Here is a 59341-nt window from a genome sequence, read left to right as displayed (position 1 = left end):
AATTTGAAATATAAGAAAAAACTTTAAATGACGGATGACCAAGACGGTGATGCCATATGAGAGCAGACGTGGTGGATAGCTTTGAATTAGATGATGTGAGAGATGTTTGAAGGGCACATTTGTAGGAAGAAGACCAGGTGTACATGCCATGATTAAAAGTTCCTTGGAGTAGGATGGTGTTTGTGGAGATAGCCTTGAAACGAAAGGAAGAAGAGGTAAACTCAATTTGTGCATTATTATCAAGGCAAAACTTGGAGACGGAAATAATGTTTTGTGCAATTTTTGGAACATAAAGAACATTTTGAAAGAGTAAAGATTTGTTTTGAGAGGTGATAGTGAATGAACCTGTGTGAGAGATTGGAAGAGATGAGCCATCACCGATGATAACATCATCGTTGCCTGTATAAGGAGTGTGAATGGATAGATTATCGAGATCATGTGTGACATGGTGAGTAGCACCGCTATCTATAATCCAGTCACATGGAGGGGCGTGAGATGAATAGGCAGTGTTGGCTTGAGGACGAGTGTAGCGAAATTGACGTACAAAGGGTTTAAGTGTAAAGTTAGGATGGGCGTGAGAGAAGTGGCAAAAGACGGAGATGGTGTGACCAGTGTAGCCGCAATATTGGCAGACATCAGGTGATTTGGTGTTGGATGAGGAGGAGGGGTTGGGGTAGTGTGGTGAGGACTGTCGGCTGTTGTCTTTAGAGTATTAGGGTCGGGAGTAATTGTTATTTTGGCGAGTATTGGATGATGGTTTGTAGGTTGCGACAAACACAGTGGTAGGTGTTGATGAGGTGAAGATGGGATAGCCGGGGTCGGTAGGGTTTGGGACGGAGAAGGCGTTTGATGACATTGTAGGATCTAGACTTCTGATACCATGTAGAGAAGATGTATGATTGAAAAGGAATAATTGTATATATGAATGAGAAATGTACAGGTTATTTATATTACAATTTGTTATATGTAAAGTCTAAATATGAGTAAGAATTAGCTGTGCAATCACTAAGATTATGGAGGAATATATTGTGACTTGATTGCATCTTTGACTTGCAGATTTTGTGGAGTCTAAATATGGGTAACAATTAGTTGTGCAATCACTAAGATTATGGAGGAATATATTGTGACTTGATTGCATCTTTGACTTGCAGATTTTGTGGAGTAAGATTGTCTGGTTCCTTAACATTAACTACCCGTCGATATCTATGCCGTTGTCATTCAACTATCGTTCATCAGTTGGCGATTTTCATTTGGATATAAGATGCGCATTCAAGTCCTTTCTTGTTTGTCCTCGCACTCTGCACAACCACGAATTGGCCGCTCACATACACCCCGCATCAATTTTATGTAGTTTTTGTGGTGAGAAACATGGAGAAATAGGTATTTCCTATTAGTGCAAAATCTGTTGGTTCTGGATCCATGAGCAATGCTACTCACTGTCTCAAAGTATTGAACATGAAAGTCATGTGCATCTGCTTAAGTTATTGTTGAGTTATGAAGCCTACACTTATAATAAACTATACATTGTTAATTAGAGTTTATTGGGTTTCTTTTTGGTTTTGGGCTTGGCCCTGACCAAAGTTATTTAGGTTTATTACCTGAATGTTTACCCTATAAATATGTGATTATTAAGGGTTTACATGGTTAAGAGAAATAATTCTAGAGAGATAAAGTGTGAGGCAAAAAACTCTGTATTCCTTCTTCTTCTTCATAGTGAAATCTGGTGGTGGTTGAAGTGGATGTAGCTCAATTTGAGTGAACCACTATAAATCTGTGTCTTCTTGTGTTCTTTTTTCTTGCATTTTTACAGATTGTTTCAAGCTGGTCGGATTTGGGAGATACAAATCCTAACAACTGGTATCAGAGCAGCTAAGCTAGATCTGAGCATTGGAAACAATGACAATTGAGAACAGTATAGGACATGGGATTGGAAGATTTGATGGGACAGATTATGCATTCGTGAGAATGCAGATTGAAGATTATCTCCATGGAAAGAAACTTCATGTTCCTTTGAGTGAGAAACCATACAAGATGGATGAAGCTGAATGGAAACTCCTTGATAGACAGGTTTTGGGAGTTGTCCGATTGACGCTAGCCAAGACAGTTGTTCACAATGTAGCAAAGGAGAAGACCACCATGGGTCTGATGAAATCTCTTTCTGATATGTATGAGAAACCATCTGCTAACAACAATGTACACTTAATGAAAAGATTATTTTACTTAAGAATGGTTGATGGTATTTCTGTCACTACTCATTTGAATGAATTCAATATAATTGTGAATCAGTTGCTATCTGTTGAGATTGATTTTGGGGATGAAGTTAGTGCCCTGATTTTGTTAGCATCTCTACCAAATATTTGGGAACCTATGAGGGCAGCAATTAGTAATTCAGTTGGAAATGCTAAACTGAAATTTGTTGAAGTTAGAGACCGTATTCTTGCTGAAGAGGTTCGTAAAATTGATTCTAGTAAACGTTCAAAGGTTCTGCTCTGAATGTGGAAAACAGGGGCAAAGGTAATGATATAAATTTCAACCGAGGTAAGAGCAGATCTATGTCAAGGAGCATGAGGAGTCAGTCCAAGTCTGGGAAAACATTTGAGTGCTGGAATTGTGGTAAACAGGGTCATTTAAAGAGAAACTACAAAGCACCGAAGAAAAACGGTGATGATAAAAATAATGCACCCAACGTTGTTACAGAATCTGTCACTGATGCGTTACTTTTGTCTGTTGATAGCCCAATAGATTCATGGGTTTTAGACTCAGGAGCGTCTTTCCACACCACTGCTCACAAAGAATTAATGGACAATTATGTGACTGGAAACTGTGGGAAAGTATATCTTGCAGATGGTGATCCATTGGATATTGTTGGCATGGGGGACATCAAATTGAAGATGACAAATGGTTCTGTTTGGAAGATTAATAAGGTGAGACACATTCCAGGTTTAATGTGCAATCTGATTTCTGTTACACAGCTTGATGAAGAAGGTCACAATTTCATTTGTGGAAATGGTGCATGGAAGGTGACTAAAGGAGCAATTGTTGTTGCTCGAGGTCACAAAACTGGAACGTTATACACGACTTCAACTTGCAGAGAAACAGTTGCTGCTGTAGTTGGTGACTCGAAGAACAATGAGCTATGGCATTGTAGGTTGGGCCATATGAGCGAAAAAGGGATGAAAATTCTTTTGAAGAATGGACAGATTCCAGAACTGAAGTCTGTTGAACATCAGTTATGTCTAAACTGTATTCTTGGAAAACATAAACGGGTGAGTTTCTTAAAGATTTGGAAGGAGCTCAAGAAAGAAAGGCTAGAGTTGGTACACACTGATGTGTGGGGACCTGCACATATTTCTTCTATGAAAGGTCTGTACCAATCATCTCTTGCTGGGATGACACCACATTGTTAGAGATTACCACGTTAGAAGCTCGCACATGTGGTTTTGGGCTGGGCAGGGCAAGGGCACGCCTAACATATAAAGAACATGAAATTCCAATTAATTTATTGGAATTACCGGAAGACAATGACAAGGTATATTGAAAGAAGAAATTGACTCACATTTGCCTATACTTTCTTGTTTTTGAGACTAAGAAAGTATGTTTTTTTTAAATCTACAGATGTTAACATCCAAAGTCTTGCAAACTTTTAAAGAAATGACAGAACAGTTGAATTGCATATCAGACGAGTTCGAGAAACGCAACATCGATCCTAAGGCTATTTTTGAGGCCGGTTACCTGAACCTTACAGAGTCTAAAATGTTCATCAAACACTTGAAAGTGAATAATGCTGAGGTTTGTGTAAGTAGGGAACATCCTCCTGATCCAAAGGAGTCACTTAGGGACACTTCAGAGAATCCGGGGTTGAAAAAGAATACTCCCCTAGTTGAATCCCCCCGTGAGGATGTAGGAGATGAGCACAATGAAGATCCTCCTGATCCAAAGGAGTCACTTGGGGACACTTTAGAGAGTCAGGGGTTGAAAAAGAATACTCCCCCGGTTGAATCCCCCGTCAGGATGCAGGAGATGAGTACAATGAAGATCCTCCTGATCCAAAGGAGTCACTTGGGGACACTTTAGAGAGTCCGGGGTTGAAAAAGAATACTCCCCGGTTGAATCCTCCGTGAGGATGCAGGAGATGAGCACAATGAAGATCCTCATAATCCAAATGAGTCACTTGGGGACACTTTAGAGAGTCTGGGGTTGAAAAAGAATACTCCCCCGGTTGAATCCCCTCATCAGGATGCAGGAGATGAGGTTCAGGAAACCAAAACTTGTGAACCTTCTAAAGCTTATGAATCTTCTGAAGATGAAGATGAAGATGAGGGGGGACATGTCAACATTAGAGACTATCCAAAGAGGAAGATTTCAAAAATTTCGGTGCACCTTCAATCCCCCTACATGCAAGTCGTTGCAGAGAAGTTGAAAAAAATAACGAACAAAGAACGAAGATTGGTCGATTATGTGTTTTGTGAGGACCTTGATAAGAAGTAAGTGAAGCATGCTTTTCTAAAGTTTAAATATTAAAGTAGTTATGTTCTAAGTGGATCTATTTTGCAGGGAGGTATTGTACGAAGGGTTTCCAAGTAATATAACCCGTGCACAATTACAAACAATGAAAGATAAAGCTGAAGTTGCGAGCGAAGTGATGGACGCTTGGGTCATCCATTTGCACTTCAAATTTAACAGGTTTGCAAGGCATGAAAAACGAATAATTTGTTTTTCAATAATATCATATGTAAGTGCTTCACTTGGTTTTGTGCTATGCATTGCTCAAAGTTCATGACTTTGATACTTTAGAGTTAATTTCTATGAAGCTATGAAATTTGATTATGAATCATTTGCCTGTTGCCTCAAATAGGACATGAAGAACTTCAAAATAACAGTAGAACACAAAACAAACGTTGACCTGGTATGTGCATAACCATTACAAGTAATGAATTTTGTTTATGCTTATATATATGCAATGATATCAAATAATTCATGTTTGTATCGTTTTTACAGATATTCCTACCGGTCCTCCATGCAGAACATTACTTCCTTGTATGTTCCAATATGTCTCTTTCAAAAGTCGAAGAAATGGACAACGTCGGACGTCCTCGTAATGTTAAAGTTCTGGAGAAGTATACCAATTTGACCAAGCACATTATTAATTTTGGGGCTTTCTTGGTAGGTCTAGGTAGGGGTGTTCAATATTGGGTCTGAACCGAATATCCGACCGAAATTGAATTCACCGAATTCGAATTTCATTTTCGGTTTTCGAATCGAATTTCAAACCAATTTGAATTCAAATACGGTTTTCGAATTGGTTTTCGAGTTTGGGTTTAAACTCGAAAACAAACCGAAAACCGAATTCATTTTTTATTATTTGTTTTTCTAAACTTAACTTAAGAAAAAGTTCAAAATAATCAAATTATAATAAAATAAAAATGAAACAAAAGCACTGGTGGTAGAATAGTACCTTGCTACAGTACAGACCTAGGTTCAAATCCTGACTGGTGCATTTTATTTTGAGTAATGCTAGCTCCAAAAATTTTTAAAAAACGAATTCGGTTTGAATTCGAATTATTCGAATTCGGTTCAATTTAATTAAAATTTATTCGAATTCGATTCGGTTTTCGAATTGGCTAAAAAAAATAAAAATTCGAATAAACAGAACCAAGGAACCCGAAAACCGAACCGATGAACACCCCTAGGTCTAGGCCTAGTAGGATTAGCGGAAAGAATTCAAAAAATTAGGAAAGTGACTCCAAATTTGAAGTGGGAAGATAGTACAAACAAAGTCGACTGTGGTATATATTTAATGAGATATATGGAAACATATAGAGGAGAAACGAAGAATTGTGATATTGACATCACTATCGACAATGTAAGTTTTAAACGTATGTTAGTCTATGACAATTTTTTATATATTTTCTTATACTTTCTCTTGTTGTTATGAAGGTCGAAGAAGCTTTGAGTACACTGAGGATCAAATATTTATACAAAATTCTTATGTCAGACCACAATGTCAACAAGATTAACATAAAGAATTCAATTAGATTAAGATTTTAGAGTTGTATGTATAAATGAATTTTAATTAGTGTACTCTACCATTATGCACTTATAATTTATTTATGTTTATAATAGACAACTTTCGGTGATTATATTTCACATTCTGCTCTTCTTGTACACATAGTTTTAATCGTCACTACGAAGGTATTGAAAAACATCTCTTCATGTATGTGAACATATTTATTCGTTCATCAACCGATTTAATTTCACAACACTAATTTATGATAAACGAAGCTAGCTTCACAAGTTCTGTTTTTAAATTCATAAACGAAGCTAGCTTCACAAGGTTGAGTTTATATATTCATAAATGAAGCATAAACGAAGCTAGCTTCACAAGGTTGAGTTTATAAATTCATAAACGAAGCAAACTTCACAAAATTTGTTCTTAAATTCAGAAACGAAGCAAGCTTCACAAATTCTGTTTTTAACTTCATAAACGAAGCTAGCTTCATAAGGTTGAGTTTATAATTTCATAAACGAAGCTAGCTTCGCAAGCTTGAGTTTATAATATCATAAACGAAGCTAGCTTCACGAGTTCTGTTTTTAACTTCACAAGTCATTTCATGTAACGTCCCTACCTGAGTAATGTAAAAATGCTAAGACAAGAATGAAAAATCAATTATAACTAAAGTACAGGGCACTACAATTTGATTCATTTCTCCTATTCCTGTAGTGAGAGCTAGTGTGATCTATTTAGTCTATCTCTCTCTCTTTCTGTTTTACTATCTCCCCCTCCAAAGTCTCTACCAGAACTACCTCATTCATTCTCTTCATTTATTTAGTGAGGACTCATCTTAAGAGGCAGAGATGGAGCCAGAGATGTCAGTTTTATCACAGCAACAGTTGGAGCGATACTTAAGTCTGATGAACGATGACCCTATCCCTTTTGGTGTGTATCATGTAGATGAGATTCTACCTCTTATTCGAATAAACGTTCACGAAGGACTGATGGCCCACATGCAAAGTAGATGGAATACGAACACTCGTTCTTTTGTCATTGGGGACATGCACATTTGCCCGACGATTGAGGAATTCGCTTCAATCCTTAGGTGTGAGAGTCATTTTCTCATGGTTCTATCTATCAATCCTGATCCTCAATTTTCATTTGAAACTTGCTATAACTTCTATGGTTGTACAATGTTTGACATTGTTTTGTTTACCCTTCAACATGGATTTCTCAATATGACAAACATAGACGATTACATTTGGCGTGTACAGGGAGCTGAAAGAACCATCAACCACACACAAATCAAACTAATCATGCTTGTGGTTCTTGTTCATTTTTTTGTGTCCGGCTGAAGGACTACGGCCTTCGGATAGGTTCCTGGAGGTAGTTCCTGCACTGATGGGAAATGCTCCATGTTTGGTTGGCCTTGTACTCTCCGAGACACTCCTTGGTCTCAACGAGTTTGTTCCAGACCCAAATAACTATTCCCGTTGTGGATCACCTTTGGTACTATACCTATGGTTATTAGACAAATTGCATTCGTTGCCCTGTCCTTTAATTCTTTACCCTTCCTTTGCAAATCTACAGTTGCAAAGGATCGTTGGAGTCGGGGTTGAGAATTATATTTCTGATATTCACCAAATTCGGTTCATTGTTCTGTGGTATCTCTTTAGTCACATGATGTACGAGATGAGGAGTTCTCCATTCATCATTGTGTTGGGCCTAGAGGGATCTACCTCCTACTGTACATCTATCATATATCGACAATTTGGCCTACGGAATCCCCTACTTTGGAATGCACTCAATCCTCCTGCGGACTTGATGCCTATTTCTAATGATCTCTACCTCGAGTACGCATCAATAATGGAGTGTGTTGTTACAATTCAATTTCCAAATCGATGGATCAATGTTGTGAACGAAGTAGTTCAGCTATACATTCCACCCGTCGTCGAACAAAAAGTGTTATCTATGACAGGACCGAATGACGAGTCAAGCTCTGATACAGATTAGGGCTTCATTTATTTATATACAACTTGTAGCTTTTGAACTGCTGTTTGGTTGCTTAATCTGTATAATTTCTCTATAACGATTATGAAATGTATTTGTGTTTTTGTGTACCCAAATGCAAATATATTGTTGTGAAGTTACACTTTGAATCATTATCGTTACGAATGATTGCAATATGGATGTCATTTTCTATTAAAACTATCATGTAAAAACAATTATACATTCCATGAAAAACCCCTTTTACATTCATGAAAAATCAAAGAACTAAGCTTGCTTCGCTTGATAGTTACCATTGACAATGCTTATAGAGAACGAAGCTTGCATCGCTTGTTAGTTATTTTATTACAGGGTGCAAGCACTTGAGAATGAAGCATGCTTCGCTTCATAGACACCGTTGACAATGTTGATAGCGAACGAAACTTGCTTCACTTTTTCTAAAGATTAATTTCACCTCGGAGGAAGAGTCATCAGTCCGTATGACTCTTCACCATTGACACAATCCCATCAACCGTCAATCTTCATGAATGAAATTTTTATATATTTAAATTTTATTATTATTATTAAATTATAATAATAATAATAATAAATTTTTATTATATATTTGTGTTTCTGTGAACAATATATTGAAAAAAAACTGATGCATTCATGTAAAACCCTTAATGCATTCACGTAAAAACAATTCGAGGGTTCATGTAAGTACAACGCTTACAAAGAACGAGGCATGCTTCGCTTCATAGTTACCGTTGACAATGCTCATAGCGAAAGAAGCTTGGATCGCTTGTCAGTTAGTTTATTACAGGGTGCAAGCACTAGAGAACGAAGCATGCATGCTTCGCTTCATAGATACTGTTGACTATGCTTAAATTATAATCACCATTTTCACCTCGGAGGACGAGTCAACAGTCCGCACCTTCCTTCAATAGTGATACCATCCCATCAACCGTGAATCCTCATAAATGAAATTATTATATATTTACATTTTCTTTATCAACACAGATTATTAAATATATTATCTTAAACCCCTAATGCATTCACGTGAAACCCCTAAATGCAAGCATGTAAAACCCCTAATTCATTCATGTAAACACAATTAAAGGGTTCATTTAAGTAGTTACCGTTTATAAAGAACGAGGCTTGCTTCGCATGATAGTTACCTTTTATAATGCTTATTGAGAACGAAGCTTGATTCGCTTGATAAATACATTTTACAATATTTTTAGGGAACGAGACTTGCTTCACTTGTCATTTTACAATATATATATTCCTTCCTTTTTATTCATTATTTTATAATAGACATAATTAAATCTGAATTAAAATATATATGACAAATATTATTATTATTATCAGTTTGGATGAAACTTCATTCCATTACAACTATGCTTGATAAACAATTCTACATTATAACAATATTCATCTGCATTACACCGTTTGATAAACACAACTCTACATTATTACAATATTCATCTGCATCTTCATTGAAGCAACCACAGCGGATCTCCCACGGTTGATGAATCACACCTTCTAAGATATCTCTTCAGATGTTTTCCACACCAGGGAATCTCCTACAATTGTCTTTTCCCGCCAGTGGTGGACATGTATCATCTTCATTTGGTCGATATTTCATACTTCAACTATGAAGAATTCGTAGTAACTGAAGATGTTTTCCACCAAAACTGGGCACTCTTCATCTTCATTGAAGAAGTTTTCCACCACAGAGAATCTCCCATAGAGTAGATCTGAACAAAAGATCTTAAACAACACACATAATGTTAATGCTGAAAATTTTCATTTGGGTTGGAAATATTTGAAGCCCAATCCTTTTGGGTTCATGTAAGTACAATGGTTGTAGCACACACACACTCATGCCTTTATAATAGAAAAGAAACGACATATCACACCACTGTCGTGATGAAATATCACATCGGAGCCCAAGTCTTTAGTCCTTATGACTCATCTATTTTTCAACTGCTACCATCCCATCAACGGTCAATCTGTATTAATGGATTTATAATATCATATATATAATTTAATTTAAGCAATTGAACTTATAAATAACCTTACACGAGCGAAGCACTTCATTAAAAATAACTTCACAATGATTCTAGGGAACAAAGCTCGCTTCGCTTGTTAGTTACAGTTTATTATAAGGAGAACAATCTCTAGAGAACGAAACTTGCTCCACTTGTTAAAAATATCCCATCAATTGTCAATCCGCATTAATGAAGCAAGCTATAATCAAATTTAATCGACGTCATCAATGCACTAGCCAGCTTGTGAAGCGCCAAAATTTGTCATGTCCCTTCAGCAGACGTACTGCAGTATCTGTATACGGATATACATTGATTAAAGAGAAATTCATTTTGTCAATGTCAATTCCAACTGCTACCATCCAATCAATTGTCAATCCTCAATATTGAAGTGTTTAAAATAATTCTCCTCAGCGAAGCATGCTTCACATAATCGAACGGTAACAAGCGAAGTTTTCTTCCACTATACGAAATCCTTTTGATATTAAAAATATTGAAGTGTTTAAAATAATTCACCTCAACGAAGCATGCTTCACATAATCGAGCGGTAACATAGCGAAGATTTCTTCCACTATACGAGATTCTTTTATTTTACAAATATTGAAGTGTTCAAAATAATTTTGATCAACGAAGCATGTTTCACATAATCGAGCGGTAACAAGTGAAGCTTTCTTCCCCTATACAAGATTCTTTTATTTGACAAATATCTCAAGTTCATGTAAAACCACAAACGCGTTCTTGTAAAAACCTAAAAGGCCGAATGAAAATTTGATCACTCTGAGGAAGTATTTCGAAAATAAAATCTCTCAAGCCCGACTCTGGCCGTTCTACCCCTCCGTTGTCTCCGTTAGTTCGCCTCTGAAGCTATTTCTCTTCCTGTTTCGATCTTCTTCTGCTGCGATAATGGTAAAAAAGGTTTAGGGTTTCAGGTGCTGGTCTGTTTCGTTTGGTTATTTGTATTTGTTTTAATCTAAAGTTGAATCTATCATTTTAGAATCAGGATTCGGATAAGCAAATAGTTCCATATACTGAATCGACGACGAAAGTTAAAAGAAGGAGGTAATGATACTAATGTTTGAAAATTTACATATTTACTTGATTTCTGATTATGTAGTTCATCGATTGTTTTGTATATACGTATTACACACATTTTAATGTAGGGTTCAACCAAATAAAAGAAAGCCAAGGCATCAAGTACGCCCTCTACAACATTGGACATACTGGCGACAGCTGCTAACGAAGAGCTTATTGAGAAATAGGTTAATAAAAAAAGAAGAAAGATTCGTGATCCTGATGTTGATTTTAAGAGCAGAACCTCTCCATCGGGCCTTCACTACCTAGTTAACAGGTTATCCAAAGAACAAAAAGATGTTGTGAGGGACATAGGATTTGGTTCACTTCTTTCACTAGGCATATCAAAATGCCCAATGGAATTCTCACAGTGCATTGTGAGTCTCTTCAAGCCCAGAAGGAGGAGCGTCGTCCTACATAGTGGAGAGGAGATTCAGATTGATGAAGAGGATGTTCAATGTGTATTGAACATCCTTAGAGGGGAATTAGAAATCGTAGAGTGTGATGGAATTCGCACGGACGACCAGGAGTACAAGGACAATCTCAGGGAGTGGAGAAGGAGATGGGGATTCGAGAATAGTGGAGGTCCTTCGACCAATAAAATGCCGAAAAAAATTGTATAGAATACAGCCAGAGACAGTAACTTCAAGATTGGCTTCATTGTGTTTGTTGTATCCAGTTTTTTGTGGACTTCGCAAAATCCACAGTGTAGGTATACCCAAACTACCTAGCAGTAATTATGTAATTTCATTTCGACTATCATGTAAAATTATTTTATCCTCTGTGTTTTTTTATACATATTCAAAATATTGAAATCCCTGCAAAATGTATCTAAAATTAAAGATTACAACTGGTGCAAGTTACTTAAGACGGTCTTGTTGAAAGTGTTTATAAGTGGGAAGAAAAAAGACATCATATTTCCATGGACCACTAACGTTTCTTCTAGTGAGTGTAGAAAATTATATGTAGTAGGTTCTAGCTTCTTAATTTTTCAGGTACTTTAACGTAATATATATGTTTTAATGCTAATATATCAGTTGTGCTACTTGGACTGGGTTGTTGAGTACAAGGTAAATAGTAAGATCTCTGGGAATTTCCTTATTTTGGGATGCTTGAACGACCAGAAGATGTACGACCGGGTTGATTATGAGGCTGCCCATGGGGGTTTGGACATGGTAGGGTCATTGCTCGCATAGCCATTCCGAATGACCAAAATGTGCATCCTCCACCAGAAGAAGTTGGGGATGACAATCCAAAGACTGAGTTACCCCCGAATGATCAAAATCAGAAACCTCATACAGAGAAGTTTCCACTAGACCAAAATATTAAGCCTCATAATGAGCAGTCTCTGAATGACAAAATTATGAAGTCTCGGACTGTGCAGCTTCGGACTGAGCATCCTAGGAGTGACTACACATCTAATCTTGCCTCATGTTTTAGTAAGGTTGCTGCAGCTACAAAAGTTTTGGCACGAGTTGCTAAAATTCTAAATCAGGTGCACCACGTTAACGCAATAGAACTTGTACAATCTGCTTTTAAGCCAATTTCCACGGTCGTCAACTACCATTCAATCCTGAGGGAAGGCTGGGCAAGGAGCTTAAACGAGACAAAACATCGCCAACCAAGAGAACAAGAACATCCTCACACAACCGAAGCCAACAACAACATCATTCCTCCCACAGCCGAAGCCAACAACAACATCATTCCTCCTACAGCCGAAGCCAACAACAACATCATTCCTCCCACAACCGAAGCCAACAACAACATCATCACTCCCACAGCCGAAGCCAACAAGAACATCATCACTCCCACAGCCGAAGCCAACAACAACATCATTACTCCCACACCCGAATCCAACAACATCCCAATTTCTCCTACCTTAATTTTTCCACAAACAAATCCTGGTCCATCAAAGTACTTCAATTTGTGCAGAAAATGTCCCCGAAATCTGAAAACTGATTGGTTAAACGGGGTTATCAACACCGAAACCAACAATGCATCTCCTCTCTTGTCGGTAGTAAAAAGTGAAGAAGAATGCATCTCTATTCTACCACCGCCACTTGAACCTACATTGCCTCTTCTACCAAATAATGATGAGCGAATGTGCGACTGGCTTCATGGATTACAATTGCCCCCAGCATTGAAAACCCCCTATTTCGATAACATATTTAGGAAGGTCAAGAATATGTCAAACAAGCAGAAGATAATTGTGGGGTTCGTATATGATAAGGGACTAAAAAAACGTAATATTTCCTCTACATTCTTATTTCATATGTACTTTCTACCTCATTATCAAACATGTTTTCTTGTCTTCTGCAGTGCAATGTTATTTTTTACTGATGCACTAACTATCCACCTGACGCGCGCGGACATGCTTTCTTTGGCTGTTGATCGCTGGGTAGACAGTATGATTGTTGATGTGTGGTCGTATATGTTGAACGAAATTTGTAGGAGAAAAGTAAACCCCCCACACAATAAGATGTTCTTCACAACCGTGATCACCGTAAGTTGTACTAATACTATTGTTTATCAATGACGTTATTAGTGTTGTAATACAGACTATGCTGTAAACATGCTTTTTCTGTAAATGGGAATGATTCTAAAGAAAAATTCGATTTGAGGTTCTATAACGAATGTAAGAATTTCAAGATTACAAAAAAAGACTACATGAAAGCGGACCTTGTAAGTAAATCTGTCGTTGTCATATCATTTAATAGCATGTGCACCTCTATGCAATCTTATTTGCTTCAATTGTATTTGCAGATTTTTTTTCCATTCATTGATGAGGGCCATTTTTACTTGGTTTGCTATAACTTCATAGAAAAGGCAATTGAAGTAATTGACAACAGGGAGGCGATAAAATCTCCCTACGAGATAAGATATAAGAATGTCCTCCTTTTGGTAATATACTAAACTTCGCTTTTCATCATGTTTAGTCGCCAAATTTTTTTGGTTATTGTACATTACATCATGTTGTTCATTATGTACCAAGATTACTACCTTAAACAATTTATGGACGACGTAGACCCCGTTCTTGGTGCAAAGTTCTCCAAGTTGTCAATGAGATGTTTGGAATTGTCATGGCAGGATAGCAAGAATGTCAATGATTGCGGGGTTTATTGCATGAGACACATGGAGTCATATGAAGGTAAAATCAAGGGTTGGAGAACTAGCTTCTGTGATTAAAACACACGGCGCTCACGAATAAATACCTTGAGCATGATGTATATGTGGCGAATCATTGGGTCGGATCTAAACAAAATAAGGGGAACCGTCTACGAGGACTGCAAGAAATGGATTAGTGGATTAATTTGAAAAGGTATACAGATTGTGAAATTAAAATTTTAAAATATTTTAAGTTGACATTGTATATGAATAAAAATGTGTACAGATTGTTTCAGTATAAATGTGAGTTTTGTTACTTAAGTTCTTTCACTTAGTAGAACGAATGTTTTAACAATGAAGTTCAAATGTGTTTACATTTACATGGATGTTTTGGAGGTTTTTCATGAAAAACATTGTTCATGAGAGGGAATCTTCGCTCCAAACAGTGACTATCACTCCCGTTTAACATGGACCCCGGGGCGAAGCATGTGTCGTTTAACATTGAGTAAATCAAGCGAAGAATGCTTCATAAGAATATAAACTAATTGATGCGAAGTACGGTTCGATCCCGTCTCTTCGTCAATATAATTTTTTAATTTTTTTTCTAATTTAAAAATAAATAATGTAGGTGAATTTTTGTATTTATATACATGAGTGAATGTTTTTACACGATAGATAAACTGTCTTTTCATGAATGTGTTGGGGGTTTTACATGAGCGTCAAGGTAAGAAAATACTTAAGGCTAAGTATGGTTTGCCCTGAAGGAAGATCCATGGCTCCTGTGCGAAGGAAGTTTCGCCCGATTCTATAAGAATATAAAGTAAACGAAGCGAAGTACGCTTCGATCCCCTCCCCTGATTAGTATAATTTTTAATTTATTTTCTAATTTAAAAATAAATAATATAGGTGAATTTTTTGATTAACATACATGAGTGAATGTTTTTACACGATAGGTAAACTGTCTTTTCATGGATGTGTTGGGGGTTTTACATGAGCGTTAGGGTAAGAAAATACTTAAGGCTAAGTATGGTTCGCCCTGATAGGTAGATCTCTTCATTTCGCCTTCCATGTCTCCTGCGCGAAGGAAGTTTCGCCCGATTCTATAAGAATATAAACTAATTGATGCGAAGTACGCTTCGTTCCCTAGTCTTCGTTAATATAATTTTTTAATTTTTTTCTAATTTAAAAATAAATAATATAGGTGAATTTTTGTGTTTACATACATGAGTGAATGTTTTTACACGATAGGTAAACTGTCTTTTCATGGATGTGTTGGGGTTTTACATGAGCGTCAGGGTAAGAAAATACTTAAGGCTAAGTATGGTTTGCCCTGATAGGCAGATCTCTTCATTCCGCCTTCCATGTCTCCTGCGCGAAGGAAGTTTCACCCGATTCTTTAAAAATATAAACTAATTGATGCGAAGTACGCTTCGTTCCCCACTCTTCGGTAATATAATTTTTTAATTTTTTTTACAAATGATCTTACATGGATATCTTGGAGGTTTTCCATGAACCACAAGGCATAACATACCTAATCTCTACTTTCTGAACGGATTTTATGGTTGGCAAACGTAAAAATGAAGGGTTCACATGAACTGATCAATAAATTTTCATTAAATCATTAATTTGGTCATTGTTTTACATCAACCCCCATGTATATAATGATTTCAAATCAAACTTACATACAAATATATTTCAACTTTCACTTGAAACTAGAATTCGAGAGTTGAGATGACAAAAGAACAGTGAAAGGAGTATTAGCGTCAATGCTGAAACTTTCGTCCCATTGTTGAGGAGTTGGGAATTGAGTAGTTGCCGTTGTTGGCATTGCATTTGATGGCTGGAACGGTATATCAATTTAAAAGTTGTTAATAAATGAAGAGTACTAACCCAATTATTAGTAAAGTAGTTAAGCGATCAATTACATACCGGATTTATTAGTGATTCGATTGTTTTTCTTGTTGTTTTTCTTTTCTTGGATTCTTCTCTAGTCCACATTTCCTTCTCTTACCAGACTTTGTTGCCATCTTAGTTTTTATTCCTTTCGCTCGAGCAGGGGAATCCTCAGCAGAACCTGATACAACTGGTGGAGTTTGCGTATTTGTATCCTCTTGTAATTTTTTATCCACATACTTTCACTAGCTAAGCATAATTTCTTTCAGATTCCTATATGTGTCATCTCTTTCAGCTGCCTTTGTAAATAAATGCATGGACAAGTCACACAAATCTCTGTATCTTATGTTTTGAAGCTCACTCTGATCAATATTACTGTTGATCATCAGTGGATCAGTTGCAAAATATCCATCTTTGGCGGTTCTTGTCCACCTCTTTAATATCAACGCATGAGGAATCTTCAACACGTTAATCGTCGTGAAAATCTTTAGAATGTGAGCACACATAATCCCTCCAAATTCAAATTTACAGCAACTACACTCGATATTATCATCATTCTTGTGAACTGTAACTGTATGAGGGTATCTCATAGTGTGGAGGTTACTTTATATTTTTTGTGTGTGTCGACATCCTCTAACATTTCTACACCACAATCATGCGACATAAACCATTGTTGTTCAAACCACTTAAATACCTCTGGAGTGTAAACACTGCATGCATCCTTTAAGATCAAAACTGGATAGTTCAGACTTGGTTTGCTGGTAATTGAAATCAGCCTTCAACACATCATATCTTCTTTTGTCAATTAGTCTTTCAAAGTGTTTGAAAAATTCTAAGAACTTGTGTTTGTAAGAGCAATACTTTTTCAACACACTGTTCATGCTCTCACTTCTCTGTGTTGTCGTCATATCAGCACAAAACATATGTTGTCCATACACTAATGCCCACTTTCGCCTAATGCTAAACATACGCTTCAACTAGTCGTTGTTTTCAAGCCCGTAGTTTGTCAACATTTGATTCCAGGCTTCAAGAAACTCTACCTCTTCATCAAAATCATATATACATGAAGAAAAATCCCTCAAAAATTCTCTGAAATTATGAAACACGTAGGTTAGATGTATGGCTGCATTTTGAAATATGTGCCAAATACAGAGCCGATGATTTGTTTCGGGACATGTAGACGCTAAGGCCTTAGCCATGGCCGCATCTTGATTTGTAAGAATTGTTTTAGGTTTTTTCCCATGCATAGTTGTAGTGAAAGTCTCAAACAACCATTCAAAAGTCATAGCAGTTTCATCGTATAATAGAGTTGCACCAAAAATAATAGATTATTTGTGATGATTCACACCTACAAAAAGCGCAACTAGACGACCTTCCTTATTCTTCTTGTAGGTCGTGTCGAAACTAACAACGTCTCCGAAGTATGAATAATCAGATCGCATATTGGAATCACACCAAAAAATATTCGTTATCAAATCGTCCACATCAAGTTGAAAAGCATTATAAAAACCTGGATCGTCTGATTGCTTTTTCTGCAAATACTCTAATACACCCCATGTATTCCCAAAATTACAATCTTTAGTTCTTTTCGATCGCAGGTAATTTTTGTAATCATCAGGAATAAAACCTAGATTGTCTCTGCCACCGATTTGTTTGGCCATTAGAGCATGTGATGCCTTTGGAGGGATTCCCACATTATTTGCCATCTCAATGTGTAAGCATGTAGCTACAGAAATATTCCTATGGCATCTATATAGGTGAGTTTTCTTTGGACTTGCAAGAGGATGACAATGCTCACTAATAAAAGTTACCACTTCAAACTTTCCATTTGCTTCCCTTTTTATCTTCAATTTCGCTTCACAACCGAACCTCGTTAAAGAACGGCTACGTTTCACATAAACATCCCATTTGTCTTTTCCCCGTTCACCCTGTGCACTACAACAAAAAACTCTATCTAGTAAAAAACCATCTTTGTCATCATGTTTTGAACTGCGCCTTATACCAAAGCCTATTATTTTAGTGTATGCTAAATAAAATTCGTAGGCATTTTCTTCCCTCTCAAATTTCTGACCTAAATGTGGAATCAAGTTGGTTGCGATGTCCTCCAAAGGTTCGCCGTTTTCAACGAAATTCAATCGACGCCGACAATTCGCAGATTCGCTGGTCAATTATAGAACGTGGAGAAAATAAACATTAATCTCAACAAAATATAAAGATGTTTGTCAAATGAATGAAATATAAGTGAAGAGTGCTTCTCTTCACTAGTATTTACAACAATCCTATAAGTGAAGAGCGCTTCTCTTCACTAGTATTTACAGCAATCCTATAAGTGAAGAGTGCTTCTCTTCACTAGTATTTACAGCAATCTTATAAGTGAAGAGTGTTTCACTTCATTAGTATTTACAGCAATCTTACAAGTGAAGAGCGCTTCACTTCACTAGTATTTACATCAATCCTATAAATGAAGATCGCTTCACTTCACTAGTATTTACAATAATCCTATAAGTGAAGAGCGCTTCACTTCAATATGAATAGAAACATCTTATAGTATTAGAGAAAACAAACACAACAGTATACCTCAAATCATGATTATCATTCTCGTTCATGTGGATTCCTTCCTGATAATTAACAAGAACAAAACATTTCTAGTCAAGTTTGAACAGAACATTTCTAGTCAAGTTTTCAAAAAACAAACAAAACGATATGAAGAAAACTTGAGAAAGAATATGACAATGAAAAACGTACTATTGTCACTCCCTAATTATAATTTAGGAAAATGGATTATTGAAGATATTAATCTTGAAGGATGGATGGATTCTGGCGAAGAAAAGTCGAAATACTGTTTCACCGGAGAGAGAGAGAGAATCGTACAACGCTAGCCGGCATGGCTGCATGGCAGCATTAAATGTGTTAGGTGGGGTGAAGTGACTTGATAATTTTTGGATTATAAGAATAAAATAAATAACATTATTATTATAAATTAATATTAATCAATGTCAAGCCTTAATCAGATAGCGAAGATTGCTTCACAATTTTGGACAATTGAAAAACATGTATAGCGTTTCACATTTAATTGAGATTTGTAAATACTTTAGGTGCGTATACTTTACATTACATGATTCTTTCATGTTCAAAGATTTAATATTTGGTCATTTTCATATTAAAAACACATTCCATAAACTCATTCTATTGTTCATATATTAAATGAATATTGTTTAAAACTGCAATACTAAGAACTAAAATCTTAAATCATTCATAGAAAACAAATTCAGTATTTTACAAGTCTAAGTAAACAAAGGATGCAAATCACAAGCAATAATAGATTCAAGCAATCTTGTGTGAGGAACACCATATTCATCCAAATATGCCGACAAAGGATCCACTGTCTCAAATATCCAAATGACTTCATTAACATTGTGTGATAGGATCGGCTTTATCAATAGAGACGGAGGTCTGGCTAATGATGAAGGCTAATGAAAAACGGTTTGATAGAAATCCTGTTAGGGATTAATATCTCTTTCTATTCTACGCAAACTTGTGTAAACACTTGAAACAGATTCAAGGCGGAATTGTTTACTTGGGTTTGAAGCACATGATGAAATATGAAAAGATGACAGAAAAGAAGAACGCAGCAGTTTGTTTATGGATGTTCGGAGAAACTCTCCTACGTCACCCCTTCTTCCAACCACCGGAAGGATTCACTATAAGATGATAAGAATCAAATACAGTTTACACAAACTTAGCTCACTATTGAACAGAACACTTTCTGTTCAATTTATAAGATGAAGAATATCACTCAGCTAAGGTACTTTGATTCTAGCTTTCTCTCTCGATTCACACACAGTACAATCAAAAAGAAGCTTCACAGAATAAGTTCAGTAAGCAAGATGATTGAGTAGTCTCTCTCTGCAAAATCAGATTGCTTGTTTTTAAGATTGGTTGAGGCAGATTGTCCGTTGTCCTTAGGATTGATTAAATACTGAGCAGGAGCTAACGGTCGAATCTTCAAGAATGATACGTGGCGCTCTTCCATTGGAAAGCCTCCATTGTACACAGCAGGTTCTGAGCATAAGGATCGTGGCCGTACCGAACTGGTAGTGCGCCGAATATTCCATCAGGGATGTACCTGCAAAGCGGGTAATGTGAGGAAAATTCTCTTACGTGGCATTCCTTGATTGGATGCATATAGTTGTTGTCCTAATCTTCACAGGAAAGTGGAGCATGAGTAGGGTAGAGCTATAGCACGTGGATAGGAGAAATGCTAGATTCAAGCGTATTGCTTGAACAGAGCATTAGACGTATTTCAGTTAGACGGATTTGAGAAAATCAGTCTAATGAAATAAGTCAACTCCTTCTAATGAAAAACGTCTATTAGACCGCCTGGTCTAATATAATTAGACTCGCGTCTAATTTCAATAACCATTAGACGGGTACGTCTAACTCCACTGAGTTAGACTGCCACGTCTAATTCCGGTTCTACCTCAGACTAATCTGAATGAGTTAGACTCACGTCTAACTTTCACTAATTAGACAACCCGTCTAATTATAATAACCATTAGACCGGCACGTCTAACTCCACTGAGTTAGACTGCCACGTCTAATTCCGGTTTTACCTCAGACTAATCTGAAGGAGTTAAACTCACGTCTAACTTTCACTAATTAGACAACCCGTCTAATTATAATAACCATTAGACCGGCACGTCTAACTCCACTGAGTTAGACTACCACGTCTAATTCTAGTTCTACCTCATACTAATCTGAAGGAGTTAGACTCACGTCTAACTTTCACTAATTAGACAACTCGTCTAATTATAATAATCATTAGACCGGCACGTCTAACTCCACTGAGTTAGACTGCCACGTCTAATTCCGCGTATTCATTAGACTATCCGTCTAATGCTTTACACATCTATTAGACTTACACGTCTAACTCCGATGAGTTAGACTGTACGTCTAATTCTATTAGACTCACGTCTAATTCCATTAGACTCACGTCTAATTCCATTAGACTCACGTCTAATTCCGTGTATTCATTAGACCATCCGTCTAATTCTTTACACATCTATTAGACTTACACGTCTAACTCCGATGAGTTAGACTGTACGTCTAAGTCTATTAGACTCACGTCTAATTCCGTGTATTCATTAGACCATCCGTCTAATTCTTTACACATCTATTAGACTTACACGTCTAACTCCGATGAGTTAGACTGTACGTCTAATTCTATTAGACTCACGTCTAATTCCGTGTATTCATTAGACCATCCGTCTAATTCTTTACACATCTATTAGACTTACACGTCTAACTCCGATGAGTTAGACTGTACGTCTAATTCTATTAGACTCACGTCTAATTCCATTAGACTTACATCTAATTCTGTGTATTCATTAGATCATCCGTCTAATTCTTTACACATCTATTAGACTTACACGTCTAACTCCGATGAGTTAGACTATGAGTCTAATTCTATGCGAATGAAAATCAAGATCGGTCTAATGGCCCTCATTAGATTCAAGTCTAGAGACATGTTGTCTCAATACACCTGTATTGAAACTTATAAATTATTTCATCATCAAAATATCAGTGGGTAAATTATTTCAACACTTAGTCAAAATAATTTGACCCAACATTGTGCCTCGTCTCCTCGTATACTACTATAGATTTTTCGTCATCGGGCTCATAAAATGGATTATCCATTTCTTTAATGGTATCTCCTCCAGCAATTACAAACCCTATGAGATCCTGTTTATAAGGTGAGATGAATTCACCTGCAAAAATAAAAGTTAAACTGTCGAACAGTTTCGGCAGCTGAAAAACAAACAAAACTATTTCAGTTATCGTGGAAAATAATGAAGATATAGAGGATGAATCAGACCAAACTTACATTGTTCAAATACCGTAGTCTGTCAGCTCTTGGACCGCCCAAGGTTCCGTGATTATCTTGTTGAACCTCGTACGCTTCCTCGTCAACGTAAGTTTTTGATTCAAAAGATGATTTTATCCCTGTACAAAAAACATTGGTATTTAGTTTCCTATATGTGAAATTTAATATTTAGTTAAGACTAATAGAGTCTCACAATCAATTGTGAGTACCCATCTCTCGTTCAATATTGCCATTAAGAATTTGATAGATCGACAACATCCACCATTAGCATCAGTGGAAGCTATGACATGTGTTACGTCGTCTCTGTTGTTTTTGGCACAATTAGAATCCCACATCGGAAGATGATGGGAGTGAAAGAAGTTTCTTAGTATATAAAAGAAACTATATTCACAATTAGCAGAAATCCCACATCGGAAGATGATGGGAGTTGGGGAAGTTTCTTAGTGTATAAAAGAAACTCTCCCCTCTTTGGTTTATTGCACCCAAATTTGTATCTCTTCTTCCTTATTAATTGATAGCCTTAGTGCTCGGAGACGTAGGCAACATTTTGGCCGAACTCCGTTATCAAATTCTGTTAGTGTGTTCATTCTTTTGTTTTCTTCTTTTGTGGTTCTGTCAGGGTTTTTCCCCAACAAGTGGTATCAGAGCCGAAGGTTCGTCCTTGGCATGGTGGAGTCTTCAAAAGGGGCGTCAACTCCTTCGTCATCCTGGACGAGGACACCGATGTCGAATTTGAAGTTTGCGGTGGAGATCTTTGATGGAACTGGGCATTTCGGTATGTGGCAAGGTGAGGTTCTAGATTGTCTTTTTCAGCAGGGTCTAGAGGTTGCTATTGAGGTCGGAAAGCCAGATGGTATAGAAGAAAAAGAGTGGAGTATCATGAATCGGTTGGCGTGCGGAACAATTCGGTCGTGCCTGTCCAGAGAGCAGAAGTATGCTGTGAAGAATGAAACTTCTGCACAGAAGTTGTGGCAAGCATTGGAGGACAAGTTTCTGAAGAAGAGTGGTCAGAATAAGCTCCTTATGAAGAAGCGACTGTTCCGGTTTGAATACCAATCAGGTACTACGATGAATGAGCATATAACTAAGTTTAATCAGTTAGTAGCGGATTTGTTAAACCTTGACGTTAGGTTTGAGGATGAAGACTTGGCTTTGATGTTGCTATCGTCCCTTCCTGATGAATTTGAACACTTAGAAACAACGTTACTTCATGGGAAGGGAAATGTTTCTCTTGATGCTGTAAGTTCTGCTTTATATAGTCATGAATTAAGAAAGCAGGATAAAAGGAAAAACAAAGTAGATACAGCAGATGAAGCATTGATGGTCAGAGGCCGTCAGCAGAACAAATCAAAAGGGAAAGGAAGAAGATCTGAAAGTAGAGTTGCCAAAGATGAATGTGCTTTCTGTCGTGAGAAAGGACATTGGAAGATTAACTGCCCAAAGTTGAAGAAGAAAGAGAAAGATTCTGAAGATGCGAATGTTGCAGAAAACAAAGGTGATGCAGATTCAGAATACTCTTTATCGATGTCACACACAACATCACATCCTGATGCGTGGATATTGGACTCAGCCTGCACTTATCATATGACACCAGTTCGAAAGTGGTTCTTTGACTTTAAGGAGCTAGATGGTGGAGTTGTTTACATGGGAGATGCTAATACATGTAAAATAAAGGGGATAGGTTCAATCAAGCTGAGGAATGATGATGGATCCACCAGAATTATTAGAGATGTTCGGTACATACCAAATATGAAAAAGAATCTCATTTCTTTGGGGGCCTTGGAGTCGAAAGGCCTACATGTGAAATTGGAAAATGGAGTTCTTAAGGTAATATCTGGAGCGCTAGTGATGTTGAAAGCTATCAGGAAGAGTAATAATTTGTATTACTATCAAGGTAGTACAGTTAATGGGACATCATGTGTATCAACTTCCGGGAGCAGTAAGGAGTTAGAGGCAACAAGGCTATGGCATATGCGATTGGGGCATGCTGGTGAGAAATCTATGCAAACTCTTGTCAAGCAAGGATTGTTGAAAGGTACAAAAGTTTGTAAGTTAGATTTTTGTGAACATTGTATTCTGGGAAAACAAAGGCGAGTAAAATTTGGCACTGCTATGCATAATACCAAGGGTATTTTGGATTATGTGCACTCAGATGTCTGGGGACCTGCCAAGACTCCTTCTCTTGGAGGTAGACATTACTTTGTTACTTTTGTTGACGATTTTTCCAGAAGAGTTTGGGTGTTTACTATGAAGAACAAAGGTGAAGTGTTTGAGATTTTTCTTAAATGGAAAACTCAAGTTGAAGACGAGACAGGAAGAAAGATCAATGTTCTCCGGACTGATAACGGTGGAGAATACAAGAATGATCCATTCCAGAAGTTATGCCAAGAGTGTGGCATAGTTCGACACTTCACAATTAGAAAAACACCACAGCAGAATGGAGTATCGGAACGTATGAGCAGGACATTGGTGGAGAAAGTTCGATGTATGTTGTCTAATGCTGGGTTAGACAGGAAATTTTGGGCAGAAGCTGTGTCATACGCTCAACATTTGGTAAATCGCCTACCATCATCTGCACTTGGTGGCAAGACTCCATTAGAGGTATGGTCTGGAAAACCTGCAACTGATTATGATTCTTTGCATATTTTTGGTTCTACTGCATATTATCATGTAGCTGAATCAAAGTTGGATCCACGAGGAAAGAAGGCTCTTTTTATGGGATTTACTACGGGAGTTAAAGAGTATCGCCTCTGGTGTTTGGATGCAAAGAAAACCATTATCAGTAGAGATGTTACTTTTGATGATTATTCAATGTTGAATAAGGTAACACCAGACAAAATTGATTGTACTCCGCAACAGGTGGAGTTTGAGCAGATAAAGATGAGCCCAACTAGAAGTGACTCTCCGACGACAGACGAAGAGTTAAATGAGGAAGAGGTTCTGACCCAAGAACCTTCAGAACAAAGTGAATCAATTGTTGTTAATAGGCCAAGACGAGTTATTCAAAAACCAGGTCGGTTTGTTGACATGGCGGCTTATGCACTTCTAGTCGTAGATGATGTTCCATCCACTTTTCCAGATGTCAGTCGAAGTACTGAAAATGGAAAAAGGAGAGGTGTTATGGAAGATGAGATGCAATCTATTCAGAAGAATGAGACATGCAAGTTGACGCATCTACGAAAAGGGAAAAAGGCTATTGGTGGTAAATGGATCTTTGCTAAGAAAGAAGGATTTTCCGAAAAATTTGATGTTCGCTACAAGGAAAAATTGGTAGCTAAAAACTACGCTCAGAAGGAAGGCGGTGATTATAATGAGGTACTTTCTCATGTTGTTAAACACTCTTCCATTAGAATTTTGTTGGACTTGGTAGCGCAGATGAATTTGGAGCTAGCTCAACCAGATGTGAAGACCGCAGACATACACGGTCATTTGAATGAGGAAATCTACATTTATCAACCAGATGGATTCAAAGTTGCTGATAAAGAAAATTGGGTTTGCAAGTTGAACAGATCATTGTACAGGTTGAAGCAATCGTCGAGACAATGGTACAAGCGACTTGATAAGTTTATGATTGAGCACAAGTACACAAGAAGCAGATTCAGTTCATGTGTGTATTTGCGCAAATTGCAAGATGAGTCTTACATCTATCTACTCTTGTACGTTGATGATATGTTGATAGCATCAAAGAGCCAATATGAAGTTGACAAGTTGAAGGCTCAATTGGGTAAAGAGTTCGAGATGAAAGACATGGGGAAAACCAAATCTAATTGTTTAGATTTGGTAAACATCTTCCGCGTTTGAGCCGGCGCTGAGGAGCGCCAATTGGAAGCACTGAAGGACTATTTTTAATATTGAAGAATTAGTATTTGGATATTGTGCCAAGGTGGAGATTTGTTGTTTTTGGCACAATTAGAATCCCACATCGGAAGATGATGGGAGTGAAAGAAGTTTCTTAGTATATAAAAGAAACTATATTCACAATTAGCAGAAATCCCACATCGGAAGATGATGGGAGTTGGGGAAGTTTCTTAGTGTATAAAAGAAACTCTCCCCTCTTTGGTTTATTGCACCCAAATTTGTATCTCTTCTTCCTTATTAATTGATAGCCTTAGTGCTCGGAGACGTAGGCAACATTTTGGCCGAACTCCGTTATCAAATTCTGTTAGTGTGTTCATTCTTTTGTTTTCTTCTTTTGTGGTTCTGTCAGGGTTTTTCCCCAACAGTCTCTCCACCTCATTGACACTGTTGCACCATAAGTGTCAGCATATTGCACCATCAACAGCTATGTAAAAATAATAATATTATCTATTACAAACATGGTAATTACAATGGAAACTTACATAATATGGACAAAATGGTTATAGGTGAAGAAATGTACTATATCTTCACTCGATAATGCATTGGGACAAAAAAATCATTCTTTGCCTATAGTGTTTGTTGCCTGCATATCAAAAAAAATATGCTTTGTTCATATCAAAAAATGAGTACTCACTACATCAGTAACTAGGGTTTTGTGGAAATAATATACAAAACTCTAACCCTAAGTACGTTTTCCGAAATACGAATGATTTTCATTGAACGTCACATTTTCGGAGTAGGGTTTCCTAAATATTAAAGAAAAGATTACTATTTTGGTGTAAGTACCATTGTCGAGATGTGAAAATCTTCTAATCTGGTAGCTCTGAGCCGGATTCGAATCGCCGTGAAAGGAGGACAGGAAGAGAGAGATGAATCAGACGGAAGTGTTATAATATATTATAATGATATTAGGGTTTATATATATTAAAGTTGTTCATACAAGTGAAGTAAACATTGCTAAGTAACTCATCAAACGAAGTACGCTTCACGGAAAATCGTCTATTCATTCTGTTTTACATGGCTCCTGGGCGATGGAAGTACCGATCGAAAAGCGTCTCTTTATTCCGTTTTATATGGCTCCTGTCCGAAGTATGCTTCGCTCGATTCTCTGGAAATGAAAATTGATTCAAGCGAAGGATGCTTCGCGGAAAAGCGTCTCTTCGTAAATAAAATTTAGAAATTTTCTTTTATATAAAAATAAGTAAACGAAGCGCAGTACGTTTCGATCCAGTCTCTTGATTAGTAAATTTTTTAATTTATTTTCTAATATATAAATAAATTATTTTGGTGAATTTTTGGATTTACATACATGAGTAAATGTTTTTACATGATATGTAAACTGTCTTTTCATGGATGTGTTGGGGATTTTACATGAGCGTCAGGGTATGAAAATACTTGAAGCTAAGTATAGTTCACCCTGAAAGGCGTCCCTTCATTTCGTTTTACATGGCTCCTGACTGAAGTATGCTTCGCTCGATTCTCTGGAAATAAATACCGATTCAAGCGAATGATGCTTCGCGGAAAAGCATCTCTTCGTAAATAAAATTTAGAATTTTTCTTTTTATATAAAAATAAGTAAACGAAGCGAAGTAAGCTTCAATCCCCTCCCCTGATTAGTATAATTTTTAATATTTTTTGCACAATTAAAAATAAATTATTTTGGTGAATTTTTTTTATTTACATACATGAGTAAATGTTTTTACATGATAGATAAACTTTTTTTTCATGGATGTGTTGGGGGTTTTACATGAGCGTCAGAGTAAGAAAATACTTAAGGTTAAGTATGGTTCGCCCTGAAAGGCAGATCCATGGCTCCTGCGCGAAGGAAGTTTCGCCCGATTCTATAAGAATATAAAGTAAACGAAGCGAAGTACGCTTCGATCCCCTCCCCTAATTAGTATAATTTTTAATTTATTTTCACATATAAAAATAAATTATTTTGGTGAATTTTTGGATTTACATACATGAGTAAATGTTTTTACATGATAGGTAAACTGTCTTTTCATGGATGTGTTGGGGGTTTTACATGAGCGTCAGGGTAAGAAAATACTTGAAGCTAAGTATGGTTCGCCCTGAATGGCAGATCCATGGCTCCTGCGCGAAGGAAGTTTCGTCCGATTCTATAAGAATATAAAGTAAACGAAGCGAAGTATGCTTCGATCCCCTCCCCTGATTAGTATAATTTTTAATTTTTTTCACATATAAAAATAAATTATTTTGGTGAAATTCTGGATTTACATACATGAGTAAATGTTTTTACATGATAGGTAAACTGTCTTTTCATGGATGTGTTGGGGGTTTTACACGAGCGTCAGGGTAAAAAAAATATTTGAAGCTAAGTATGCTTCGCCCTGAAATGCGTCCCTTCATTCCGTTGAACAGGGCACCTGGGCGAAGAATTCTTCTTTGCTCCATACCATTGATATCCATTCTGCTTTACATGGCGCCTAGAGCGAAGTGAGCGTCGCTCAAAATTTTTATCTGCATTCCTTTTGAAATGGACTGGGGGAAAGGAGCTTCACTCCATACATTAACTAGAAATTCCGTTAACGGCGTTTGGGATAAACCCGGATAGAAATCCATGTTTCGGATACTGTCTCCCTCCCTTCAACCCAGATTTGATTTATTATTAAAATAATACTCCTGCAATTTCATTGGTCTGCAACAGGGAACATTGAAATTGGGAGCAGAAAATTTGGCTTGCTAGACTTGAGGGGATAGGTCTTCATTCATAATATTCAGTGTCTTTCAAAATGTAGAATATTAATATTAATTTATGATTTATCTTTAATTTTAAAAATATCTCATTTCTATAACTAAATGATGAGTTGATACGATATAATTTAATTTAATTTTTTATACTTACCTCGTATCTTACAAAAAAAAAATCGATATAGAAAAATTAATATAGTATATCTTACCTTAATTTTGGTATAATATATATTTAATACATACAAAACATATTAATTTAAATAAAAATAATAATTTAATATTATTATTACATAAAACAAAAGTTACACAAAACTAAAAATAAGTTATTTATCGTAAAATAAAATATTCATTTTAAAATTTAAAATTCTTAGAAACTAGTTTATATCGATGATTAAATTTAATTAAAAAAAATAATTAAAATTAACAAGAATAAACATAAATATAATCTCCAAGTTAGAATTTGAAATAAAAGTTATAACATACAAAAATTATTTGAAAAAATTAAATAAAACACTCTATAATAAAATAATATTAGTTTTATATCTTGTAAAATATAATATCTAGAGAGGACGTATATTGAATAATATTATAATATAATTATATTTTGATTTATTTTTTAAAAATAATATATATATATATATATATATTTATTTACTTATAAATATTATATATATTTTTTAATTTATAAAAATGATTCATACTTCCGTATATTCCAATATACCAAAATTTTGAAAATCTCATATTTTTATCGTTTTAATAGTTTCGGTATCGTTATTATATCTAACATTTTTTAGTATAAAAAAAAGATATTTTCGATATATTGTAGCACAATATTTTCAATATATCTATAATATCGGTAATTTTTTCATCTCTAATTATATGTGATAAATTGATGTATTATTTTTATTAGTGTTTTGATAGAATCTTTAAAAAAAATCTGAATTATTTAAAATAATAAAGATTATGGTAATTTTAAGAAAATGAGATTTTTTATTTATTTATTTTAGTAGGAAGACTTAACTAGTTTGTTTTACTGTTTTTTCAAAATTTATCATAAAATTCAACCATAATTTCAACCATCTAATCAATCATTTTATATATTTAAATACCAAAAATACCTTTTAATTAATTATATAAAATTAAATTCTTTAAAACTAAAGGATATTTCTGACTTTTTAACCTTTGAAACTAGATTTGGACAAGTTTAACACGTTTTTCATACATTAAACAGGTTTATCATGTTTTTGGCACATTTAACACATTTTTTCACACGTTTAACATTTTTTACGTTTTTGGTACATTTAATATGTTTTTTTACATTTTTAACACGTTTTGACACATTTAACATGTTTTCACGTTTTTGGCACGTTTAACACGTTTTGGTATGTTTAACACATTTTTGACACGTTTAACACACTTGTGACACGCATAACATATTTTTAGCACATTAAACATGTTTTGGCACATTTAACACGTTTTTTACATTTTTTACACGTTTAACACGTTTTGACATCATATTAATCTCAAATATTATTTAGTAATTAAAATATTAAAATAATATCAGAAAATCAAAATTATGTTAAACGGATCAAAAAATGTATAATAATGTCAAAGAAATATTAGACGGAGAAAAAAATAAATTAAACATACCGGAATTTTTTAATGTTTCACAAGTATGTTAAACTAGTCAAAACGTTTTAAACATGTCAAAAATATATAAAATGTGTCAACATGTGTCAAAAGTGCAAAGACGTGTTAATGTGCCATTAAACATGTCAAAACATATGAAACGTGCCAAAACGTGTTAAATGTGCCAAAAATGTGTTAAAACTTGTCAAATGTGTTAAACGTGCTAAAAACGCATTAAATGTGTCAAAACGTGTTAAAATGTCAAAAACGTGTTAAACGTGCCAACAACGTGTTAAACATGCCAAAACGTGTTAAATGTGTCAACATGTGTTTAATGTGCTAAAAATATATTAAACGTGCCAAAAATATGTTGAGTTTGTCAAAACGTGTTAAACGTGCCAAAAACGTGTTAAACGTGTTAAACATGCCAAAAATGTATAAAACTTGTGAAAAAATGTTAAACATGCCAAAAACGTGTTAAACGTGCCGAAAACATGTTAAACGTGCCAAAAAGGTGAAAAACATATTAAACGTGTGAAAAAAGTGTTAAACGTGTGAAAAACGTGTTAAACGTATTAAACATGTCAAAAATATGTTAAACATGCCAAAACATAAAAAAACGTGTTAAACTTGTCAAAACGTGTGAAAAACATGTTAAACGTATTAAAAATGTTAAAAATGTGTTAAACGTGCAAAAAACGTGAAAAACATGTTAAACGTGTAAAAATGTGTTTGAAGTGTGAAAACGTGTTTAAACGTGCTAAAAACGTGTTGAACGTGTTAAACATGTTAAAAACGTGTTTAACATGTTAAGCATATTAAAAAGTGTTAAACGTGTTAAGCATGTTAAAAACGTGGTAAAGGTGCCAAAAACATAAAAACATATTTAAGAAGTTAATATTTTGAACCGATATTTTATTTTTGAATTTAGGAAATTAAAATGTTGAACGATATTTTTATTTTTAATATATTAAGTTAATTGAAAATTATTTTTTAGTGTCTTAATTAATTTTATCAAACTAATATTTTATTAAAATAATATATATTAAAATTATTTTTATTATATTTTATTTTACAACCATATTAAATTACAATTCTATAATTTTAATATAGGAATTGAATTGTAATTGAATCTCAATTCTATTGGAATTGAGATTACAATACCAATTTTAATGGGAAATTTGATGAAATGGCCTACATAAGAGGTCTAATTCTAAAAAAGACCCACGTTTGATAAAGTTGGCAAAAATGGCCTTTTTGCCCTGTAAAAAGTCTGTAATACCCTCGCGCGCCTGTTTTACCGCTCAATTACGAGAAATGTATTTCTCGCATTTGGTATTTCTCGCATTTGGCTCAATTACGAGAAATGTATTTCTCGCATTTGGTATTTCTCGCATTTGGCTCAATTACGAGAAATGTATTTCTCGCATTTGGTATTTCTCGCATTTGGCTCAATTACGAGAAATGTATTTCTCGCATTTGGTATTTCTCGCATTTGATATTTCTCGCATTTTTTATTTCTCGCATTTGGTATATCTGAGTATATATTGAAATTCAGACATTTGTAAAATATATGAAAATGGCTAGGGTTTCGAATCGATCTACAATAAACTACGAAAGAACAATCTCCAATGGAGGACGTTATCGCGATGCATTCATCTCTAGATATCAGATTAACACACATACATGACGACGACTCAAGACAAGAACGCCTTATCATCGGAGGTTCCACTTACCCCGTCACCGTCGAACGCAATGTTCGCTCCGACCTTGACACCACACTTCCAGAGCCTTGTATGTATTCTCTAGCTAGATCTTGTTCTTTCAAATTATTAGATCTTTGAGATTGGGTTTTTTTCATCAAATATGAAGACTTGGCTAGAGGGTCGACTGCTCCTGATATGGACCATCCACAAGAAACAATAGGGCACCCTCAATATGGCATGAGTGTCCTCCAACAACATTCTTCCTTCTTTGATCAAGATGACAATGGAATAGTCATCTTTCGGTGTCAGAGCTTGCGTTTCTAACAATGACAATAGACTCAATTACGAGAAATGTATTTCTCGCATTTGGTATTTCTCGCATTTAGTATTTCTCTCATTTGGTAAATATTATCCTGTCACGAACCCTAAATTTAAGGTTCTCATATAAATACTCTAAAACCCTAATTTCACACTGTCCTTGTATTCTAAAGCTGCCAAAATGTCGAAGCAAGGTTAGTGTTTTCATCTTCTATACAATTCTTTGTTAACTAAATGCTTGATACTTGATAGTAATTCAATGTTGAAAAACAACGCGTTTCAGGTCGCGGAGGATTGGCGGGAAACAAGTTCTGCATGTCACTGGGTCTTCTTGTGGCGGCTACGATCAACTGTGCTGACAATACCAGCGCGAAGAATCTCTACATCATATCAGTGAAGGGGATCAAGGGTCGTTTGAATCGATTGTCGTATACTTGTGTGGGAGATATGGTTATTGCGACGGTGAAGAAAGGGAAACCTGATTTGAGAAAGAAGTTCATGCTTGTTGTCATTGTTAGACAACGCAAGCCCTGGCGCCGAAAGGATGGAGTGTTCATGTATTTTGAAGGTGATTTAGTATATTTTGATTTTGTTTTGTGTTATAACTTGTTATTTGTTTAACCATTTTTTTGTTATTCTTTACTAGAACAGTTAGACAAGAACCCACTCTTTTCACGATCTGATTGATACAATCCCTTATTTGTTATGCTGAGGATTTAGAAATAGTTTTTCTTTAGTATTGGTTTTCAAGGGTATTTGGGTATTGTATATACCCATTAAGATATTAAAGAAAGAGTATTAAGGATAATGAATAGAGTTTATGGTATGATGAATGATGTATTTAGAAACACTATACTCACTTATTTGCGTTCTAAGTCTTACCTACTTCTCGGTCTTTTTTATATATGAAATTTGTTGATTGTAATATGTAAATATATTGGTTGATAAATATGTTGTTACTATGCAGATAATGTTGGTGTGATAGTGAATCTTAAGAGAGAAATGAAAGGTAAAAAATGTCTCAAAATGTGTTAAATTACTATATCATCTTTAGGCCTCATTCATTCACTCACAATTATTTGTTTAATGGTACAAAAATCAGGTTCTGCCATTACTGGTCCAATTAGGAAGGAATGTGCTGATTTATGACCCAGAATTGCAAGTGCTGCCAATGCTATTGTCTGATAAAGTCGGGGGACTCTTTTGCTTTTAAAAACTTGTCAATTTTGTTTTTTGATTCACAACTGAGATTAGAATCATATACCCTTTCAATTCTTGTGATACGCATAACATATTTATGAATGTTGATGTATGTGAGTGTTTTCAATTTTGGGTCATACCAAACATGCTATTCAAATATGTAAAACATCTAGTCAAGAAAATGGGGAATAAATAAAGTAGATGGTTAAAGGGTTTATATCTAATACCAACATATATAATGTCAACAATTCTTACAGGACAAAGCAAAAGCCGCAAGGAGTTTTTGTGTTCTTATCAAGGCCCATAGTTAGCCTCTTAATTTCTCCATAGTTAGCCTCTTATTGACATGATTCCAGTTGTTGAAACATGTGTCTGTCGGATTGACATGAAATAAAAAAAATCTGTATCTTTTATAGAGGATATTTTAGCTATCTCTTTAAGAGATTGTGCATGTTTTATGATGAAAAATGCTTATAAATTTGTACTCGTAAAATGAAATCAGACAACGATTTGTCAATTATCATCTGATTTCGATTTTCATATTCATAAAATTATTTCAAAACAGATATTTTTCAGCCTGCGGTCTTAATAACATAATGGGTTTAGCAAAAAAATAATAAACATTTGGATAGAAACTAACTGTAAAACTCCACAAATAAACTGTAATTTTCACTTAACAATCTGACTGTAAAAACTCCATAAATAAACTGTAATTGGCATAATGTTTGCTTAAAGATGATGCAAAAGAGAGACATAAAAACAATAATAGTTTACAAACTTAAACAGATTCTGGTTCAACCCAACAAACATATTTCACTGTTCTTCGTCACTATCATTCCCGAAAACTGAAGCTATTGGAATCTTTGCCTTCTTCTTTGTCGAGCTACTGTTTGAAATCTAACCAACATAAGAAACTGCCTAATTAGGAAACAACAATGACAAGAGTCCCAACAGAAGTAACAATGAAAAACAATTGCCTCCCTTTTTGGCTTAGCTTGTTTTGCAGAATCTTGGACCTTGGCAGTAGAAGCAAGCAACCAGGTAATAAAAACTGCACGAAATTCTCAAGACCTTCCAAACTTGATGATACCAATTCCCCTCAAAAGACACACATATAAAAGAAATATGTGCTGCCTTCTGCTAATAAATGTTGGTTTTGTAAAAAAAAAAGCAAGCATCAAGCTCCAATTATCCGGGTAAGCACACATACAAACTGCAAAAAGCATACCTCTCGTTTCTTAGCAATCTCCTCTGTCTCCTCTAACTCCACGTCAAGTTTCTTCCTTTGGATATTTTCTTCAGTAGTATAAAAATCATCCTCTTCCTGTTTTCTAACTCCCAATTTTGCATCCCGCATACCAGACCTTATTGGCTCAATTATTCCTTAATATAAACCGAAAAAATAATTTACTACCCAATTATTTGATAGAGAAAACATAACAGATGCACAAACAATGAAGTTCCTGAAGAAATGTTCAATTCTAGTGTCTATGTTGAGAGCCAGTTCACCCATAAAACCTTGCTATAACATATTATAATCAATCTACTTCAATAGGAGAACTGATGTTTATTTACCTTGTTCATCCTTCCCAAGACCTTTTCCTTTCCAACCCATCTTTTGGAGAAGCCTAAATCCAATATTAGAAGATGACAATTGTGTATTCAATGAATCTTATTCTACATTATCAAGATCAACATTTTCAGTAGGCCTGTGATTAATTGGCAAATAAAACACAAGAGTATGAATATTTGAAGTATATGTAAGACAATCAAATTTACTTTTGTAGAAATCCAACAACCAGCAACCTAAGAAACATCTCGATACTTACATCCACCTTTTCCGGCAGTGTATCTCTCGGATTCGTTCCTTGTCTGCTGTTATAACATCTTTGGTGATTCATTTTATCCTGTATGCATAAGACGAAAACCCTTAGAACTAAAGAAGAAACGAAAAAAACCCAACTAATCATAGAGAGAAAAGATCCAACTTTAGGGATTCGAATTTCTAATCTCATATAATACCAACCATTTCCTTCAAACTCAGTTGACCTATCTAGCCAAGTCTGCATATTTGATGAAAGACTCAATCTCAAAGATTTAATAATTTGAAAGAACAAGATCTAGCTAGAGAATACATACAAGCCTTTGGAAGTGTGGTGTCGAGGTCGGAGCGAACATTGCGTTCGACGGTGACGGGGGCAAGTGGAGCCTCCGATGATAAGGCGTTCTTGTCTTGAGTCGTCGTCATGTATGTGTGTTAATCTGATATCCAGAGATGAATGCATCGCGATCGCGTCTTCTATTGGAGATTGTTCTTTCGTAGTTTATTGTAGATCGATTCGAAACCCTAGCGAGAAATTTCCGAATCTCAATATATATACTCAGATATACCAAATGCGAGAAATATCAAATGCGAGAAATGCCAAATGCGAGAAATACCAAATGCGAGAAATACATTTCTCGTGATTGAGCACCAAATGCGAGAAATACCAAATGCGAGAAATACATTTCTCGTAATTGAGCACCAAATGCGAGAAATACCAAATGCGAGAAATACATTTCTCGTAATTGAGCGACAAAACAGGCGCGCAAGGGGTATTACAGAGTTTTCACAGGGCAAAAAGGCCCTTTTTGCCAACTTTATCAACCGTGGGCCTTTTTTGGAATTAGACCTCTTATGAAGGCCATTTCATCAAATTTCCCATTTTAATTCTACTTATCCAAACATACCATAATATTTATTTAAAATAAGATTTTTTTTTTGTCATAGATATTGATTTTTTTTTGTGAGAAACATATGTAATAGTATTAACGGGATTATTATTTTTATACATTTTTTATTTTAACTTATATATATATATATATAAACTTAACTATATTTATTTTATGTATTTATATCTTTTGAAATATATATTATAATTTAAAATAAATTGTGTGTAAATTTAACTTCTTTTATTAATTATAATTTGGACATTATCTAATAAAAATATATATATATATATATAATATTTCTAAAATTATAAATTAATAAATAGTTTTAAATATACATATACATGCTAAAATATATAAATTTATACATTACTAATTTTAAATTATACATAAAAATTTAAATATACTTTTAAAATGTATAAATTAATTTGATTAGTATATATATAGAAAAAATATAATTTAATAAAAGACAAGCTTAGAGATATATAATATATATATGAAAAAAATGTATATATATTGAGAGAAAAAGATATAATCACACGGCATTAAAAATTATAAACTAAGTTGATTTTTAATATCCTAATGATAAATTTAAAAATAGTTAATAATTTAAAAGATTAATATTTAAGGTTTTATTTTAAAATATTTTCTTAGTTATTTAAAGTTGGATCATATATTTAACGGCAATTTTTTAAATTTTAATAATTTCTCGAGCCCTAAATAAAAAATAGAGAATGATATGTCCTATAAACAATGGACTATTTATACTTGTAAAAAGTATTTGGATCATTTTACATTATTATTAATAATTGAGGGGTCATTTTATAGTTTATTTAATCATTCAACCCCAGCCGCGAAACCTGTGAAAGAAAAGGCTACGAAAGCCGGCGACGACGACAGACCTCTCTTCATCTTCTCTCAACCTCCGTCGCACTCTCCGATCTCGAATTCGCCGACGCCGGCTCCGGCGAGGTTGCTAAGGTTAGTTCCTAGTTGCAATACTTGAGAGTTCGTATTTTAACTATTTCTCTGCACGACAAAGAAATCCGTTGATTTTGTAGTTTTTCAGGATATAACATATATAATGCTTTGTTTGTGGAGTTTCATGTTTATTGACTTCATTTATCTATAAATACAGTGAACTGTAAAGAACAAGTATACTTTTGTTGTGCGAGATGGATGCAACTGATATGTCTGGCGATTTGTCTGTGGAAATGGAAGTAGATGCTTTCAGACGTCTATTTCCTCTGCGCTATCATGAACATCATCATCTTATTGAATCTATACGACCAGATGCTAGGGCATTTGGAAAAGCTAGGGATACAACTATTACTCTTGGTTTGTTTGTTACACTATTATATTATTCTTTATCAGAAGCTATATCAGTTTGTGAAATTAATAAATGTTTACTTGCTCTGAATTTATCGAATTTAGGAGCTGTTGCATCAGCAAATGGGTCAGCCTTGGTAAAGATTGGTTGCACTGTAAGCTTAGTCATTTTACATGTGTTCTTGAGTTGAGATAAGCTATTTAAACTAAACTCACTTCATATGGTTGTTTACGATTTTTTTTTCATGTGCAGACAATGCTAGCTGCCGTTAAATTGGAAGTTATGACCCCTTCGGTACAGTTGCCTAATGAAGGCTCCTTAGGTTGATATTATTATTATTATTTGTATTTGTTTAATTTTTAACTTTTGGTGTTTGGGTAACCCTTACTTCTTCTGTTTTCAGCTGTTGATTTCTTCATGCCTCCAATTTGCTCTCCACTTGTTAGACCTGGCAGGCCTGCCAAGGAAGCTCCAGTCATTGCAAAACAGTTGTCGGATACTATCTTAAGGTACAGATTGTTAACATTCGGTATTCTATCGTATTATTCAGAGCTTGTTCAGACTATAATAGTTTGTTTTGTTGTCTCTTCCTGTGGTAACTTGTATGATGTTGGTGGTTGGAATCATTCTCTGTTAATTTATTCTTTCTTTCTATGTCTTAGTATCAAATTTGTGCATTTATTGTTCTTTTATATATTTTATTTAGTTTTTTCTACCAGTTTGCTAACTTCCCTTATGATTATTTTATTTTTCATGTATTTTCAATTGCATCTTTCATGTCATAGTACCAGTTTAATTAGTTGTTGACTTGTTGGGTGTGTACATTTAACATTTACATATGTGACAGTCTACTAGTGCTCGATTTACTTATTAAACAGTTTACATTGTGGCACTGACACCTTTTCTGCTATTGATTACAATTAGGATCTGTAGCTTGTAGCTTGTAGCTATGTTTGTGAGTAGATCTGTGTTTTTTATACTTGCTCTAGTAATTATCTATGTCATTTTAAGTTTCTATTATATTACGATTTCGAGAGTTTGATTTAATATCAACTATAGATGGTATCACTTTATAGGTATCCTAGTCCACATCCATTAGTTCTATTCTTACCTAAAATAATTGGCATCGGTGAAAAATTTGGATGAAGGGAGGGGTTGTTGGAATTTGTTAGTGATGCTGAAAGTATGCAAGTTTCGTTATACTAGCTCTAAGAATTATTTCTGCCTTCTAAATTTTCTAAACCCTATATGACTAGACATATAAACATGAAGAAACCTCTTAATATAGATGTGTGCATAATAATGAGCCTATTTGGAAACTAGTATTTTGTCACCATCCCATTATAAAATCACCAAAGTTAATACTGAAAGTGTTTTTCCCTGTTTGTATAAGATTGTTTTCTTGACAATGATTCAGATTATAGTGTGATTTTTGGCTTCATTTGTTCTAAAATTTATTTTCTAGATCATTGTATTTTTTGCAAACATAACAAATGTAAATTTTTTCAATTCATGATCCAAATGAAAAAAAAAGCATACCAAAATATCCCATTTTTTGTCATTCCCATGATCTTGAATGTGATTAAATCATCTTCTCTTTTCTAATGATAGTTGCTCTTAGAATTTCCTTTTATAATCATTTTGTGGTCTTGTACTCTAGCATACAGATTTTAACTGTCTCTTCATTTGTTGATTATAGTTCTGGCCTGATTAACTTGACGGAATTATCCTTAGTCAGCGGGAAAGCTGCTTGGATGGTGTACCTGGTAATTGCTATTATGACTTCATACCAACTTGTTGTTTGGATCTTATTTAGCTTATGGTTCAGTGTCCAGATCTTTTCAAGAAGATAAATTTGCTGTTAATGTAGCAACTATGAAAGTTGTCAAGATACTTTAAACATAATCATAATATTCTATGGTCTTAAATAGTGCAGTAACTAGGACTCTACAGGCAACATTATACTCTACAATACCCTATTGTGCAAATTATTGAATTGCCTAGAATAAGAAAGAAAAATTGGCAATCCTTGTTTTGTGAAATTTTTAATGTATTTGGATTAGTGACTGAAGAAACAAAGAAATTATTTTATGTTTACTAAGAATCATGTTCACAAACATAATGGATGGGGCCTTCTATTTACACGATACCTGACAATGATTCTACAATCCTAGGCCTTGTTTGATTAAGGTTTGTTTGGATTTAATCCCAATCCCTTATCCCATCACTTCATCAATCAAATCATCAACTGATTACTAAAGTACGCTTACTTTATTTTTTTTAGAACATTAAATACAAAGGATAAGCCATTTAACTAAAGTAATCAACCTTTTCATCAAACAAGAGTTAAGAAAAAACTGATTATTTAAAATATTACTACATCAAACAAGCTCCTAGTCTAGGATATTTTGGTTGATAATCTGAATGATTTGATTGATTCAAATATCCTCTCTTGATGTGGGTTATGAAAAACAAGTTATTTGGTGTTATTTGAGTAAAAAAGACATTGTGGTTATAATATAATATATAAATATTTTAAACAGAGGCTATTTGGTTGATGATTTGAATGATGTAATTGATGAATATATTGTTTATTAGATAGAGAGTTATTTGAAAATAACCCACATCAAACAAGGCCTAGGTAGTAATAGAACAATTATATTCATAGAAAGTATGAATTATAGATTGATTAAGGCTGTTGTCATAATGGAGAAGCTTCAACGAATTTATAAGGTAACACAAGGCAATCAAATCCTGATCAAGTATAATGTCTGATGATCAACAATATTTTAAAATGGAGATACCTTTCTAATTCCACAATTGAAGGCCTAGTATGGTTATTGAAATTCTATAAGTAACGTTTCATTAGATCTTTTTCACTTTCTTGTTGGCTTCTAATATTTGATGGGACACATATTCTTCATTTCTGCAGGACATATATTGTTTGGATGCCGATGGTGCTCTCTTTGATGCGGCATTACTTTCAGCAGTTGCTGCCTTCTCACACTGTAAGATGTTTTCGAACATAATAATTTTGTTCTTGTGATATGTAAATCTTTATAGAAACCAGTTATCAACCAATACTTCTTTTTATTGGTATCTGTAGTGCAAATACCTGTCGTGTCTTTGAACGATGATGGAAGAATAGTAGTTGTATCGGAAGAAAATGGAGGGAAGATTGAACAGGAGGCCGTGAATAAAGATAAAAGGAAACTCAAACTGAATAATATCGCCTTCTCCCTAACATGCATACTACACAAGAATTATATTCTGGCAGATCCTACAGCTGAGGAAGAATCCATAATGGAAACTCTTGTAACTGTCGTACTGAATTCATCTGGTCAGCTTGTATCTCTCTACAAACCTGGCGGTTCTGTTCTTGCATTTACTTCAGCTGTACAGGTCAGTTTGCATTCTTGATTCCAATTTGAAGTTTTGTGAGATCTGAAAATAAGTAAATGTTGCTGTCTCTTAAATTTGGAGTGGTGATTAAATGATACTTTACCTGATAGTACTACAAAAAATTAGGGTAGATTATAAAACATAATGATAAATAGAAAAATTATTGATTCGATCAGGAATCCAATTTTTGATTGATCCTTCCCATAAAATAAAGTCTTTTAATATTCAATTCACTATACACCCTTCATACTTACAATCCCAGGACAAAGTGAAAGTGATTTTGGTCCCATAAAATTACATCTAGAACTTCAATAGGTGGCATTTGTGTCACATAAAATGGGTCAGATGTATTGTCGTTTTTGTTGGTTCTTTTCTTACTATATAAGGTTTATCTACATTTACTATGAAAATTTCGATTGAATTTCCATATCATTAATTTGGGTAACTTGATTTTCTTGAAAGCACAAGATTGATCCTTGTAGGGCCATTTGGTACTAGGAATTGAAGATCAGACTCGGGCTTTGAATTTTCATATTAGGCTTTTCTTTTTCTATTTTATCGAAATCAAAAGTATCAGAAGATACATTTAGTACTAGGAATTGATGATAAGATGTTGCATTATAATTTCTATGTTTATGCATCTACTTTCTTATAAGAATCTAGCTTTGAAATTCCATATCATTAGATTGATGCATTCTGCACAAATTAGTCTACAGTCGCATATGGTGCATAAACTTTCATAACCTGATATTCATCAATGGATCTAAATTCTCAGAAACAAATCCCAAATGAAAAATAAAAATTCCACTCAATTCTTCTCGCGACTAATTTGGAACAAACTAATATTGCTTCCTGAGCGAAGATTGAATTTAAAGGAGTAGATAGCGCCTGATTGCAACACATGCTTAACTGAAAACTCCAATCCATAAACCTTTCATCACATGTTTACGAGGGATCATCATTCATACAGATCTCTGTGTGTGTGCAATAGAGAAAGACAAATAACAATTCGAGGTGAAAATGACTAATGAATATAGTAGTCCCAATCAAAATAGATTGATGTTATGGGTATATATCAAAATTATCGAAAATCCAGTGACATTTATGTTATTTTTTTTCAATTTTAGTTAATTTAGTTTACCCCTGAAACTACAGTTACTGACAGCTCCTTTAACTTGTAAATGCCTCCTTGATGGTAAGAAATGCCATGTTCTAAATATCAACTTTACCACCACATTACTCATATAGATCCAATTAAATCCCAAATTAAAAAAAATATTGGTTTTCTCATCTGGAAACACGTTTACTTTTTTGTTTTTGTATTTGGATCCAATTCAGTTTGAAAACTAAATTTAGTTATAGACAAATTCATAAATTTATTTGTTTTTCTCTTCTCCATTCGGATTCTGATACATAAACAAAAATTCCAAGTGTTTCCAAATAAAGCCAAATGGAAACTCTTTTGTTTATGGATCAAGATCATTAAATTTCCGAGTCTGTCTCACACTAAGTAGAAAATGTGTTTTCAAATGAAGCAATTATAGCTAAACTGAAACTCGGTCGTGGCTGCAGGGTTGTATTAAATTAGCTACAGAAAGAGTGAAAGAACTCCGTCAAGTTTTGGACGACGCCATTTCTGACATGGATGTTGAGTAGAGTCGACAAACATATTAGTCCTTGATGACGGTTGCAGAGTTTAGTATGTCTGTTCTTTCTACATTTTGGAGATATAGAGATGCAATTCTCCAGATTATTTTTGGAATTTTATCTGTGTTAGGTCTGGAATATTGAACCCATTTGAAATTTTCCGTTTCTAGAGAATTTTGAGTTAGTATTTTAATCTCGAGAAATCATTTTTCTTCTTCTTTTATTTGGTAAAAAAATGTAGTTTGATAAGATCAATATTCATATAATAGTGTGACTTATAGCTTCATATCAAATGTATTTTTATGATTTTTTGCATCATGATATCCTAATTTGATAAGAAATAGGTTATTACTTCATTTTTTTTTACCTTTGTTTATTGACGAGAATGATTAGCATGACCCGGCAGATATAAATCGAGAATCGTTTTTCATAGTTTGACATTATGATTAGTAGTTATTTGAAGATTTTTCATAGTTTCACATTACTAAGAGTAGTTATTCTGAAGATTTTTTATAGTTTCACATTATAATTAGTTGTTATTTAAAGAGATATGTTTTGAAAACACCTGAAATTGGAGTTGTATTTATATTTCGTAATATTATTTCATCTAAATTAATATTTGAAAATGATTGGTAGGAAATTTGGAAGATATAATATGAGGAAAGGGTATAGTGTAATCTGATTCGTTGAAAAATTAATAAAATTTCTCTTAGTCTCCTTGTATATATTTTTTTTCCATTTAATGTTCACGTCATTTTCTCAATTTGTGCGTTTCTAAACCATGTGTTAACTTTTGTTTTTGTTTCTTTTTTCTTGATTTTTTAAACAATTAAGCCTTAGGCTTTTGATTATTTTTCTTATTAAATAAATGAATAGAAAAAAGGACAATTATATAGAATAAGTGACAATTAAGCTAGTGTATACTTAAAAGTTAAAATAGACAAGCTAAAACATACGATAAAAGATGAAATAATTCAGTCTGTAATGTTGGATGACAAATTTCTGTCATATTTCATTTAATATTTAATTTTAACAAATGGTGAAATTAATTTAATTTTAATTAAATATTAGGGTAATAAAAAAAGGTTGTTACTTGTTAAGCAACAATAAAGACTGAGTCAAGTCATATATTATTTTAGTATATTCAGTTTGTCCAACTAACTTTACCATGCAATGACTTAATATTGTCAAAGTATTTAATATTTTAAACAATTATTAATTATTTAACACAATTTCTATATTACCTTTTTTGTTCTCTCAAATTATTTATTATTACTTACTTTTCTCTTAAGTTATTAACTAAAGCATTTAAATTTATTTATTTCAGCCTTTGTTAAATAAAACTAACCCAAAACTTTAAAAATATCATAAAATGGGACATTAATTTTCTTTTTAAAAAAATCATTAAACAAACATACCAAATAACAATGATATATGAATAGAACAAAACTCATCTTAAAGTGTTCAATCACAAAAATACTTAAAATAAACATATTTACTTTCAAAATACCAAATTAAATTGGGGGATTTAGATAAACAATCTAATTATTCACTATGATAAGCCTATCATATATACTAAAAATATGCATTTGTATATAAAGTTGGTTAAATTTATTTGAATAAATATGATAAATATAGACAAATTTATATGAAACAGACATTCCAACTAACTTTATAAATAAATGTGATTTTATTTGAAACGTGACATTCCAAAATCATAATTTTTTTTAATCGAGGCATAATCCTGATTCGAAACGTATAAAGTGAGATCTCTTAAATCGATTATTTAACCTTTCGATCTCTTAAATCGATTTTGATCTCTTAATTCGAGACTCTAAAAACAAGAAAATATCATTACACTTTTTTCTTTTTTTCTTTTCCCTTTTTTTAAGTCACAAACACCATATTGTATCTTATGAATCAAACCATAAACCAGTAGAATTCAATAATGATATTTCATCCTCATCTAAAAATCTTTCTTTCTCTCTCATCATCCACAACACAAACACAAGCTACTCTCTCTCTCTCTCTCTTACTTCCCGTTTGGCAATCCAAATCAACCAATCAGAATCCAGCAAATTAGACCTCTACAGATAAACCAAGATCATCTCCCCATGGCTGAAAACATCTCTTTTTCCCTTCACTCTAAAATCCAAACTAAACTCAACCTCATAAAACCCTTGTCCACTGGTCACAACATTGCTGCCACGTGTCCACTACTCACACCACTTAACACCATTGTCGACTTCAGACATCAATTTGTTGTCAATTCTCTCTTCACACACTGTTCTTTTTCTCTCTCTCTATAATAAGTAAATGAACTATCAACACAAGTTCTATACTCTCCAAAGGAGGAGGGAGTAATCACTAATCAAGAATCATCATACTTTCTCTGTTTTCATAAAAATGGCTTCTTTAGTTTCATCTCCCTTCACATTACCCAAATCAAAACCAGATCAAATTTCATCAATAACCCAAAAACATTACTTCCTCCATTCATTCCTTCAAAAGAAACCCACAAAAACCCGGTTCAGATTCAAATGCGCCGCTGTCGGTAACGGTCTGTTCACCCAAACCACTCAAGAAGTCCGGCGAATCGTACCCAACAAAATCCAAGGTCGTCCAACGGTCAAAATCGTGTATGTCGTTCTAGAAGCTCAATACCAATCTGCACTGACAGAAGCTGTTCAAACACTCAACAAAGATGAAACCTTTGCTCAATTCGAAGTGGTGGGTTATCTTGTTGAAGAGCTTAGAGACAAAATTAATTACGAAAGTTTCTGTAAAGATCTTGAAGATGCTAATATCTTCATTGGGTCTTTGATTTTTGTTGAAGAACTTGCTGTGAAGATCAAGAATGCTGTTGAGAAAGAAAGGGATAGACTTGATGCTGTTTTGGTTTTCCCTTCAATGCCTGAGGTTATGAGATTAAACAAATTAGGTTCTTTTAGTATGTCTCAATTGGGTCAATCAAAAAGCCCTTTTTTTCAACTTTTCAAGAAGAAAAAACAATCTGCTGGATTTGCTGATAGTATGCTTAAGCTTGTTAGAACATTACCCAAAGTTTTGAAATACTTACCAAGTGATAAAGCTCAAGATGCCCGTCTTTACATTCTAAGTTTACAATTCTGGCTAGGTGGTTCCCCTGATAATCTAGTCAATTTCTTGAAAATGCTCTCCGGATCATACATTCCTGAGTTGAAATCGATCAAAATTGGTTATTCCGACCCTGTTTTGTATCTAGACACTGGAATTTGGCACCCTTTAGCTCCATGTATGTTCGATGATGTAAAAGAGTATCTGAATTGGTACGGCACAAGAAGAGATACAAGTGAGAAATTGAAAAGGAATGATTCTCCAGTGATCGGGCTTGTTCTTCAAAGAAGTCATATTGTAACCGGAGATGAGAGTCATTATGTGGCAGTCATAATGGAATTGGAAGCTAAAGGTGCGAAAGTGATACCAATTTTCGCGGGGGGGTTAGATTTTTCAGGGCCGGTTGAACGTTATTTCATCGATCCGGTTACTAAGAAATCGTTTGTGAATTCGGTTATTTCGTTAACTGGTTTTGCACTTGTGGGTGGACCGGCTAGACAAGATCATCCTAAGGCAATTGAAAGTTTAATGAAACTTGATGTTCCTTATATTGTTGCTTTGCCTTTGGTTTTTCAAACTACTGAAGAATGGTTGAATAGTACTTTGGGTCTTCATCCAATTCAAGTGGCTTTACAAGTTGCATTGCCGGAATTGGATGGTGGAATGGAACCTATTGTTTTCGCAGGACGTGATCCTAGATCAGGTAAGTTTTGTTTTTTTGTTTTTGTTTTTGTTGTGAAACTTGATGTTCTTTAATGATGTTCTGTTTTGTTTGTTGTTTGTAGGGAAATCACATGCTCTTCATAAAAGGGTGGAACAACTTTGTACTAGGGCTATTAGATGGGCTGAATTGAAAAGGAAAACTAAGGTATTTGAATTCTTTCTTTACTTCATTTATAATTTTTCTAGTTTAATAATTAAATTAACCCATAATACAAGAATACATTTTGTATATGTGCAAAGAGACAAAAAATAATACTCTTTTTTAGACCTACCTAGAAGTCTTATTGTTTAGTCATAAATTTATATAGGAATAGAAGGACAAATGTCATTAAATTTGTTAATATCTATAATTAATATTGCCCAAACCTAAATTCAACTTGCTTTTTCAAATTGGACCAATATCTCCCATTTAGGCATAGTAACATTACTAGTTAGATTATTGCCTTATGATACAAGAAATGATCCAAAAAGTTGGAATTTTATCACAATTACAATCATAAAAATAATCAAATTTGATTTTTTTTAAAGTAAATTAGATCAAACTTTTATAAGTAGTATTTTAGATCATACTAGAGGAAAAAAAACCCTGATCAAAATTTTTTACCAAATAAGTTTGTTAACTATAGCTCAATATTGTCAATATTTTTCCTTGTTGGGAACATCATCGTATCATATGCTTATTTTAAAAGAGATAATTTAATGTATTCATAATACATGCTTAAGTGGGTTTTTGCGACTATAAACACAACTATTTAATGTATTCATAATGCATGTTTAAGTGGGTATTCGCGACTATAAAAATACTCGCAAGGACGGATTTATGTAGGGGCTCGGCCCACCCCGAATTTTTTTTTTTTTTTACGGTTCAAATTTGACTATACCCGCTAATTTTTAAAAAATATTCAATACACTTTAATATTTTTTCCTCTAATTATTAAAAAAATAGTAAAACTTATCTATATCCACTAATTTTATTCAGAATTTTCTCGTTATTTTTTTAACCTCACTCTAATTTTTTTTAAGCCCACCCAAACCCTATTTCCTCGTTCCGTTTAACTATTCGTAGAAACAACTTTGGAAAAGAGTGGATAGTTTAGTGTGTTTTATTTATGTATTTGTGTTACTTTAACTATACCCATTATCTTTTTAATTGGAAGATTTCCTTTGAAAGTGGACCACAATTTTGAATTTTGATTGAATTGCCAATGTTGATTCATTATCATGAATCCATGATCATCTTCAACCTTTTAATATGTTGTTTTCGTGTCGAATCATTGATCTCATACGAGAACCTTTATGTCAAACCAATCGATTTCGGTCTCATTTATGCAAAATCGAACAATTTTAAAAATCCTTTTTTGAAAAATGCAGATGGACAAGAGGCTTGCTATAACTGTTTTCAGCTTCCCGCCAGACAAAGGAAACGTCGGAACAGCAGCATACTTAAACGTCTTCTCCTCCATTTACTCGGTTCTCAAGGACCTCAAACAGGACGGTTACAACGTCGAAGGGCTGCCCGAATCATCCGAAGAACTAATCGAAGAAATCATTCACGACAAGGAAGCACAATTCAACAGCCCGAATCTAAACGTGGCATACAAAATGGGAGTTCGAGAATACCAATCGCTAACGCCTTACTCCAATTTACTCGAAGAAAATTGGGGTAAACCACCCGGAAACTTAAACTCCGATGGAGAAAACCTATTGGTTTATGGCAAACAATATGGTAACATCTTCATCGGAGTTCAACCAACATTCGGCTACGAAGGCGATCCAATGAGACTCCTGTTCTCAAAATCGGCTAGCCCCCATCACGGTTTCGCAGCGTATTATTCCTTCGTGGAGAAAGTATTCAAAGCCGACGCGGTTCTTCATTTCGGAACACACGGTTCTTTGGAATTCATGCCCGGAAAACAAGTGGGAATGAGCGACGTTTGTTACCCCGACAGCTTAATCGGAAACATCCCCAATATTTATTACTATGCCGCTAACAATCCATCAGAAGCCACCGTGGCGAAACGCCGGAGCTATGCGAATACGATAAGCTACTTAACTCCCCCTGCTGAAAACGCAGGATTATACAAAGGACTTAAACAATTGGGCGAATTAATCGCGTCTTACCAATCGCTAAAGGATACTGGTCGCGGAAATCAAATCGTGAGTTCGATTATAAGCACGGCGAGACAATGCAATCTCGATAAGGACGTTGATTTACCTGAAGAAGGACAGGAATTATCAGTTAAAGAACGCGATCTCGTCGTCGGGAAAGTTTACTCGAAGATCATGGAAATTGAATCGCGGTTATTACCATGCGGGCTTCATATAATCGGCGAACCTCCGACCGCGTTGGAAGCTGTCGCGACCCTTGTTAATATCGCGGCGTTGGACCGACCGGAAGAAGGGATTTCGGCGCTTCCTTCTATATTAGCGAACACGGTCGGGCGCGATATAGAAGATTTATACCGCGGGAGTAACAAGGGTGTATTGAAAGACGTCGAATTATTAAAACAAATAACCGATACCGCGCGAGGTGCGGTTTCGGCTTTTGTCGAAAAAACAACCAACAGTAACGGTCAAGTGGTTGATGTGGCGGGAAAACTCTCTTCAATATTGGGGTTCGGGTTGAATGAACCATGGGTGGAGCATTTATCGGGTACGAAATTTGCTCGGGCCGACCGAGAAAAGCTTCGGGTTTTATTCGGGTATTTGGGTGAATGTTTGAAACTTATAGTGGCAGATAATGAATTGGGTAGTTTGAAACAAGCTTTGGAAGGGAAATATGTTGAACCGGGTCCGGGTGGGGATCCGATTAGGAATCCTAAGGTTTTACCGACGGGTAAGAATATCCATGCGCTTGACCCGCAATCGATTCCTACTGCCGCGGCAATGCAGAGTGCTAAGGTTGTTGTCGAGCGGTTACTCGAGAGACAAAAGGTCGATAACGGCGGTAATTACCCGGAAACGGTTGCTCTTGTTTTGTGGGGGACGGATAATATTAAAACTTATGGGGAATCGTTGGCTCAAGTTTTATGGATGATCGGAGTTGAACCCATATCCGATGCTTTTGGACGGGTCAACCGGGTTGAACCGGTTAGTGTTGAAGAACTTGGGAGGCCGAGGATTGATGTTGTTGTTAATTGTTCGGGAGTTTTTCGTGACCTCTTCATTAATCAGGTATGTTTTCTCATTTCTTAATCAAATCAAACTTAGTAATGATTAATAGATGGTTAGGGTTTATTAAATATATCGTACCAAATTTTTCGGGATATGAAAAACCAATAGTTTATCGGAATTTTTGTATTGAAATTTCGATAATAATACCGAGTATTTTGGTATATTGAGATTTCGATACGATACTGATATTATTGATATTATAAGCTTCTTATTAAAAAAAATGTTTTTTAGTTAGAGAAATATAAATGAATATGATAACACTTCAAGTTTTTTTGGAATTAAGAAATAATAAACTTAAATTTAATTCCTAAAAATAAAAACTAAGATTTAATTTTCGTGGTCAAATTATCTAAGTTGGTTTTTATATAGAAGAAATTGAGATTTTGAACATTTTTTTCTCAAACGTTATAATTTGAGGTTTTTGAAGTTAAAACTATACTAAACAAAATTTTATATAAATGGTTTTAACTTATTATTTAGATATTACATTGGTTTAACTATTGAATTTCGGTGAATAATGACTTAGACTCTCGTCTTCCTAACAAATTCCTGACAAATTCGCTAAATTTTCGATGTTTTACCATATTTTGTTTAATTTTCCGACCCTAATGATGTAAAGAATTTGTTTTTTGTTTGTAGATGAATCTCCTCGACCGGGCAATAAAAATGGTAGCCGAATTAGACGAGCCAGACGAACAAAACTACGTTCGTAAACACGCACAAGAACAAGCCCGAACACTCGGAGTCGACGTAAGAGAAGCCGCAACAAGAGTCTTTTCAAATGCATCCGGTTCATATTCATCCAACGTTAATCTTGCAGTCGAGAATTCATCATGGAACGACGAAAAACAATTACAAGACATGTATCTAAGTCGAAAATCATTCGCATTCGACAGCGACGCTCCAGGAGCCGGCATGACAGAAAAACGACAAGTCTTCGAAATGGCACTAAGCACAGCCGACGCAACTTTCCAAAACCTCGACTCCTCGGAAATCTCCCTAACCGACGTCAGCCACTACTTCGATTCCGACCCGACAAACCTTGTACAGAATTTAAGGAAAGACGGGAAGAAACCTAGCGCCTACATTGCCGACACGACCACAGCCAATGCTCAAGTTCGTACGCTTTCGGAAACTGTTCGTTTGGATGCGAGAACGAAGCTTTTGAATCCTAAATGGTACGAGGGAATGTTATCGACAGGGTATGAAGGTGTTCGTGAAATTGAGAAGAGGTTGACGAATACGGTCGGGTGGAGTGCGACTTCGGGTCAAGTTGATAATTGGGTTTATGAAGAGGCGAACACGACATTTATTAAGGATGAAGAGATGCTTAAGAGGTTGATGAATTCTAATCCTAATTCGTTTAGGAAGTTGATTCAAACATTCTTGGAGGCTAATGGTCGAGGTTATTGGGATACGTCGGAGGAGAATGTCGATAAATTGAGACAACTTTATTCGGAAGTTGAGGATAAGATTGAAGGGGTTGATCGTTAAGGTTTTGGAGACGGAATTTGGGGAGTGTTTGTTCATAATCAATTTGATAACCACTTTTCTATGTTAATTTGTAATTTATTTCAATAATTTGGGACTTTATGTATTATGGAGATATTATTATCATGACATATAAAGCTTATTGAGTTTCCTTACTATTATAGCCCATTTGGGTCCAAAATTTATGAATTATACTTTTTCAAATTAAATTCACAATGAAATTCTTATAAAAAAGCAAATTCAAGAAAAATGGTTAATATTTTCTTGTTCAATTTTGGGCCTAAAACTCTTATTTTATCCTAGATAAGTGGGAAATTGGACGAAATGACCCTGAAGAAAGGGCTATTTGCCTCCGTGGTCATCAGATAATTGAAATTGATCTGATGACCACTTTATTTTTTTTGGACAAAAATACCGTAACGCGAAGGGAGTTTTTTTTATATAAATACTTAAAATTTTTTATTTCGGCATTTTCTTTCTCTCACTTCTCTCTTCCCTCTCTTTCCTCTCTTCTCTTGACGGCGGTGGCACGGAGTCGGCACGGCGTCGACACGGTGAAACTCTAAACCAAAACCTAAACGAACACATTATACAGATCGACGACGAAAACTCGTTCTAATATCAGGTGATTGGATCGATTTATGTTATTATTTCCATTGTGTTCATCTTTAAACCCTAAATCATGAGATTTTTTTATTGTTTATCTTATTGTTCATCTTATTGTTCATCTTGGTTGTTCATCTTGTCGATGATATGTTTGCAATTAATGATGCTCTGATTCGGTTTCGTTTCAGGAAACATTAATTTAATTTTCACGACTTCACGTTTCGCGAAGGCCTTCACGTTTCGCGAAGGGCTTCACGTTTCGCGAAGGGCTTCACGTTTCGCGAAGGGCTTCACGTTTCGCGAAGGGCTTCACGTTTCGCGAAGGGCTTCACGTTTCGCGAAGGGCTTCACGTTTCGCGAAGGGCTTCACGTTTCGCGAAGGCCAAGACGGTCGATGAGCCCTAATTTGTAAGTCAAGAACTTCTTCAGATCGGTCTCTCTCTCCCTCCCTCGATCCGAATTAAGAATCATGTGAATGCTTATTGAATCTTCTTCTTCTAATGATTCATCTTTGATCTCGCCTAGGTTATTTTCGGATTAATTTGTCTTATCATAATGTCTTCTTACTTGCAGCTTCAATCCCGTGCATTGCTAGTTAGGGCTAGCATTTCTGTACTAGGATCTAGTTGATTATTGAAGAATTCTATCTGTATTCGATCTAGATCATAACCTAATCTCCTTTGTAATGTGTTTTGTTGGTCTCTCTTTGGCAGAAGCAGAAGAAACAAGGTCAATTAGGGCTTGCAAGAGGAAGAAGATGGTGAAAGTATCTACCTTCTTTGGAATGACAGTGGGTGCCTTCGTCTTCTGGCAATCCATGCCTTAGTTGGAAAATAAATATTTTGAGACTTAGATTTGCGAGTTTGTGATGGGCGTTATTTTTCAACAATTTTAGGCTGTCATTTGACATTATATGAAAAATGTAGATAATGCTATATTTTGATAATATATGAAATTCAATCTTGAAATCCGACAGATTCGATTAGGATCTCATTTCCATTTCGGAAGATCTTCACACTTTTTAATATGTTTATTTTATTTTCTTTCACAATGGTTTATTTGTCGCATTTAAACGACTATTCATTTCATCGACCATCTAAATAATATATATAAATCAAAATCTATAGGAACCCACCACAACGCTTTATTTGAAACTGATATTTGTTACATGCATCTTTAACAGAAATCACAATTAAATAAGAAAATTGTCTAAAATTTCAACAATGATTTTGTAAGTTATTGGAACATACTATATCTGTAAGAATATACATCTTTTTCCTGAAGACTGTATATCTGTAAGAGTATACATCTTTTTCCTGAAGACTGTACTCCTAAAAGAATGAAACTAATATACAAAAGAAGCTGTTTCCTTCCTCTCATGCTGGCTCTTCTAGCAACATCCCATGCCTTGAGAGGTGCAAGCTCACCGGCTTGAGATGCAAAGAAGGATTCGTAACCGGGTGAATCAAATGCAAAACATGTATGTTTAGATCCCTCTCGAGGAAGCCATGCCATTGCAAATCTCCTCGATTCCTCTAGATTGAGCTGGTAGTACCAACCTCCACCAACCCTATACTGCTACTAATATCTATTTCATTTGCATGCATTTCCTGAACCATCTGGTGATCATAAGGGAAGGCCAAACATCCTGACAGTTGAGTCAACACTTGTAGAACTGGAAATGACTACAAATTTATAGATCACCAATGATTGGTAAACTTAAAACACAGCCAAGGCCACTACAACTCTCCATTTGAAGAAGTATTTCTTATTCCTTCCTTGTACAATTGAGGGTACTACTTTGAAAGAGATGCACTCACATCCTATTATAAAACACAAACAATTTACTTTTCCGGTTCACGATTATCCAAAATAAATAGAATCAGCCAGAGGCAAAGATATACCTTGTCAAAAAGTCCAAGAACTAAAACTGGTACTGAAGTGAAGATAACATTATACAAAGACTAAAATGTGAAGCCATCGCGAAACGTGAAGCCCTTCGCGAAACGTGAAGCCCTTCGCGAAACGTGAAGTCGTGAAAATTAAATTAATGTTTCCTGAAACGAAACCGAATCAGAGCATCATTAACTGCAAACATATCATCGACAAGATGAACAACCAAGATGAACAATAAGATGAACAATAAGATAAACAATAAAAAAATCTCATGATTTATGGTTTAAAGATGAACACAATGGAAATAATAACATAAATCGATCAAATCACCTGATATTAGAACGAGTTTTCGTCGTCGATCTGTATAATGTGTTCTTTTAGGTTTTGTTTAGGGTTTCGCCGTGCCGACGCCGTGCCACCGCCGTCAAGAGAAGAGAGGAAAGAGAGGGAAGAGAGAAGAGAGAGAAGTGAGAGAAAGAAAATGCCGAAATAAAAAATTTTAAGTATTTATATAAAAAAAACTCCCTTCGCGAAACGCGAAGTCCCTTCGCGTTACGCGAAAAGGGTATTTTTGTCCAAAAAAAATAAAGTGGTCATCAGATCAATTTCAATTATCTGATGACCACGGAGGCAAATAGCCCTTTCTTCAGGGTCATTTCGTCCAATTTCCCAGATAAGTTGGGTTAAGTTGGCGAAAGAAGTTGTTGATACTTTATTATTAGATTAATAAGGTTGGGTGTTTTTTCTCAATTGCTTTACTAATAAGAAGAGCTAGGGCTCATTAATCATTTTTTTCATTCATCGATTGAATTTCATATTTGAATGAACCTCGTAATCGTAAAAAAAAAAATGGGTACTTTAACTATGAGCCTAGCAAAAGAAAAATTGGGTGGTACCTCCTTCCGTTGCAGCACCCAGACCTAAGTGCAGGTTAAGTGATTCATGCCATGTCGGAGGAGCAAGATATGCAGAAGAATAAGGCGGTTTTTTTATTTTGATTTAACATGCAGTTGAATGATATTTCATTCATCTTAACCTTAATAAAAAATATATATATATAATATAATATAAAAGTCAACTTTTATAATAATTTTAAATTTATTTATAATAATATAAAATTTTAATATATTACACTATATTTATTACATAAAAATATTATTTTATATAATTATTTTTATAAAAGATATGAGTTAAACGGTGCCATACAAGACGAAAATGGTAGTAAAATAAAATTTCTGAAATATAACGAAAGAGAACCTTATCCGTTGATCGAGAGATTCAATCCCCTAGTCAAATTTTATACAATACTACCACATAGTTAATGTATTATTTATCATGAAATTAGATTTTTAGTGGAATTTTAGAAAATAAAGTTAATTTTACTAGTATACATAAATGCTTGAAGGGAAGACATGATAAAAGTTTGTTTTAGTTCTTTCTCAATTTACATTTATTGTCTTTATTTATATTCAAATTGACAACAAAATTTAAGTATTTATTAAATTTTCTAAATAAATAAATAAAAATCGTTAGAACAAAATCGTTTTTTATAACTTTAACGATAAAGAACTCCAAATTATGACATTTGAAAGAAGAAGTTCGAAGAAGTCCGAAATCTCATTTGACTCCCAATAATAAACCCCAATTTAACAATTCTGTCTAAAAAAAATATAGTTCACTTCGTAAACTTTGGAAAATGAATAATGAGATTAAAAGACGAATAATGAGATTAAAAGACAAGCAATTGAAGTTAAAAAAAAAAAAAAACATTTGATGCAAGTTGATGAAATCTATTTATAACTGGAACAAACAAACATACATGTACACAACACATTAGGTTTTCATTGCTAAACCTACACATTTAACATAATCTGAAACATCAGATTAGTAAGTACATTTTAACCCTCCTCATTTCTTCAGTAAACTTTAAAGAACCCCTTTTTTCCTTGGTAAAATAAAGGTACAAGGGAGAACTCAAAATGGTAAAAAAAAAACAATTTGGCAGTTAAGTGGTTATAATTGCTCAAATTCCTTCAAACCAATTCCAATAGAAGGGGATCACCAGCAGCCATGATCCTGATCAGCTTGATAAACTCCTGTTCGCTTGTTACATTGAAAGGGTGAACTGCGGTTGCATTCACAGAGTAAAAACTTGTCGAGTTACTCACCAGTTTTTCCTTATAAACCATACTGTTAAAAACCGGGTCAAAATTTTGAGGCAAGTCCATTGCTGTGAAAAATAATGGTATTGCCACTTTTTGATGGATGTCTAGGTCTCCCACGAGATCTACAAGATTGTTGAAATCAGTTATAAAACGTCGGGGGATGTAGAATATCTCCGAGCTACAAAGCTCTAGTTGGTTGTTTTCATTTGACATGGATTCCTTATACTTCACTTGGAAGTGAACCGGCATGGAACTGATAACTTTATTCACCATTTCTAGTTGCTTCCCGAACCAATCAGAGTTGCCCTCGGGTTTCACATGTGTCCATGACTTGTGTGCCTGTTAAAAAATGTTTATTAGTGTATTACATAGTTAAACTTCATCATCATCCAGAAAAATCAACATTTGTTATGTTTGCCAAGAATCACATATATAATTGACAAATCACCAAATGGATCTTCATGATGTAGACAATCCCATTTGGAACATTTTCTGAAGCTGAAATTGTCAAATGTATGAATATATGTCTAATTAAGTTATGTTTCCGAATTTTATCTCATCCAAATCAACTTTCAGATGAGATACTTACAAAAGAAAGTGTTTACAAGGAAATTTATCACGTTTTCTCATCCAAAAGCAGACCCAGCTCCAAAATGTGTTTCCAAATGACCCAAAAAAAATCACAATATAATCTAGATCATGATCTAAAAGATAATTTGGATTATGATATACAAAATTGAGTATGATTGTGAAAAAATAACATTTTTGAAAATAGGTTGATTATCTATGTACTAGACCTGTTTGATTACAATGTGAAGGAATGCATATTTTTTTCTCATGTCTTTTTTGTAAAGGAGCAAAAAACAACAAGTTTTAATCGATTTAAACATTAAGAAAGTGAGTGAACTGATCCAAACGATCTAATATAGACCCCACGAGGCATCTCGTACATTTATATTTTGAATTATTTACATATTATGTTGAATCAATCGTGGAACATCGGTGTTACCTTGTCGGTGATCCAAAGCTTTGATTTGTCAGTCTGCAATAAGTTCCAGTAATTAAGGACTGTATCATCCTGTAGAAATAGAAATCCCTCTGCACTTGTAAACCTCTTAACCAATGATGGAATTTGCCTGCAAACATAATTTCACAATTATGAATATGAATGAGAATATCAAGGAAATTCAATTCTTAATAACCTAACTATGAGAAAATAATGTGTATGCCAAATGAAGCCGAAAACCACATTAAAATCTGGATAATCATGCAAATGAACGAATAAAAATCCTATACCAAACAAAAAATCACTTTATATCGACGTAACCTATGTCAGATCGTGACAAAATACCATCACAAGATTGAAATATTTTGAACCCATATGATTGATGATTAACTTACTTGTAAAGATGATCCAAATGACCTTCTTCAACAACAAGATCTACATTCTTCTTCTCTGATAAAATAACAACAGTCTTGAATATTCTACCATAAAGCAATCTCCATTCTAAAGCAGTTCTTTCCACAGGTCCATTACAAAACATTACAAGCACCACATTTCCAAAATATTTTCTCCATTGAATCAAATTTCCAATCTCATAATTCACAGTACCAATCTCCTCAACCCCCAAATGAACAGACGGTATCTTTTGAGGAACGAAACCCTTTCTATCGCCAAAACCAATATAGGCTCGTTCTCCCCTATCGAAATGTGTCGACAATAGCCTTGGCTGTCTATACCTAACCGCCAACAGATCCTGTAGCCAAGCTGCTGTAAATTTCACATCTTTATCTGTCCAAAACCCTTCTTCAGCCATAGCATAACTAAGTTCTAGAATCTTCTCAAACAACCGCAACTCTTTAGATCTCCATTCTAGTAAAAACTTAATCAGACGTCCTACATTGACATGAAGATCTTTCTCTTCGGAAAATGGGTATCCTTCAATTCGATCGTGGCGATGAACCGTAGGTGGATAAACTACAACAAAACCGCCAACTTCCCATAATAGTCTTTGACCAAAATAACCCCTTAAGATATCAGAAGCCATTGTGCTTACTGAAACTGGAAGCATCAATCCCCAGAATGCAGATGAATGATATAGGGTATTAAAGGAATTAACCGGTACCATTATGCCTTGAGGCAGAGCGACTTTAGGGGCATGATCATCGAACCGAATATCGAAAGGTTCCAAACCTGATTTCCTAGTGAAGTAGAATACAGAATCAACATCAGGGAGACCGTTTGATGTTCCTTGTTGTATGTATTGTTTCCCACCTAACACTTCTGTGTAATATTCTTCACGAGAAATTTCGCCTACGTTTTCTAATGGTAATCCTCTCGGCCAAACCGATCTTTGCCCGAAATGAATGTATGGATTTACAACAGTTCGGTTTGGGTTTTCATGGCTGTATTGAAGTATAACATCTTGTCTAGCATCTTTACCAATCAATTCAACATCAAAATGTTTACCAATATCATTATCAATCACATCCCCACGATCATCAGCATCAAAGATCTTAATTGCACCATGTTGTATTGCAAACAAATACCCAACAGATTTTCTAACATATGAATCATATGGCAAGTAATCGATAACCCTATACCCTAACTTAACCTGCTGTTCTAATGAAAGAAATATAGTACCTTTTAAGTTCCAATCAGGAGGTGTTTTTGAGTTTCCAATAGCAAGAACTTGCCATCCTTTAATCTTCAATAAATTCCGAAGCGAATCGGTAGGATGATTCGAAACTGAAACAACGATCCAATTTTCTGAATGGAAATTCGAGTAAGGACTTGATTTATCGATAATGGGTTCGATGTTGTTCCAATTAACACGTGGAAACTCAATCTTCTCGAGCTGTTGGGTTTTGGATTGGAAACAGAGTAACGCGGCTGTGTTGCCTACGTTGCGGAGGAAGAAAACGGCGATGAGGGTGAGAATCAGAAGACTGATTGTAACAACTTTGGAGAAATTGGCAGATACCCATGTGGAGAAATCGAGACTTTTTGATTCGGAGAATCTATTGGAACGGAGAGATAATCTTGGCGGTTTTCTTTGATCCAATTTTGGGGATTTCGGCAAGACGCGATCTTGGACTAACATTGAAATCAATTCGTGGATCTGAATTGAATCTCAGTTCACTTTACTACACTAGTATTACACTATTTCATGTTCTTGTTGTTGTTGTTCTAATATATATATACATATATTGCACCAACTGGTTTCAATTTCAGGTAAGAGGTTGCCGATAGAGTACGGCTGTGTGGTGCTTTTGCTTGACTGTTAATGCAGCCATTTTCATGAGTATTTGTGAAATGTGGGGACTGCTTTCATAACAAATTGTTCTCTTTTTCATTTTGTGAGATTGTTTGATATGGGTTTATTTCATAGGTTTTTGTAGAAAATGAAATAAGATTTATTGATGAAAAGATTGATTATTTATGTCAAATAATTAAAAGGGTTATTTGTATAATACAATTTAAAAGTTTGTAAATAATAAAATTAATTAATAATTTGATTAAAATGGGAATTGTAAGAAATTGTTAGTTCCAATTTTCTAAAACAAACAAGGATTTAACATTTATTGAATTGAGTTATTTAAATAATATTTTTTTATTGAAGTAGGAAATATTGAATTATTTAATAAAATATTAAAGGATATTAATATTTAATAGAAAAAATAGAAAGTATTTTAA

General features: G+C 34.6%; 4 protein-coding genes across 4 annotated transcripts; 3 read left to right on the top strand and 1 right to left on the bottom strand.

Annotated features, from left to right (window-relative positions):
* The first annotated feature begins 32386 nt into the window (after positions 1-32386).
* LOC124934540 (60S ribosomal protein L23-like) lies at positions 32387-33354 on the top strand. The gene is made up of 4 exons (XM_047475072.1): positions 32387-32399; positions 32489-32773; positions 33173-33214; positions 33308-33354. The coding sequence occupies exons 1-4, from the start codon at positions 32387-32389 to the stop codon at positions 33352-33354; spliced, it is 387 nt and encodes a 128-aa protein (XP_047331028.1).
* Positions 33355-36961: 3607 nt separating this feature from the next.
* Positions 36962-42779, top strand: LOC124936750 (exosome complex component RRP43). The gene is made up of 9 exons (XM_047477270.1): positions 36962-37095; positions 37253-37452; positions 37549-37598; positions 37697-37766; positions 37848-37953; positions 39144-39210; positions 40377-40452; positions 40551-40846; positions 42419-42779. The coding sequence occupies exons 2-9, from the start codon at positions 37290-37292 to the stop codon at positions 42500-42502; spliced, it is 912 nt and encodes a 303-aa protein (XP_047333226.1). The 5' UTR covers positions 36962-37095; positions 37253-37289; the 3' UTR covers positions 42503-42779.
* A 1994-nt stretch (positions 42780-44773) lies between these two features.
* LOC124936749 (magnesium-chelatase subunit ChlH, chloroplastic) lies at positions 44774-51132 on the top strand. The gene is made up of 4 exons (XM_047477269.1): positions 44774-46292; positions 46375-46457; positions 47684-49486; positions 50126-51132. Exons 1-4 carry the CDS (start codon positions 44900-44902, stop codon positions 50978-50980), a joined length of 4134 nt encoding a protein of 1377 aa, XP_047333225.1. The 5' UTR covers positions 44774-44899; the 3' UTR covers positions 50981-51132.
* Positions 51133-55234: 4102 nt separating this feature from the next.
* LOC124933943 (probable glycosyltransferase STELLO1) lies at positions 55235-58860 on the bottom strand. The gene is made up of 3 exons (XM_047474392.1): positions 57046-58860; positions 56654-56780; positions 55235-55983 (listed from the first exon to the last, which is right to left on the bottom strand). Exons 1-3 carry the CDS (start codon positions 58746-58748, stop codon positions 55513-55515), a joined length of 2301 nt encoding a protein of 766 aa, XP_047330348.1. The 5' UTR covers positions 58749-58860; the 3' UTR covers positions 55235-55512.
* Positions 58861-59341: the final 481 nt, after the last annotated feature.

The sequence above is a fragment of the Impatiens glandulifera genome, chromosome 4 (genome assembly GCF_907164915.1).
Source record: "Impatiens glandulifera chromosome 4, dImpGla2.1, whole genome shotgun sequence".
Classification (NCBI taxonomy): Eukaryota; Viridiplantae; Streptophyta; class Magnoliopsida; order Ericales; family Balsaminaceae; genus Impatiens; species Impatiens glandulifera.
Note: the sequence above shows the minus strand (reverse complement) of the source record. Positions and strands in the feature narration are given on the sequence as shown.

Bases quoted from the DNA above. Each gene is read 5' to 3' on its own strand.
- LOC124936749 (XM_047477269.1), top strand. From the start codon at position 44,900: ATGGCTTCTTTAGTTTCATCTCCCTTCACATTACCCAAATCAAAACCA. The intron at 46,293-46,374 runs GTAAGTTTTGTT...TGTTGTTTGTAG, and splicing joins AGGACGTGATCCTAGATCAG to GGAAATCACATGCTCTTCAT. The intron at 49,487-50,125 runs GTATGTTTTCTC...TTTTGTTTGTAG, and splicing joins GTGACCTCTTCATTAATCAG to ATGAATCTCCTCGACCGGGC.
- LOC124934540 (XM_047475072.1), top strand. The intron at 32,774-33,172 runs GTGATTTAGTAT...GTTACTATGCAG, and splicing joins AGTGTTCATGTATTTTGAAG to ATAATGTTGGTGTGATAGTG. The intron at 33,215-33,307 runs GTAAAAAATGTC...TACAAAAATCAG, and splicing joins TCTTAAGAGAGAAATGAAAG to GTTCTGCCATTACTGGTCCA.
- LOC124936750 (XM_047477270.1), top strand. From the start codon at position 37,290: ATGGATGCAACTGATATGTCTGGCGATTTGTCTGTGGAAATGGAAGTA. The intron at 37,453-37,548 runs GTTTGTTTGTTA...TATCGAATTTAG, and splicing joins GGATACAACTATTACTCTTG to GAGCTGTTGCATCAGCAAAT. The intron at 37,767-37,847 runs GTTGATATTATT...TTCTGTTTTCAG, and splicing joins GCCTAATGAAGGCTCCTTAG to CTGTTGATTTCTTCATGCCT.
- LOC124933943 (XM_047474392.1), bottom strand. From the start codon at position 58,748: ATGTTAGTCCAAGATCGCGTCTTGCCGAAATCCCCAAAATTGGATCAA. The intron at 56,781-57,045 runs GTAAGTTAATCA...TTATGTTTGCAG, and splicing joins CATTTGGATCATCTTTACAA to GCAAATTCCATCATTGGTTA. The intron at 55,984-56,653 runs GTAACACCGATG...ATTTTTTAACAG, and splicing joins AGCTTTGGATCACCGACAAG to GCACACAAGTCATGGACACA.